The sequence below is a fragment of the Bidens hawaiensis genome, unplaced genomic scaffold, assembly GCF_021521415.1.
Source record: "Bidens hawaiensis isolate Kalapana, Puna unplaced genomic scaffold, B.hawaiensis_p1.1 tig00030168_1, whole genome shotgun sequence".
NCBI lineage: Eukaryota > Viridiplantae > Streptophyta > Magnoliopsida > Asterales > Asteraceae > Bidens > Bidens hawaiensis.
The window spans coordinates 182,597-236,242 of record NW_027495007.1 but is presented as its reverse complement, the minus strand read 5'-3'; the positions used below and the strand labels follow the sequence as shown (position 1 = coordinate 236,242).

The 53,646-nt window shown below is 36.5% G+C and overlaps 6 protein-coding genes and 2 pseudogenes across 10 annotated transcripts; 1 reads left to right on the top strand and 7 right to left on the bottom strand.

Moving 5' to 3' along the window:
• Positions 1-13,656: 13,656 nt before the first annotated feature.
• Positions 13,657-14,608, top strand: LOC143579941 (uncharacterized; annotated as a pseudogene).
• Positions 14,609-16,131: 1,523 nt separating this feature from the next.
• LOC143579940 (costars family protein-like) lies at positions 16,132-16,650 on the bottom strand. The gene is made up of 2 exons (XM_077063114.1): positions 16,522-16,650; positions 16,132-16,360 (listed from the first exon to the last, which is right to left on the bottom strand). The coding sequence occupies exons 1-2, from the start codon at positions 16,600-16,602 to the stop codon at positions 16,166-16,168; spliced, it is 276 nt and encodes a 91-aa protein (XP_076919229.1). The 5' UTR covers positions 16,603-16,650; the 3' UTR covers positions 16,132-16,165.
• Positions 16,651-20,329: 3,679 nt separating this feature from the next.
• LOC143579939 (transcription factor bHLH25-like) lies at positions 20,330-22,122 on the bottom strand. The gene is made up of 3 exons (XM_077063113.1): positions 21,321-22,122; positions 20,719-21,057; positions 20,330-20,488 (listed from the first exon to the last, which is right to left on the bottom strand). The coding sequence occupies exons 1-3, from the start codon at positions 21,819-21,821 to the stop codon at positions 20,414-20,416; spliced, it is 915 nt and encodes a 304-aa protein (XP_076919228.1). The 5' UTR covers positions 21,822-22,122; the 3' UTR covers positions 20,330-20,413.
• A 9,257-nt stretch (positions 22,123-31,379) lies between these two features.
• LOC143579919 (putative sphingolipid transporter spinster homolog 2) lies at positions 31,380-34,299 on the bottom strand. The gene is made up of 12 exons (XM_077063094.1): positions 34,292-34,299; positions 34,011-34,217; positions 33,854-33,929; positions 33,709-33,783; positions 33,530-33,632; positions 32,948-33,013; positions 32,641-32,698; positions 32,495-32,568; positions 32,346-32,422; positions 32,145-32,258; positions 31,954-32,073; positions 31,380-31,855 (listed from the first exon to the last, which is right to left on the bottom strand). Exons 2-12 carry the CDS (start codon positions 34,163-34,165, stop codon positions 31,619-31,621), a joined length of 1,155 nt encoding a protein of 384 aa, XP_076919209.1. The 5' UTR covers positions 34,166-34,217; positions 34,292-34,299; the 3' UTR covers positions 31,380-31,618.
• A 1,338-nt stretch (positions 34,300-35,637) lies between these two features.
• Positions 35,638-40,052, bottom strand: LOC143579918 (K(+) efflux antiporter 3, chloroplastic-like). The gene is made up of 19 exons (XM_077063093.1): positions 39,853-40,052; positions 39,343-39,660; positions 39,162-39,263; positions 39,001-39,081; positions 38,815-38,916; positions 38,646-38,723; positions 38,522-38,590; positions 38,393-38,443; positions 38,194-38,307; positions 38,017-38,118; positions 37,794-37,928; positions 37,544-37,725; positions 37,343-37,478; positions 37,128-37,199; positions 36,949-37,047; positions 36,699-36,860; positions 36,536-36,625; positions 35,929-36,087; positions 35,638-35,850 (listed from the first exon to the last, which is right to left on the bottom strand). Exons 1-19 carry the CDS (start codon positions 39,886-39,888, stop codon positions 35,638-35,640), a joined length of 2,301 nt encoding a protein of 766 aa, XP_076919208.1. The 5' UTR covers positions 39,889-40,052.
• A 528-nt stretch (positions 40,053-40,580) lies between these two features.
• LOC143579938 (peptide methionine sulfoxide reductase B5-like) lies at positions 40,581-42,437 on the bottom strand. 2 transcript variants are annotated; one of them, XR_013143556.1, is made up of 4 exons: positions 42,193-42,437; positions 41,016-41,172; positions 40,672-40,903; positions 40,581-40,611 (listed from the first exon to the last, which is right to left on the bottom strand). XR_013143556.1 is itself a non-coding variant. In XM_077063112.1 (3 exons), exons 1-3 carry the CDS (start codon positions 42,435-42,437, stop codon positions 40,742-40,744), a joined length of 564 nt encoding a protein of 187 aa, XP_076919227.1. In that variant the 3' UTR covers positions 40,589-40,741. The 2 variants fall into 2 exon arrangements, 1 of the variants encoding a protein (XP_076919227.1); XM_077063112.1 differs by having other exon boundaries at positions 40,589-40,903.
• A 739-nt stretch (positions 42,438-43,176) lies between these two features.
• On the bottom strand, positions 43,177-46,719 carry LOC143579916 (fatty acid amide hydrolase-like). Of its 3 annotated transcripts, XM_077063092.1 has the most exons (20): positions 46,561-46,719; positions 46,355-46,464; positions 46,230-46,290; positions 45,973-46,154; positions 45,767-45,887; positions 45,564-45,641; positions 45,341-45,488; positions 45,147-45,259; positions 45,001-45,076; positions 44,847-44,918; positions 44,709-44,760; positions 44,549-44,632; positions 44,377-44,460; positions 44,190-44,293; positions 44,026-44,118; positions 43,895-43,963; positions 43,733-43,797; positions 43,590-43,651; positions 43,385-43,480; positions 43,179-43,300 (listed from the first exon to the last, which is right to left on the bottom strand). In XM_077063092.1, the coding sequence occupies exons 1-20, from the start codon at positions 46,640-46,642 to the stop codon at positions 43,241-43,243; spliced, it is 1,812 nt and encodes a 603-aa protein (XP_076919207.1). In that variant the 5' UTR covers positions 46,643-46,719; the 3' UTR covers positions 43,179-43,240. The 3 variants fall into 3 exon arrangements, with proteins under 3 accessions (XP_076919206.1, XP_076919205.1, XP_076919207.1); XM_077063090.1 differs by having other exon boundaries at positions 43,178-43,300; positions 43,590-43,797; XM_077063091.1 differs by lacking the exon at positions 45,564-45,641 and having other exon boundaries at positions 43,177-43,300; positions 43,590-43,797.
• Positions 46,720-47,055: 336 nt separating this feature from the next.
• On the bottom strand, positions 47,056-51,414 carry LOC143579917 (fatty acid amide hydrolase-like; annotated as a pseudogene). The gene is made up of 18 exons (XR_013143552.1): positions 51,330-51,414; positions 51,138-51,247; positions 51,011-51,074; positions 49,890-50,198; positions 49,579-49,803; positions 49,409-49,521; positions 48,945-49,020; positions 48,779-48,850; positions 48,655-48,710; positions 48,504-48,571; positions 48,308-48,391; positions 48,134-48,237; positions 47,954-48,046; positions 47,825-47,893; positions 47,675-47,739; positions 47,548-47,609; positions 47,375-47,470; positions 47,056-47,198 (listed from the first exon to the last, which is right to left on the bottom strand). The product of XR_013143552.1 is annotated as a fatty acid amide hydrolase-like (transcript).
• Positions 51,415-53,646: the final 2,232 nt, after the last annotated feature.

The window sequence follows — 53,646 nt, the reverse complement described above, 5'->3', positions numbered from 1 at the left end:
GCCACCCCGCGGCCCGTTCGAAATTTTGCCAGTATTGCCAAAGGGGTATGTTCACTGATCCGGAGAAAAAAATGAGTATGGGTAGAACCACTGAATCGGATCAGAAATTCGGTCTGGGTGACCTCCATACAATATTTTATGATCCTACGAAAGAATCGGATCCACAATTATGCCATATAGCCACCCCGCGGCCCGTTCGAAATTTTTCCAGTATTGCCAAAGGGGTATGTTTACTGATCCGGAGAAAAAACTGAGTATGGGTCGAACCACTGAATCGGATCAGAAATTCGGTCTAAGTGACCTCCAAACAATATTTTATAATCCTACGAAAGAATCGGATCCACAATTATGCCATATTTCCACCCCGCGGCCCGTTCGAAATTTTGCCAGTATTGTCAAAGGGGTATGTTCACTGATCCGGAGAAAAAAACTGAGTATGGGTCGAACCACTGAATCGGATCAGAATTTCAGTGTTGGTGACCTCCATACAATATTTTATGATCCTACGAAAGAATCGGATCCACAATTATGCCCTATGGCCACCCCGTGGGCCTTTCGAAAATTTAACAGTATTGCCAAAGGGGTATGTTCACTGATCCAGAGAAAAAACTGAGTATGGGTCGAACCGCTGAATCGGATCAGAAATTCAGTATTGGTGACCTCTATACAATATTTTTTGATTCTACGAAAGAATCGGATCCATAATTATGCCCTATAACCACCCCGCGGCCCGTTCGAAATTTTGCCAGTATTGCCAAAGGGGTATGTTCGAAGATCTGGATAAAAAACTGAGTATGGGTCGAACCACGGTATCGGATGAGATTTTCGATCTTGATGACCTCCATACAATATTTTATGATCCTACGAAAGAATCGTATCCATAATTATGCCCTATAGCCACCCCGCGGGCCGTTCGAAATTTTTCGTGTATTGACAAAAGGGTATGTTCACTGATCCGGAGAAAAAACTGAGTATGGGTCGAACCACTGAATCGGATCCGAAATTCAGTGTTGGTGACCTCCATACAATATTTTTTGATCCTACGAAAGAATCGAATCCACAATTATGCCCTATAGCCACCCCGCGGCCAGTTCGAAATTTTGCTCGTATTACCAAAGGGGTATGTTCACAAATCCGAAGAAAAAACTGAGTATGGGTCGAACCACTGAATCGGATCCGAAATTCAGTGTTGGTGACCTCCATACAATATTTTTTGATCCTACGAAAGAATCGGATCCATAATTATGCCTTATAACCACCCCGCGGCCAGTTCAAAATTTTGCCAGTATTGCCAAAGGGGTATGTTCACAAATCCGGAGAAAAAACTAAGTTTGGGTCGAACCACTAAATCGGATCAGAAATTCAGTCTTGGTGACCTCCAAACAATATTTTATGATCCTACGAAAGAATCGAATCCACAATTATGCCCTATAGCCACCCCGCAGCCCGTTCGAAATTTTGCCAATATTGCCAAAGGGGTATGTTCACTGATCCGGAGAAAAAACTGAGTATGGGTCGAACCACTGAATCGGATCAGAAACTCGGTCTGGGTGACCTCCAAACAATATTTTATGATCCTACGAAAGAATCGGATTCACAATTATGGCATATAGCCACCCCGCGGCCCGTTCGAAATTTTGCCAGTATTGCCAAAGGGGTATGTTCACTGATCCGGAGAAAAAAATGAGTATGGGTCGAACCACTGAATCGGATCAGAAATTCGGTCTGGGTGACCTCCATACAATATTTTATGATCCTACGAAAGAATCGGATCCACAATTATGCCATATAGCCACCCCGCGGGCCCGTTCGAAATTTTTCCAGTATTGCCAAAGGGGTATGTTTACTGATCCGGAGAAAAAACTGAGTATGGGTCGAACCACTGAATCGGATCAGAAATTCGGTCTAAGTGACCTCCAAACAATATTTTATAATCCTACGAAAGAATCGGATCCACAATTATGCCATATTTCCACCCCGCGGCCCGTTCGAAATTTTGCCAGTATTGTCAAAGGGGTATGTTCACTGATCCGGAGAAAAAACTGAGTATGGGTCGAACCACTGAATCGGATCAGAATTTCAGTGTTGGTGACCTCCATACAATATTTTATGATCCTACGAAAGAATCGGATCCACAATTATGCCCTATGGCCACCCCGTGGGCCTTTCGAAAATTTAACAGTATTGCCAAAGGGGTATGTTCACTGATCCAGAGAAAAAACTGAGTATGGGTCGAACCGCTGAATCGGATCAGAAATTCAGTATTGGTGACCTCTATACAATATTTTTTGATTCTACGAAAGAATCGGATCAATAATTATGCCCTATAACCACCCCGCGGCCCGTTCGAAATTTTGCCAGTATTGCCAAAGGGGTATGTTCGAAGATCTGGATAAAAAACTGAGTATGGGTCGAACCACGGTATCGGATGAGATTTTCGATCTTGATGACCTCCATACAATATTTTATGATCCTACGAAAGAATCGTATCCATAATTATGCCCTATAGCCACCCCGCGGGCCGTTCGAAATTTTTCGTGTATTGACAAAAGGGTATGTTCACTGATCCGGAGAAAAAACTGAGTATGGGTCGAACCACTGAATCGGATCCGAAATTCAGTGTTGGTGACCTCCATACAATATTTAATGATCCTACGAAATAATCGGATCCATAATTATGTCCTATAGCCACCCCGCGGCCAGTTCGAAATTTTGCTCGTATTACCAAAGGGGTATGTTCACAAATCCGAAGAAAAAACTGAGTATGGGTCGAACCACTGAATTGGATCAGAAATTCGGTCTTGGTGAACTCCAAACAATATTTTATGATCCTACGAAAGAATCTAATCCACAATTATGCCCGCGGCCCGTTCGAAATTTTGCCAATATTGCCAAATGGGTATGTTCACTGATCCGGAGAAAAAACTGAGTATGGGTCGAACCACTGAATCGGATCAGAAACTCGGTCTGGGTGACCTCCAAACAATATTTTATGATCCTACGAAAGAATCGGATTCACAATTATGGCATATAGCCACCCCGCGGCCCGTTCGAAATTTTGCCAGTATTGCCAAATGGGTATGTTCACTGATCCGGAGAAAAAACTGAGTATGGGTCGAACCACTGAATCGGATCAGAAATTCGGTCTAAGTGACCTCCAAACAATATTTTATGATCCTACGAAAGAATCGGATCCACAATTATGCCATATTTCCACCCCGCGGCTCGTTCGAAATTTTGCCAGTATTGTCAAAAGGGTATGTTCACTGATCCGGAGAAAAATCTGAGTATGGGTCGAACCACTGAATCGGATCAGAATTTCAGTGTTGGTGACCTCCATTCAATATTTTATGATCCTACGAAAGAATCGGATCCACAATTATGCCCTATGGCCACCCCGCGGGCCTTTCGAAAATTTGACAGTATTGCCAAAGGGGTATGTTCCCTGATCCGGAGAAAAAACTGAGTATGGTCGAACCACTGAATCGGATCCGAAATTCAGTATTGGTGACCTCTATACAATATTTTTTGATCCTACGAAAGAATCGGATCCATAATTATGCCCTATAACCACCCCGCGGCCCGTTCGAAATTTTGCCAGTATTGCCAAAGGGGAATGTTCAAAGATCCGGATAAAAAACTGAGTATGGGTCGAACCACTGAATCGGATCAGATTTTCGATCTTGACGACCTCCATTCAATATTTTATGATACTACGAAAGAATCGTATCCATAATTATGCCCTATAGCCACCCCGCGGGCCGTTCGAAATTTTGCCAGTATTGCCAAAAGGGTATGTTCACTGATCCGGAGAAAAAACTGAGTATGGGTCGAACCACTGAATCGGATCAGAAACTCGGTATGGGTGACCTCCAAACAATATTTTATGATCCTACGAAAGAATCGGATTCACAATTATGGCATATAGCCACCCCGCGGCCCGTTCGAAATTTTGCCAGTATTACCAAATGGGTATGTTCACTGATCCGGAGAAAAAACTGAGTATGGGTCGAACCACTGAATCGGATCAGAAATTCGGTCTGGGTGACCTCCATACAATATTTTATGATCCTACGAAAGAATCGGATCCACAATTATGCCATATAGCCACCCCGCGGCCCGTTCGAAATTTTGTCAGTATTGCCATAGAGGTATGTTCACTGATCCGGAGAAAAAACTGAGTATGGGTCGAACCACTGAATCGGATCCGAAATTCAGTGTTGGTGACCTCCATACAATATTTTTTGATCCTACGAAAGAATCGGATCCATAATTATGCCTTATAACCACCCCGCGGCCAGTTCAAAATTTTGCCAGTATTGCCAAAGGGGTATGTTCACAAATCCGGAGAAAAAACTGAGTTTGGGTCGAACCACTAAATCGGATCAGAAATTCAGTCTTGGTGACCTCCAAACAATATTTTATGATCCTACGAAAGAATCGAATCCACAATTATGCCCTATAGCCACCCCGCAGCCCGTTCGAAATTTTGCCAATATTGCCAAAGGGGTATGTTCACTGATCCGGAGAAAAAACTGAGTATGGGTCGAACCACTGAATCGGATCAGAAATTCGGTCTGGGTGACCTCCAAACAATATTTTATAATCCTACGAAAGAATCGGATCCACAATTATGCCATATTTCCACCCCGCGGCCCGTTCGAAATTTTTCCAGTATTGTCAAAGGGGTATGTTCACTGATCCGTAGAAAAAACTATGTATGGGTCGAACCACTGAATCGGATCAGAATTTCAGTGTTGGTGACCTCCATACAATATTTTATGATCCTACGAAAGAATCGGATCCACAATTATGCCCTATGGCCACCCCGCGGGCCTTTCGAAAATTTAACAGTATTGCCAAAGGGGTATGTTCACTGATCCAGAGAAAAAACTGAGTATGGGTCGAACCGCTGAATCGGATCAGAAATTCAGTATTGGTGACCTCTATACAATATTTTTTGATTCTACGAAAGAATCGGATCCATAATTATGCCCTATAACCACCCCGCGGCCCGTTCGAAATTTTGCCAGTATTGCCAAGGGGTATGTTCGAAGATCTGGATAAAAAACTGAGTATGGGTCGAACCACGGTATCGGATGAGATTTTCGATCTTGATGACCTCCATACAGTATTTTATGATCCTACGAAAGAATCGTATCCATAATTATGCCCTATAGCCACCCCGCGGGCCGTTCGAAATTTTTCGTGTATTGACAAAAGGGTATGTTCACTGATCCGGAGAAAAAACTGAGTATGGGTCGAACCACTGAATCGGATCCGAAATTCAGTGTTGGTGACCTCCATACAATATTTTATGATCCTACGAAATAATCGGATCCATAATTATGCCCTATAGCCACCCCGCGGCCAGTTCGAAATTTTGCTCGTATTACCAAAGGGGTATGTTCACAAATCCGGAGAAAAAACTGAGTATGGGTCGAACCACTGAATTGGATCAGAAATTCGGTCTTGGTGAACTCCAAACAATATTTTATGATCCTACGAAAGAATCTAATCCACAATTATGCCCGCGGCCCGTTCGAAATTTTGCCAATATTGCCAAAGGGGTATGTTCACTGATCCGGAGAAAAAACTGAGTATGGGTCGAACCACTGAATCGGATCAGAAACTCGGTCTGGGTGACCTCCAAACAATATTTTATGATCCAACGAAAGAATCGGATTCACAATTATGGCAAATAGCCACCCCGCGGCCCGTTCGAAATTTTGCCTGTATTGCCAAATGGGTATGTTCACTGATCCGGAGAAAAAACTGAGTATGGGTCGAACCACTGAATCGGATCAGAAATTCGGTCTAAGTGACCTCCAAACAATATTTTATGATCCTACGAAAGAATCGGATCCACAATTATGCCATATTTCCACCCCGCGGCCCGTTCGAAATTTTGCCAGTATTGTCAAAAGGGTATGTTCACTGATCCGGAGAAAAATCTGAGTATGGGTCGAACCACTGAATCGGATCAGAATTTCAGTGTTGGTGACCTCCATTCAATATTTTATGATCCTACGAAAGAATCGGATCCACAATTATGCCCTATGGCCACCCCGCGGGCCTTTCGAAAATTTGACAGTATTGCCAAAGGGGTATGTTCACTGATCCGGAGAAAAAACTGAGTATGGGTCGAACCACTGAATCGGATCCGAAATTCAGTATTGGTGACCTCTATACAATATTTTTTGATCCTACGAAAGAATCGGATCCATAATTATGCCCTATAACCACCCCGCGGCCCGTTCGAAATTTTGCCAGTATTGCCAAAGGGGTATGTTCAAAGATCCGGATAAAAAACTGAGTATGGGTCGAACCACTGAATCGGATCAGATTTTCGATCTTGACGACCTCCATTCAATATTTTATGATCCTACGAAAGAATCGTATCCATAATTATGCCCTATAGCCACCCCGCGGGCCGTTCGAAATTTTGCCAGTATTGCCAAAAGGGTACGGTCACTGATCCGGAGAAAAAACTGAGTATGGGTCGAACCACTGAATCGGATCAGAAACTCGGTCTGGGTGACCTCCAAACAATATTTTATGATCCTACGAAAGAATCGGATTCACAATTATGGCATATAGCCACCCCGCGGCCCGTTCGAAATTTTGCCAGTATTGCCAAATGGGTATGTTCACTGATCCGGAGAAAAAACTGAGTATGGGTCGAACCACTGAATCGGATCAGAAATTCGGTCTGGGTGACCTCCATACAATATTTTATGATCCTACGAAAGAATCGGACCACAATTATGCCATATAGCCATCCCGCGGCCCGTTCGAAATTTTGTCAGTATTGCCATAGAGGTATGTTCACTGATCCGGAGAAAAAACTGAGTATGGGTCGAACCACTGAATCGGATCCGAAATTCAGTGTTGGTGACCTCCATACAATATTTTTTGATCCTACGAAAGAATCGGATCCATAATTATGCCTTATAACCACCCCGCGGCCAGTTCAAAATTTTGCCAGGATTGCCAAAGGGGTATGTTCACAAATCCGGAGAAAAAACTGAGTTTGGGTCGAACCACTAAATCGGATCAGAAATTCAGTCTTGGTGACCTCCAAACAATATTTTATGATCCTACGAAATAATCGAATCCACAATTATGCCCTATAGCCACCCCGCAGCCCGTTCGAAATTTTGCCAATATTGCCAAAGGGGTATGTTCACTGATCCGGAGAAAAAACTGAGTATGGGTCGAACCACTGAATCGGATCAGAAATTCGGTCTGGGTGACCTCCATACAATATTTTATGATCCTACGAAAGAATCGGATCCACAATTATGCCATATAGCCACCCCGCGGCCCGTTCGAAATTTTGTCAGTATTGCCATAGAGGTATGTTCACTGATCCGGAGAAAAAACTGAGTATGGGTCGAACCACTGAATCGGATCCGAAATTCAGTGTTGGTGACCTCCATACAATATTTTTTGATCCTACGAAAGAATCGGATCCATAATTATGCCTTATAACCACCCCGCGGCCAGTTCAACATTTTGCCAGTATTGCCAAAGGGGTATGTTCACAAATCCGGAGAAAAAACTGAGTTTAGGTCGAACCACTAAATCGGATCAGAAATTCAGTCTTGGTGACCTCCAAACAATATTTTATGATCCTACGAAAGAATCGAATCCACAATTATGCCCTATAGCCACCCCGCAGCCCGTTCGAAATTTTGCCAATATTGCCAAAGGGGTATGTTCACTGATCCGGAGAAAAAACTGAGTATGGGTCGAACCACTGAATCGGATCAGAAATTCGGTCTGGGTGACCTCCATACAATATTTTATGATCCTACGAAAGAATCGAACCACAATTATGCCATATAGCCACCCCGCGGCCCGTTCGAAATTTTGTCAGTATTGCCATAGAGGTATGTTCACTGATCCGGAGAAAAAACTGAGTATGGGTCGAACCACTGAATCGGATCCGAAATTCAGTGTTGGTGACCTCCATACAATATTTTTTGATCCTACGAAAGAATCGGATCCATAATTATGCCTTATAACCACCCCGCGGCCAGTTCAAAATTTTGCCAGTATTGCCAAAGGGGTATGTTCACAAATCCGGAGAAAAAACTGAGTTTGGGTCGAACCACTAAATCGGATTAGAAATTCAGTCTTGGTGACCTCCAAACAATATTTTATGATCCTACGAAAGAATCGAATCCACAATTATGCCCTATAGCCACCCCGCAGCCCGTTCGAAATTTTGCCAATATTGCCAAAGGGGTATGTTCACTGATCCGGAGAAAAAACTGAGTATGGGTCGAACCACTGAATCGGATCAGAAATTCGGTCTGGGTGACCTCCATACAATATTTTATGATCCTACGAAAGAATCGGATCCACAATTATGCCATATAGCCACCCCGCGGCCCGTTCGAAATTTTGTCAGTATTGCCATAGAGGTATGTTCACTGATCCGGAGAAAAAACTGAGTATGGGTCGAACCACTGAATCGGATCCGAAATTCAGTGTTGGTGACCTCCATACAATATTTTTTGATCCTACGAAAGAATCGGATCCATAATTATGCCTTATAACCACCCCGCGGCCAGTTCAACATTTTGCCAGTATTGCCAAAGGGGTATGTTCACAAATCCGGAGAAAAAACTGAGTTTAGGTCGAACCACTAAATCGGATCAGAAATTCAGTCTTGGTGACCTCCAAACAATATTTTATGATCCTACGAAAGAATCGAATCCACAATTATGCCCTATAGCCACCCCGCAGCCCGTTCGAAATTTTGCCAATATTGCCAAAGGGGTATGTTCACTGATCCGGAGAAAAAACTGAGTATGGGTCGAACCACTGAATCGGATCAGAAATTCGGTCTGGGTGACCTCCATACAATATTTTATGATCCTACGAAAGAATCGAACCACAATTATGCCATATAGCCACCCCGCGGCCCGTTCGAAATTTTGTCAGTATTGCCATAGAGGTATGTTCACTGATCCGGAGAAAAAACTGAGTATGGGTCGAACCACTGAATCGGATCCGAAATTCAGTGTTGGTGACCTCCATACAATATTTTTTGATCCTACGAAAGAATCGGATCCATAATTATGCCTTATAACCACCCCGCGGCCAGTTCAAAATTTTGCCAGTATTGCCAAAGGGGTATGTTCACAAATCCGGAGAAAAAACTGAGTTTGGGTCGAACCACTAAATCGGATTAGAAATTCAGTCTTGGTGACCTCCAAACAATATTTTATGATCCTACGAAAGAATCGAATCCACAATTATGCCCTATAGCCACCCCGCAGCCCGTTCGAAATTTTGCCAATATTGCCAAAGGGGTATGTTCACTGATCCGGAGAAAAAACTGAGTATGGGTCGAACCACTGAATCGGATCAGAAATTCGGTCTAGGTGACCTCCAAACAATATTTTATGATCCTACGAAAGAATCGGATCCACAATTATGCCATATTTCCACCCCGCGGCCCGTTCAAAATTTTGCCAGTATTGTCAAAGGGGTATGTTCACTGATCCGGAGAAAAAACTGAGTATGGGTCGAACCACTAAATGGATCCGAAATTCAGTATTGGTGACCTCTATACAATATTTTTTGATCCTACGAAAGAATCGGATCCATAATTATGCCCTATAACCACCCCGCGGCCCGTTCGAAATTTTGCCAGTATTGCCAAAGGGGTATGTTCGAAGATCTGGATAAAAAACTGAGTATGGGTCGAACCACAGTATCGGATGAGATTTTCGATCTTGATGACCTCAATACTATATTTTATGATCCTACGAAAGAATCGTATCCATAATTATGCCCTATAGCCACCCCGCGGGCCGTTCGAAATTTTGCGTGTATTGACAAAAGGGTATGTTCACTGATCCGGAGAAAAAACTGAGTATGGGTCGAACCACTGAATCGGATCCGAAATTCAGTGTTGGTGACCTCCATACAATATTTTATGATCCTACGAAATAATCGGATCCATAATTATGCCCTATAACCACCCCGCGGCCAGTTCGAAATTTTGCTAGTATTACCAAAGGGGTATGTTCACAAATCCGGAGAAAAAACTGAGTATGGGTCGAACCACTGAATTGGATCAGAAATTCGGTCTTGGTGAACTCCAAACAATATTTTATGATCCTACGAAAGAATCGAATCCACAATTATGCCCTATAGCCACCCCGCAGCACGTTCGAAATTTTGCCACAATTGCCAAAGGGGTATGTTTACTGATCCGGAGAAAAAACTGAGTATGGGTCGAACCACTGAATCGGATCAGAAATTCGGTCTAGGTGACCTCCGAACAATATTTTATGATCCTACGAAAGAATCGGATTCACAATTATGCCATATTGCCACCCCGCGGCCCGTTCGAAATTTTGCTAGTATTGTCAAAGGGGTATGTTCACTGTTCCGGAGAAAAAACTGAGTATGGGTCGAACCACTGAATCGGATCAGAAATTCAGTGTTGGTGACCTCCATACAATATTTTATGATCCTACGAAAAAATCGGATCCACAATTATGCCCTATGGCCACCCCGCGGGCCGTTCGAAATTTTGACTGTATTACCAAAGGGGTATGTTCACTGATCCGGAGAAAAAACTGAGTATGGGTCGAACCACTGAATCGGATCCGAAATTCAGTATTTGTGACCTCTATACAATAATTTTATGATCCTACGAAAGAATCTGATCCATAATTATGCCCTATAACCACCCCGCGGCCCGTTCGAAATGTTGCCAGTATTGTCAAAGGGGTAAGTTCATTGATCCGGAGAAAAAACTGAGTATTGGTCGAACCACTGTATCGGATGAGATTTTCGATCTTGATGACCTCCATACAATATTTTATTATCCTACGAAAGAATCGGATCCATAATTATGCCCTATAGCCACCCCGCGGGCCGTTCGAAATTTTGCCAGTATTGCCAAAAAGGTATGTTCACTGATCCGGAGAAAAAACTGAGTATGGGTCGAACCACTGAATCGGATCCGAAATTCAGTGTTGGTGACCTCCATATAATATTTTATGATCCTACGAAATAATCGGATCCATAATTACGCCCTATAACCACCCCGTTTCCCGTACAAAATTTTGCTAGTATTGCCAAAGGGTTATGTTCACGAGCTGGAGAAAAAACTGAGTATGGGTCGAACCACTGAATCGGATCAGAAATTCAGTCTTAGAGACTCCCATACAATATTTTATGACCCTAGAAAAGATTCGGATAAATGAAAATGCCCGTTCGAATTTTCCCAGTATTGCCCAAGGGGTATGTTCATGACTCGGCGAAAAAATGAAGTATGGTTCGAACCACTGAATTGGATCATAAAGGGGTATGCACACGACCTGCCCGAAAAACTGCGTATGAGTCGATTTACCGAATTTGATCATAAATTCGTTCTTGGAGACTTCTCTCGAATATTTTTTGACCCTACTAAAGAATCGGGTTGCTAAATAGGTCCATGAGCTTTAATGTGGCTCGTTCCAAATTTTGCTACTTCTGAAAAGGGGTATGTACACGACCTGTCCGAAAAACTAAGTATGAGTCGATTCATCGAATCTGATCATAAATTCAGTCTTGAAGACTTGCCTGGAATATTTTATGACCCTACGAAAAATCGGGTCGATGAAAAGGCCCTGGAGCTTTCCCGTGGCTCATTCGAAATTTTGCTACTTCTGACAAGGGGTATGCACACGACCTGTCCGAAAAACTGCGTATGAGTCAATTCACCGAAGCTGATCGTAAATTTGGTCTTGGAGACTTCTCTCGAATATTTTATGACCCTACGAAAGAATTGAATCAATGAAAAGTCTCTCGAGCTTTCTCGTGGCTCGTTCGAAATTTTGCTACTTCTAAAAAGGGGTATGCACACAAACTGCTCGAAAAACTGCGTATGAGTCGATTCACTGAATCTGATCATAAATTCGGTCTTGAAGACTTCCATGGAATATTTTATAACCCTACGAAAAATCGGGTCGATGAAAAGGCCCTAGAGCTTTCCCGTGGCTCATTCGAACTTATGCTACTTCTGACAAGGGGTATGCACATGACCTGTCCGAAAAACTGTGTATGAGTCAATTCACCGAATATGATCATTAATTCGGTCTTGGAGACTTTACTCGAATATTTTATGACCCTACGAATAGATCGAATCAATGAAAAGTCCCTAGAGCTTTATTGTGGCTCGTTTGAAATTTTGCTACTTCTGAAAAGGGGTATGCACACGACCTGCCCAAAAAACTGTGTATGAGTCGATTCACCGAATCTGATCATAAATTCGGTCTTGGAGACTTCCCTCGAATATTTTATGACCTTATGAAAAATCGGGTCAATGAAAAGGCCCTGGAGCTTTCTCGTGGCTCGTTCGAAATTTTGCTACTTCTGACAAGGGGTATGCACACGACCTGTCCGAAAAACTGCGTATGAGTCGATTCACCCAATCTGATCATAAATTCGGTTTTGGAGACTTCCCTCGAATATTTTATGACCCTACGAAATAATTGAATCAATGAAAAGTCCCTCGAGCTTTATCGTGGCTCGTTCGAAATTTTGCTACTTCTAAAAGGGGTATGCACTCGACCTGCCCGAAAAACTGCGTATGAGTCGATTCACCGAATCTGATCATAAATTCAGTCTTGAAGACTTCCCTGGAATATTTTTTGACCCTACGAAAAATCGGGTCAATGAAAAGGCCCTGGAGCTTTCCCGTGGCTCATTCGAAATTTTGCTACTTCTAACTAGGGGTATGAACACGACCTATCCGAAAAACTGCGTATGAGTTGATTCACCGAATCTGATCATAAATTCGGTCTTGGAGACTTCTTGCGAATATTTTATGACCCTATGAAAGAATCGAATCAATGAAAAGGCCCTGGAGCTTTCTCGTGGCTCGTTCGAAATTTTGCTACTTCTGAAAAGGGGTATGCCCACGACGTGTCCGAAAAACTGCATATGAGTCGATTCACCGAATCTGATCACCGTCTTCACTCCATTTGCCATATTTCGCTGGGGGGTCATGCTGGATACTTAAAGAGGCGACCCAACCGGAACCTTGAACACTCGACATTATGATGAGTATGTCGCCAAAGTCAGGTATGTAGAGAAAGTGACACATCTAGTCGCTGATTCCAATCACACTCACCAACTTCTTTAAATATTATGTATTTTTTTTTGTTAAATTTTTTTTATTGTAATAGGTATATTTGTAACAACAAATTCAATGATATTAATTATATAACTTTATTAACTTTTGTGTAAATTTAATAATAATAATATTATTATTATTATTATTATTATTATTATGTGAATTCATTCAATAGTTGTAGACCTTTTTGAAAACTTCACTGTCTAGTATAAATGTTAGTATCTTTTTACAAATTTAAAATGATTTTTTTGATTCACTGTCTAGTCGGCCTGACATAGATATGAATGCAGTCGTTGATCCGACTGCTTTTTGACACTTAGATTGTCTTCACGATCTAGTCGTCATGTCAGTTTTATGGATACATATTTGTTTTTTATTGGCTTTACGAACTAGTTGTCTTGGATTATTAAAAAGTCGTCTCGGTTTTTCCATAAAGAACATTTTAAGAACTAAATGTAAATTATAAACCATTTTCTAAAATGGTCCTAAAAGAAATACCCTATTTATTTATTTGATGGCCGCAAAGAAAAGAAAGAAAGAAAGAAAGTAGGTGAGGTGATGGGAGAGATTGAGAAAGTGAAGAACGAGGCGATGGAAATTATGGGATTATTTCAAGCCTTGCCTCGTTTAGTCGTCTTCGACCTCGATTACACTCTTTGGCCCTTCTACTGGTCGGTAATTAGATCACTTTTCTTTTTCTAAACATAGATAGATAGATACTTGGATCAATCAACCAAACCAAATATATAATATGTTAGCAGTTCATCAATTCATTAGCCTTACCTGCTGCTGTTGATCTCCCTAATGCTTATATTTTTATTTATAGGGCTTTTAGCGTTTCAATGGCTTGTACCAACCAACCAATAATGAAACTCATTTGTTTGTTTTTGCAGTCCAAGCGCGAGATGCCGTCGATGTATCCTTATGCTAAAGGCATCCTGTATGCACTCAAGGACAAGGGAGTGGGCATGGCCATTGCCTCTAGATCACCCTCCAGAGACATAGCTGAGGCTTTCATCAACAAGCTGGACATTAACCCCTTGTTTCTCACCAAGGAGATCTTTTCCAGCTGGACTCACAAGACCGAACATTTCAAGAAAATCCATGACAAGACTCGCGTGCCGTATGAATCGATGCTCTTCTTTGACGATGAGAGTCGCAACATAGAATCCGTTTCTAAAATGGGGGTCACAAGCGTTTTGGTCACGACGGGGTCACTCTTGGCGCCTTCAGGCAAGGGCTTACGCAGTTTTCTCAACGTCCAAGTTCATCAAAGAAGAAAGATAGGAAAAAGTGAATGAGACCCACACACACACACACTTGCATATTGGATTTGTAAGGTGAATGAATGAAACCATTGCATATTATATTGCTGCTGCTAGTCATTTGAACCCATTACTACTGTATTTGAAAGTTGTACAATATAAACAAACCATTTATGAAAAGTTTTTGCTTATATTTTTCGTTAACCATGAGAACTCGACCAGACAATACATTGCTAGCCAACAGGATCAGGTAAATTTGCAGCATTTGTTCAGCAGCTCTTGATGGTTTAGAGTCAGATATTTTTCGCTTTTTTTGTGGTCACTAGTGTGTTTTCTGGATGCACTATGTCCTCAAGTCAAAAAAGAACAAAATCCTATCTAGAGTTCTTGTCGATGTAGTAGTTTAGTTTAGAATCGGGGACCCCAGTTGGAAAGTCGGGTTATTTGGGCTACCCAAATATGCGATTATCTAATCACTCATTTATGTTATATCGGTTTTGGGATTAATGTTATGGGTTATGGGTTCAATGAGTTTGTTCTTAAGTCGGTTTCAGGTCAATTTGTAGAAAAGTCAACCTCGTTCTGTTTTATTTTCTAACATTCACAGCTTCTTTCCCATCTCTGTTCTTAACAAGACTTCCCTATTTAGTTTTTGTTGAGGGTCAAAACTTGTAAAATCTCTATGATTCAGGAGTTTCATTTTGTTGTGTTTTGTACCTCTACCTCATTAACGTGCTTGACCCAAACAAACCTTTTACTCGAGTTCTTGAAAATCGAGTGTCATCATGGTCGGGTATTAGTTAGTCCTTTAAACATCAAAGACCCAAATAAGCAGGTGATTGATATGGTGACAACTGGTCTAAAGGATATACCAATTTCAACGCTTAGCGTGTTAGATTATGCAGTCAATTCATTTATCTTAAATGAACACATTTACAAATGTTTATAAATGTTTATTTGTTTTTTTTTCTCTATTTTGTAAATCATTACCCAAACTTGGAAGTCATTTCTTACAAACATAATCAGTTTCTTTACTCTAAAGACCTTGTACAATTGTAGTGTTTTACAATCAGTTTTTGTACATAGTGATTGTGCAACCACCCCATCCTGAAATAACTCATTGATGTAAAGATTGTGACATATAAAGATATATAAACTCTAATAGTTTAGCACTTTAGCTGCAATCTATGTGACTAGCAAGTAATACTGAAATCACAGAAGAAGTTTGAAAGTAACTAAAGAGGTGTGATTAAGTAAGTAACAAATGAATTATATAATTCTGTTGAAGCTTTTGGTCACAAAAAATCTGATAACATTCGTGAAGCCTCGTCTCTTATTGCACCTGACCCCATGCCACCATCTCTCGGCTAAACAAACCATCTTCGTTTTTAGACACGTCATAACCAACACCCCTTTCAACCAACAGCCTAGCACAGAGGCCAACGTCGGCAACGAGTGAAAAAGACACCCTCCGTTTTGGTGGTTTTGTGTCCGGCCAGCCACTTGCAAGTGTTTGAACCTTCCGCATTCTCTGTATCTGGCGATTGTAAGGCGTCACACGCCATGTTTATTCAGAGTTGAGTTTAATTTGGCAGATGGCATAATAATAACAAAAATAGTAATAATAATGGTGATGATAATAATAATAATAATAATATATTTAAGAGAATAACATTGATGATGATGAAGATGACAATGTCCTAGTAGGGTAATACGAATGAACAATGACAGAATGAATACATTAAACAAACTAAGGAGCAGGAGCCGAAGCAGTAGTAGTGGGTGGTTTGAGTAGTATAATGGGAACATTGTCATGAACGCCTTGAAGCAGCAGCTCACCATCATAAGTGAGGAGCTTGCGCCTCTTGGCCGCCCTCAGAGTCCCAACCAGTGCCTCAAATATGTTTGCACATCGATCATCATTGAAAAGCACACCAAATGTCACCTTCAGTTCACACAATAATAATCATTCTTAATTCAGATCCAAGTAATAATAACTAACTAACTAACAGTCTTGCTCTAACCTAAATGATCAGATGAGATGAGATGAGATGAGATCTATAATAAATAATATGAAAGAAAGAAGGAATTAACAATAATAGTTACTTTGTAAGAGCCATCGTCTTGCTTGGTGCCAAGTCGTTGGATCTCCACCTTGAGTTTTTCAACCTCTTCTTCCACATTCATTCTTCTTCTTCACTTTCACTTGTGATAGGTAGCTTTGACTTTTAAGGAGGATACATGTCTCTCCTCTCCTTTATAATATCTATATCATCATAAAAGGATATTTTATTTTGTTTTTCTTTTTTTTTCTTTACCAACGGTTAATTTTACATTTTTACTCTAGACGTTTAATATTTTATGCGTTTAATCTTTTTTTAAATATAATACCTCTCCGTAATTATTTATTTGATTTATTTTATTTCTAACAAAACTTACTTACTTTTCTTTCTTTCTTTTATTTTATTTTTATTTTTTAAATAAAGAATTGAGCTCAAGTTTTTTTTCGGTTTTTTTTTAAGATATGATTCAAGCCAAGCCAACTCGATTTAAAGATTTAAGTAAAAACACCTTATTTCATATAATTGTTACTTTAAAAGTTTTCTACAACATATTTATCTTTATTATTCTATTAACTAAATTTTATTTTTTTATTTTTTGTTATACATTCCCGTTCTTCCACTCATAAAGAATATATGAAATGAATATATGAAGTGAATAGTAATCCATATATATACGGACTGACCCAACTATGCGATCTATATCTATACCATATGTTATACGGACTGACCCAACTATGCGATCCATATATCTATACCATATGTTAAAGATTCAGATAAGATGCAAAAAAACATACATCTTATAATATGTGGTCGGAGATGATAAATTGCTCTTATGACTTATCACTATGATTAGAGGTGTATAAAAAAACCGGTTTTTAGGGATGGTAGTGAAACCCGAACCCGATGGGTATACCCGAAACCCGATATAATTGGGACGGGTCTTACCCGTCCCATTAGGGTTTGGGACGGGTCTGGGATTAATTTTGAAATTTTTCGCGGGTTTGGGACGGTTCTGAGATTTCTAATGTACCCGATTACCCGACCCGATTACCCAATTATATGGATCATTTACCCGATTATATACCCGAAGTCCTTGACATAATTATATATATAGTAACACTAATATAATGTTATGTGTGTTTAACCAGTTGTGTTGAGTTTGTGTCTTTGTGGTGACATTCAAAAATATTTAAAGTATGTTCTACATACGTTGTAATATATCACGCTATCCAACCTCTACAGGCTATGTGACTTTTTTTGAATCGAATGTATGATGAAACTAGAAGAACTACTTGTTTTTTTTTGTTGAGTTTATGTTAATATATTTTGTCAAAACCAGATGGAAACCCGATGGGTTTTGGGCCGGGTATACCCGACATGTATTTTTAATAAACTAACGGATATGCCGAAACCCGCGGGTATGCCCGATACCCGATGGGTATTTACCCGATAAATACCCGACGGGTCTGGGCCGGGTCTGGGATGGGGTTTGATAATCGTGTCTGGGCCGGGTCTGGGATGGGGTTTGATAATCGGGTCCGGTTCTGTTTGGGTTTAAAACCGGTTTTGTACACCTCTAACTATGGCTGTGATTAGGCCCATGCTTGTCCGTTTGTAATTCTGGGCTTTGGGCCTGTTTGTTGGTTTATAATTATGTCTTAAAACAAAAAAGGAATAAAAAGCATGACAAAATGTTTTTTATTTTATTTTATTTGGGTGGTTGAAAAGTTTTGTTATGACATTAATTCTTATGTGTGAATGAAAGTGGTTGATTAAGGAGTATAGCAGCTCACATTTACATCTTAATCATTAAGTCAACCCTTCTAGATCAATCAAGCTTACATATATATTGCTTCCTTCCAAATCCTCCATTATATACATCAATATAATAATACTCTGTGCATAATATTATTATCATTTTATATATATATGGTGGATGATTAGTGACGGCATCATATATTTTCTTCTTTTATTCTTTTATTCTTTATAGCTTATATCTTATGTAATGGTGATTTTTGTATGTGATGCTGATGCATGAAACAATATGAATCCTGTTTGACCAATACATTTATAGCTAGAAACAAAATTTGATTACCGTTTCATTGCATAGGTATATGCTTATGAATATAGTTATGAGTTTTTTTACAACACGTAAGGTAAAGAACTTTCTAACATTGAAATGATATGAACGAGTTAATTACAAATATCATGTATGAGTTTTGAAATATTGTGTTTAGGTTCATAGTTTAAATAGCCACGGCATACTTTTAGCGTTTTGTAAAACTACGGATTTTTGCACTTAATGAAGTTGTATTCTCTATTTAGTGACCTAACATGTCTTGTATATGGCGGTAGTCTAGGCGTTTTGTTTTCGTTATCTAATTCTAGATCTTCAACATATTCGAAGCTAATATATAAAATTTATAAAACTCAGTAAAACTGAATTTAAAATGTTAATATTAAACTTATATATAAATGATTATGATTTCCTAATGCACCTAACGATAACAAAAACTTGGTAATGATTTCAATATGTGAAAGAGTCTAGATCGATTTTATTTTAACGAAATGTTGGTAGCTTTTGGATTGCAAGAGTGCAAACCGGCAATGACCCCTATGGAAAATATGTTGCAAGCAGATGTAGGGAGATCACTTGATGATGTCACCATGAATCGAAAACTAGCAGATATTCTTATCTATCTCACCCTTATAAAACCAGACGTCGTGTTTGTGGTAGGTGTTGTTAGCCGATACAATGATACATGCAAAGTCCAAGAAAGCTTCAACTTGAGGCTAATATGAGAGTGTTACGTGTAGAAGTGTTATGGTATTACAACTTTAAGGGGGTGTTTGGGATTGCTTTTTTTTACCAACTTATAACTTATTAACTTTTTGAAAAGTAATAAAGTGTTTGGAATTACTTATATTGTGAGAGGAAAAGTTCCATAAGTTACACATTTGTAACTTATTAACTTAATGAAAAGTTATAAGAAACTAAAATAAGGAATCCCAAACACCCCTTAAGAGGAAGTCCAAACTCGAGTTGGTCGGGTATTGTGATGCCAATTACGCCGAAGATGTGTGTTGTTGCATGGCCAATATGAAATTAATAAATCAAAGTGTAATTACACAAAGCAAATATGAAATGTCAAATTCTTTTCTTGTCGTTTCTTCATCAATGTCAAATCTTCCTCACCAACTTCCATGAACCAATTATATATACGTATACAAGTCATTGACCAATTGATGGATGGTGGCTTAAATAATATTCATGCATTGATCTGATTTATAGGATTTTTCTTTTTAATAATTATTGAATAACATATCGATTTCTAAAGTAATAAAATAAAATAAAATGCTTCGTTAATTAATGCTCAACAGCCATTCATAATAATAAAAAAAATAATAAAATGCTTTATATAGTAAACCATGTATTGAATAAATAAAATAAGTGTAGTAACGTACGTCATGCATGATTGATGCTTGTGAAGTATAAATATTAAAAATACACTTGAAACACGTTTACAATATCCCAAATAGGAAATTATTAACAGCTGAAACTTTTACAAACGTACATAATATTACATAATAACCATAAAAAGGTTAATCACCAAACACTTGGCTGGTACAAAGTTAGTTCTGCTCCCTCAAAAACCCTTTCAAGAGATACATGCAATGGGGAAAAATGCCTTAATAATTTATAGCCATTAAAGGTTACTAATTTACAACAGGAGGGTAAAAAAAAACATGGTAAGTAAACCATGTAAAAAAAAGGAATGTAAAAAACCCTCCTGTAAAATGAACCTCATAGCAAACAAAATTTAAAGGCATGTAAAATTAGTTAGTGTGAAGGACAGCAGACCACCCTTGTTACCAGAACACAGCCATTTGGGATTAAAAAACCAACACAATTAAAAGAGTACGCGTGTATGTAGTCACATGAATCGTTTGAGTCCGGTTCGTAGATTCTTAACAAGATCCTTCATTGTCATGGAGAATTCTTGATCCATCTGATCAAAAATAAACAAAAAAACATGCCAATATTAATTAAGTATATATGAATGAATTTTAGCAAGAAAAGGTAGCTAGGTAATATATATATATACACACACGGTTTTCATACTCTTCTAGGTGAAAAAATTGCATAGTAAACTGTCATTTACTTTTGTGTAAACCGCATCAAAATAAAAAAAAAAAGTGTACTAAAAGGAGTGTATGAAAAAAGGGACCCTATATGTACCTGGGCAACAACAGTTATATCGAGTGCATGACTAGCAAAGGCCATGGCAGTCGTATTTATGACGGTTAAATGGCGTTTCTCAATTTCAGCTAGTATTTCTTCTAAAACGCCAGTTTTTTTCTCACTATGAACCCTAATCAAAACATCCTTGCCAGAAGATCTTGCTTCAACTTCAGGTAGTTGTTCGTCACCATCCGCACGATCATGATCATGTCTTTTCACAGAAAACACCGACTCCACATTCGGTTTCTTCTTGGTTTGTTCCTCAAGTGTCTTCACTTTCTCTTGGAGGGTTTTCAAGTACTTGATTGCATCTCCAAGAACAGAAGCTTTATCCAACTATATTTTATAGTAATAACATTATTAGAATATATCCATGATAATATATTTCATTTCAGGGTGGGATACCATACAAATGAAATTAACTTACTAAACATACATATATCTGCTAGAGTAATTACACTACAAAGAATGAAGTTGGATAATAATAACAATAATAATTATGTTAGTTCAATTACTGTGGTTATTTATACATTTCTCACGTTAAGAATTGTTTGTATTTGATCGTAAGGTGCATCATATATATGGAATTATATTTTTACCTTTTTAAGGCCAGGGACTAGAGCCGAGAGCGCTATGAACCTCTGGCTAAGTTTCTCTCTTCTCTTTCTCTCCGCCAGGATATGGTCTTGAGGAGTAGTGAGTCTGCTTGTTTTCGCAAACCGGACATGGGACGGTGGGGAGGTTTCATAAGTGAAACCAACTGTACTGTTGGAAGAAACCGCGCCTTCCTCTTTGGTACCTAAATTAATGGTATCAAAATGTAGATTCTGATTATGATTATGATTCTGATTCATCATGGGTTGTGAGTAATCAGAGGTTATGCAACTGCTGGTTTTGAGTTGTTTAGATGGTCTAGGGGATGGTTCCATAAACATAGGTGCATGATGAGCATAGAGTTGATGTGTGTTGTCCACAAACATAGGTGCTTGTTGAAGGTTCATTGGATCATCAAAGATGGAAGTGAATGGCCACTGGGAGTTGAAAAAAGGGTCCTCCATTCCTGACAATTCTGAAAAGCCTCTGAATTGTGAAATCTCCATAAAAGTTTTTAGGGGATGAAAAACAGGATAAAATGAGGACCCAAAATTAACACACTAATTAGTATGTAACAAAATAAACAAATAAGAAGCAATGAACAGCCTAGCCTGAAATAAAAACATAGATATGATCAGATTTGCATGATTAATAAACAACACTAATTCAGATATGCATATCCATAAATCATATAACAAGTGAAGAAGTAGGACCTTGAATAATATTATGGGTAGCTAATTAAATGTCCTTTGCTAGAGAAATTAAAGGTTGGTTTATAACAACAGATTGGTGGGTGGGTCGGTGATGTGAACTGGACATGGCCGTATGAAAAAATAAGCACTAGGTTTAAACAATATACATTAATGGATGACAATTTGAACTTAGAAAAATTGGTAATCGTTGGCTGGCTGTTTTTAATCTTTTTGACGACATTTTGATAATATTAAAGACTTTTATATGCAATCATTATGGTGGAATTTAGACTTTTGATCAACTATACCTTGACTTTTATATAATACACACTACACTTTTAACTTTACAAATTAAATACACACACGCATTCAGAGTTTAGTTTTGTTTGTTTCTACTTGCCTAAAAATAACCAAATTTGACTTTCTTTCGATTATTTTGATGCAAATTGTTAAATCTTTATAACAAGAAATAACTATGACACATTTCATATTTTCTTTTGTCTTTTATTCTAGCGTGTATGCTTTTGAACTTATCATGGTGAAATTTATTTTAATTCCTTCATATTCTAGTTGTTATTTGAAAAAAAAGAAGATAATTTTCTTCAACCATGTATTCTCAAAAGTAATGGCACATGTGAAAAAAAACTACCTATAAGGCATCATATGTGTGGATAAAGCCTCCGTACCACCGTTCAGGGTATTATATACGGATGTTAATAATTGAAATGACATTTTCCATTACACGTGTTTTATACTAAAAATGTCATGATGATGTGAAAGAAAATGTCTCTTAAGACATTATCCATTACACGTGTTTTATACTAATAGGTATACTCCGATGAACACCACAAGTGGTGCTAAGGTGCATCAATTGTCTCAATGAAACAACAACGCCCCCCCCCCCCCCCCCTCCCCCCACCCACGCACCACTCTTCACCGTATTGAATCAATTTTTTTCTTTTTCTTTTTTGATTTCTTTTTTAATTTAAATAAATTGAATGATTGAGAATGAAATATAAACTAATAATTTTGAAGTATAACGCATAGCCTTAATGTTAAATATGAATTTAGTTATTTTGGATTTATATACATTGTTGGAAAGTATCTTGAAAAATATGGATTAAAAATATATCATCTAGTTTTTCTTTTGATACGTGGACTGAACTTATAATTTGCTCTTTTTGAGACAGCACCACACGGACTCACCATTATGCCCATATTACGCTCCACATTTCGCGGGATATTAATTTTGTCTTATTATACTAGCTAGTTCCAACCAAGCCTATCCGGAATCTATATTGTTTTAAATGATCGGAATTACCAACCTATTCTTTTATTAATCCTAGACTACGCAATGACAGATCCAAAATTTTTAACCATTGTCAGAAAGTTTGGAAGAATGGTTAGCTATGGTTATATATTAAATACTTTCACTATATTTGGTCAAACAGTACAAAAAATAAAATCAAGTTAAATTACAAATGCATAACAAAATTACGTCAATCAGGAGGCACAGGAGGCACACCACGTGGCAGGGCTCCTAGCCGAGACGTAAAAGTGCACCGATTTACTTAACTATTCAATTTTAACCCTTTTGTTTAAATTATTACTCAAAATTGTTTTTTTTTATTTATTACAAAAACATTTATGAATACTCAGAGTTTCATATTTAAAGTGGATTTTTAAGAAACCGCGTAGATAGGTGATTGTCTTTTATTGTAGCTTTAGAGATTGTACATAGTAAACGTATATGTATATAGTAAATATCTATCTCAACTTTTTTTATTATTTCATAAAAAAAAAGATATAGAGGAATAGGTATCAAATCAAATAAACAGATAAGCAATCATATCCTATCCTACTTCTTACTCTTCTAATAAAAGAAAATAATTGTGACATTTGTCGCTTTGTGATTAAACTTCATATCTTTTTTCCCTCCAAGACTAAAATATTAATTGACCATAATATATGTTATAACTCGATAATTATTCATTTTTCTTTTACACCCTAATTATATTATGTTTATAAATTTTTATAAAAATAATATTAACATATTATGTATGTTACTATATATTCCAAAATACTTGATGAAATTAAAAAAATCAACAACAAATGTTAAAAGATTGAAAAAAATACATGCAATTTCAAATGTTATCATTAACATGTTATACTATATTGTTATTATTATTATTATTATTGTATGAAAAGTTTTCTTTCCGAAATTGGTTCGTAACCAAAATTCTTTTAATTATACATATATGATATTGAGAATGAAATTCTCAATAGAAAGAGCGTTCTTGGGTACGGAGCCTTCTCGGATACGTTTTTGCACGTGCATTTTTTTAATAAGTTCATTTACAAAAAAGCATTTTATGATATAAATAAAGTCAATTTATATACACATAATATAGATGTAATACATTTTTCCATATACATTATGCAATTTTATAATTTGGATCATTTCATATGTTATACGAGCTTTAAAATTTAACTAGTTAGTAATATGTAAAATGCTAAAAATAGTCTGAAAACAAAAATAAAGTATCAAAATAATGATTGAAAGTTTTCATAATTAAAGTCAACCAAATCAACGATGGTCATTTCTACTTTTGACCAAATGTTGTCGGTGTAATCACTTCTCCAGAAAGAAAAAATAATAAAGTATTATATATCCTTTGGATTTAACGTGGAGTTTACTTCTCAAAGTCTTGCAAAGGTTGCCCAAATTTAAATAAAATCTTTATAACCAATAAACAAACACATTTCTTCAAGTTATTTTCTATTTCTAAGTTTAAACATTAATACTCGGGATAAATTAACCATTACAACATTTCAGTTGGTGATTTGAGTTAGAAGTGTCGACAGTTAGATAATTAATTACATCCATCGGAAGATAACTTAATTTTTCAACAATAACTCACTAATGACCAAGATGCCATTAATTATATATGCATGGCTAACCATCGATGAACAATGCTTTTGGGACGGGTGGTTATCGTAGAAGATGTTGCGAGGAATAGTGTCATGTAACAATCAACGATGAACAATTAAGCGTCAACAATGTTGTGATGAAAATTAACGTCAATAGCATATCTCATTGAGCAGTGCCGATAATTAACAATAAATTGGATGAAAAGGAACATGGACGGCCAAGAATATATCCGGAACATGTTTCTTGAACTGGGAACTAAAACTTGAAAGCGGCTAGCCATCGATCCTATAATGTATCAAGCGGCCAGCATCGGAAGCAAAGACGGCTAGGCTAAGTTTTAATCGTACCTAAAACCTTAGTTTTGATACAAATCTAAACAAACTATATATAATGGACCCATGGACTTTACTAGCTATATTTCCTTAATTATCATTATTATCTTCACGAGGTCTTAATTGTTCATTGTGTCCTTGAGTTCACATGGATCACACACTTTGTAAATATATTCATTCTAGTGGTTTAATGGGGTTGATTTGCTAGCACCATTATGGCTTCATAGCTTAATTAAGCACCATACTCTTCCATCTTAATCATTAATCAATCGCATCGGCAACCATTTGTTGCAACATTGTATATATATTTGCCTGATTTTGGTTTCTCATATCTTGCAATTGATCAATGGTTGGAGATCACTTACATGTTAATATTCAACGCCCACAACAATTACGAAAAGGTTAGTTAATCTGTATTTGAAGGATTAAACAATTACTAATTTATAATGTAAATTGAATGATTTTATTATTACATGAAAACAGAAAAGATTGTGTGTGTATATATTATTTACAGTTGCAGGGATTGCAAGTGCAGTTAGGACCACATTTGCAACCATGATCATTCGCGGATGTTACACCTCCTCTCTCATTGCAACTATACACATTAATCAACAAACAAACAAACAAACACATTATATATATACATATATAGCTACCACCGATTAATTAATTATAAACCGAGTCTTAGTACCTCTTGTTGGGTGTGACGGTGTTGCTGATGACAGGGCTTGTTTTGCAGCCGCCACAGGTTGTTTGGCATTTGCAAGCAGACCCGCAACTGCAGTTACCTCCACAGCAATTAGTAGATGATGACGACATGATTCTAATTAACTAGCTTTAGAACATTACCATGTACATTGTATTTTGTTAATTTATTATCAGTATGGTACGTACATAGAAGTAAAAGTAACGATTTTATAGGCAGCAAGTAGAGGTGCACCCTCCATGTGTGTGGATTAATTCTTCTGTCTACTTGGAAAGCTTCTGTGGTAATAATAATATATGTGTTGAGATTATTATAACTGGATTGTATTTAATATATACACGTTATGACAATCAATAACCAAAATTTCTTAAACGTCCGTTGCAAACACATCAGACTTGATCATTTAGTCATGTCAGACGAAGACAGTGCCCGTAATCCTATAATAATGCGCCATATATATGTAACAATCAAACTTATCTGACCAAATTTTTTGTTATGTAATATTATTTTAATTTTAAACATTTTAATATAAATTAACAAGTTACAAAAATAACAAGAACTTTTATAAAAAAAATTTAATATTATGAATTAAGTTTATAATGCATAAAATATACGTATTTTTTAACATCACGAAATTTTTAAAATTAAATAATATTATTGGTCCTCACTAAATATTCTTTTGATCCTCACCAAATATTTACTCGGAACTTATAAAAAATTAAATAGTATTAGATAACAAAAAAATCTGGTTGAATGCATTTAAATTATCTATATAGATTAATATTAAAATGTTGGTGCCACAAAGTTCTATTTTGAATTTTTTATTAGATTTGTTAATGGTTTTTCTTAGATAATTGTGATGTCAATTCAAATGTGATTGTTGGGTGTGTTGGTAACTCTAATGTGTGTTAAAACAGAACCATTCAATCAACGCAGGTTCAAGTCCTGTATTTGGTTTAAGGCTTCTCTATTTTTGGTTCAAGAATTTCTAGAATTTCTCCTTTTACTATTGCACTAGCTTTTCTTTTTTTTATGTTATATATTTTGTGTTTTTTTTGTTTTAAATAACTTAATACAACGAAATTGTTATTTTAGGTTTATTCCGAAACCGACCGAATTCATATCAATTCCAACCGCAATATTGGACAAAAGTTTTGCCCATCAACTAAACATTGTTTTAAATATGTTAATTTTTTGTATCATAAGCTTGCTACTGTTATCGGCGTCTACTAGATACCAAAACGAACCAAACCGATACTGATTAATGTCATTTTTAATCATAAGTTATACGTGTGCCGAAATCGTTTTGAAAACTTGTAGTGCCGATGTTGTGACGAATTTAACTGATACTAATTGAGTTTGCGTCGATACGCTGCTGCAACGCGGCAAGTTGTTGTTGTTGTTGTTATTAAATTGGTATAACTCAATGATACAGCACTCACTTTACTAGTTTGTTTAGTTTTCACACGGAACTAAAAAAATTGGCATCATATATCTACGTACTAGGAACTAAAAAAATTGCTCTGATCATATTAAAATTTGGTCAGTTCAACCAAATATTTACAATTTGACGCTGTGTAATTGATCTGAAAGCAGAGTTGTCTAACCAAATGTCTACAACTAGCATTGTTACCCGCGCGTTGCGGCGGTGTAGTATATCATCCGCAACTTTTGATAATAATATGATAGATCTTTGAGAATGATTAACATAAGATTGAACATAAGTTTGATAATAATATGATAGATCTTTACGAATGATTAACATGAGATTGAACATATGTGATAAGAAAACAAAAAAAAAAGTATAGATCAGTTAACTCTCTAACAAAATAGATATATCACAACTCTCAAACAAAATAGATATATCACATGTATCTGATCATTTTTTTTACAACAATTACAATAATATTAAGATCTCAAGAAAAAAATCACATCAAAGAGTTAAAGAAAATAATCCACGATCAAAATTAATTAGTTGATGATAACATTACATGTGATATGACTATCTTACAAATCAAGTTTTCGAAAGTGTAAATTCTACATGTGTAAAATAATATTAATGATAGAAAATTTAATAAACTATATTTTGTAGATTATCTCTTAAAATACAAATTATTCTATGTTTGTATACGTAAATTATTTGAAGTACTTTTAAAACATGTTAAAATACTTAAAATAATATCAACAAAGATACATTCTTCTCCCATGGATTGCCTATCAGCGCATGTACTCTACGGCCAGTTTTCCCCCTCCCGGAATCGTGAGAACCACCGTCACGCCGTTGTTTGCTGGAAGGACCGCCACTGACTACAGGAATCGTTAGAACCACTCGTTACCATTGCTCGTGCCGAGTTTCTGGGTCAAATTTTTGATTTTCTACCCGCAGAGTGTGTTTTATACCCTGCGGTAATGGTTAGCGGCGGTTTCTCGATAAGGCGACATAACGTCTCAACTATTAGACGCTACACTTGTATACCATACCGGCCGGTAATGATATTTACCTATTTACATCGGTGGTTTTCCGGTGAAGCGACGGAACGGTTCAAATGCTAGAGGAGGCGTTGATAAAGGTTACGACTAACACGTTCTTATTCACTAACAAATTTCTATCATATTATTTTCAAAGGATGCGCGAAGAATGTTTCGGTTAACTGGATTCAAACAACAGAATTAGAAAACATGAACATGAATACTAATAACAATAATAATGGCTTGTAACGTTCAGTCCCATGGTCGTCAACTGATACTCTGACTATTCCATGCCCGGGTCATTATTCTTGTTGTATAGTGTCATCGCTAAAACAGTTATACCATCGGAAGTTGGGCGGGAGGAGAAATGATGGACATGAAGATGTATTTATAGGTTTGAGATGTTGACGGCTACTGGTTATTACGGTTATCGGAGAAAGGACACGACTGTAAATTAAATCGTTTAAAATAATAGATGGTGCCCTATAATTGTAATATCCATCAATGACTTACATGTTTAAAATAATATTTGTAAAAATAAAAAAGATGTGGCAGCTAAAGAAATGAAAACACGTTTCAATTAATTATATAATATTAAAAAAGAAGAAGGAAAAAAATTAAAAAAGAATTATGTGAAAAAAAATACAAAACCCTTCAAATTCTAAATGTAGTAGAGATAATCTGACGTCGTGTAATTGGTCTGAAAAATACCGTCGCCTAACATGATTAAATGGAGGGGTCTGATGCAAACATAATTGGTATGAAATGACCATGATTAATGGCCGGGTCCGAGGCATTTACAATGAACAGTTAAGCTATGTGTGGTGGAGAGATTACAAATTATAGATAATTACATAGATGCATGTATAATTATTTGATAATTACATACATACATCTATAATTTTGGATGCAATTAGGCAAATAGATAATTACATAGATATGCATTAATTATCATTAGTACTGGATGTTGGTTTGAGGTGTTTGAAAACCCACTTGATCGCATTTGCAGCGCTCTTCGCCAGAAATATTATCAATGATGACGATGACGACTTAACGCTCCTCATCCGGTGGTCTTCTCCTCCTCCTATTAATGTTAATGTAAGCATTGCTGCACTCACTGCCATTAATCTGCTTCGATCGATCTCTCAATTAATAATATTGTACCTTGCCTGCCTGCCCGTATTATAACTTATAAACATATGATGTGTGTATATATATATACACACACAGATTTGTGGCCTGTGTCTGTATGAGAGAGGCAAACTGTGGGCGGTTGGATTGGATTGGATTGGATTGGATTGGATTGGATTGATACACGTATATTTGTGGGCGTGTGTATGCCTAGATTCTGCGTGCGTATGGATGTATACTAATGATGTGTGCCTCAGTTAAGACCGAGATAGGATTATTATTAGTTTTAATTATTATTTTATCATCACTTACAATTTCTTTTTCTCTCTTTTTTTTACTTCATTTAACGAATTCGGTTTTGGCTTTATACTTAAAAGTTAAGGCCTTAAGGGTATTTCATTTTAGGTTTTTTTTTTTTCCTTTTTTTAAAGGTGGAAAAAAAGAGTTTAATATTTTGGGGCCGTCTTATATACAAACTCTTAATACACATTAGATACAAGCTCTAGCTCTAGAGCGTTTCCAAGAATTCTTTAAAATGTTGGGGTTCGAGGCGAGTAAAAAAGAAAGCCCGTAAATCACGTTTTTAATTGCTTGATAAAGTAATTTGACAATTTTATTAATTAAGTTGTATTTTCAAAGCCCAAATACAGACTAGATGAACCATATAAAACACAAAGAAAGATTTTTTCAAAGCCCATAAACTAACACTCTTTCTATTGCATCAAGCCATCAATGAGTCATTTTAGGCACTTTTGTTTTAAAATAATATTATATATATAATTTCATTTAAAAATTGTGAGACTCTCAAGAAACTGGGCTTGGATCGGTCGTCCTTCTTTAGACCATTCACATAGTCGGTCAAGCGAACAACTTTCTATTTTTACAATTTCCCCTCCCTTCATGAATGATAAAATGAAATAATGTTTGTGGGAATCAAACCCACTACATTATCATCATCATCATCGTACTTAGTATATCCCATCAATAGCAAAGCTATGGTAGGGTCTGAGGATGGTGAGATGTAGACAGTTTTACCTCTACCCCGTAGGAATAGAGATGCTGCTTCTGGTGAGACCCCGGCTCGATAGTAGTTTTGCATCAAGCCTTGAACACAAGGCACATAACACTCAACCATTGGACAGCGGGCGATTGGTGCATGTACCATTGTCTTTCGGCTATCAACGCCACCACGATGCCTGATTAACCTTTCGCCACTTTTAACGTTATTTTCACGAGATTAGTAAAATAACGTCAAAATTAGTGCAATTTCACTTTTGCCCACCCGATGGTTCACACATATACACATTATGTATACGCACCACAAGCAGTACGTAAATCAAACCCACTACCTTACTTTTAAAATGTTTGTGGTTTACCAACTACTATGATGAATTCATATTAGCCTTCTCTTTTTCTTAATTGGTATATATTTAGAACCTTCCATTTTGACTTCTTTTAATATACAAATACAACCTATGTTTACTAATGTATGTATTTTAGGAAATTTTTAATATCTTATGAAAACATAAGATATGTTATGTACATTATTAAATTTAACTTTATTATTTTATTTTTTTAACCACCCACGTATCACACAGGCTCTGATCCTCTATCCTAGTTGGTAATAGCATACGCATTTTACAAACCACCAAATCCATTTATATTTATATATATGAATATTACAATTTACAACTTTAAACAGTCCTAATAATTATCCAGTTATATATGAAGTAACTGGCCTCTTATCATCGAATGAGTTCTTACTAAAATATATGTTGTGCAGTTTCAGAATAAGTTTCATATTCACAAGCCCAAGTTTCAGTTTCATTTGATAGATTTGTCTTGTTTTGTCTATTGCAATTAACATACCTACAGACATTATAAGAAAGAAAAAAATAAACCAAATAACCTCTAGCTAGCTGTACATCTACATGTAAAAAAAAAAGAAAGAAAGAAAGAAAGATATTTAGACAGCAGCAGTCTCCTGAAGCAGAGGTTTTGTGTTTGACCGCCGCTCAACAGGATGCTCACTGTCTTCATCTTATCTGTCCACGCTGTGCAAAAACACACCTATGAACCAAATTCCAGCTGCCACAAACAGTATTGAAGTTAGGATCAAGGCGGACGTCCTCCAGTTCTTTATTCTGTCCTGCATCACTCCAACAAGAGGAGACGAAGGCACGTCACCAAACACATGAATCGAGACAGTCGACATAGCCATAGACAATGGTCTCAAGCTCGGCTTAACAGTATGCAGACACACGAAATTTACAGGACCCTGCAGTTTACATCACAAACCACCTTGCATTAATTGCACTACCACTATTGTATATATATTATGTGAATATATGTTCAAAATACAAAACAGGTGCATACCTGAGTGGCAAACACCAGTATCTCGCCAATCAAAAAGAAAACTATAAAGGCGTACAAGTTCTTGAAACAAAACGCACTGAAGCAAAATATTGCACCAAAAAAGGTTGCTGTGGATAGAAGCTGCAAAATAAAATAAGAAAAAGGTTTAATCAAAAACCAATTACAAAATCATAATAAAAATGTCGGTATACCTTAAAAGCATTAGGGATAGTGGAGTTCATGCGGTCTAAGATAAAACCTCCTGCCAATGTCCCAACGATTCCACCGACAATCGTAATTCCTCCAAACAACAGATCAGCATTGCTCTGCAACCAATAAAAATCTCAGGCGTCTCTTTATCAAAAGCAACGATTTTGCCAAACTAGTAACTAAATATGCATACACACGCTTACCATATGATATATGCTATACCCCGCCTTTGGTCCCCAGTATGAATACGCGCCAATCACGAAATTATACGCAATATAACCTAGGTTTATAATATACCAATTAGTAAAGTCACAGTGTTGATAGTATGCAAACAAAAGGAGAAAAGAAATACCTATAACATTGATGACGTATATCTTCTCAAGCAAAAGAGCTTTTATATCTTGCCAAAATCTTGATAAACCAGAACTTCAATAAAGATATATGTCAGGGACAAGCAATGATTTTTAAAATTTTAGATTAATGGGTTTGCAAACCCACCTAGGAGATTTGTTTACGCTGTGATTTGACCTTGGGCCATCTTTATCAGTTGCAATAACTGCATTGATACAAATAATTGTATATAAATTTAGAATAAAAAACGTCAGATTTAACTAAGATAAACGGAATACAAAGGTCGGTTGGTTTTTTTCTATCAACTGCCTACTCAAAATCAACATTACAACTTTTAACCGTATCAAAAAGACAGTTAAGTCAAGAACGAATCAAAACGGGTGGACACTATCATTGGCATAGTTAATATCTATCAAAAACATTTTTATAATATTAAAGAATTCAGATGAAGCACCTTCAACTTCTGTGGCATTTGTCTCTGGAGCTGTCCATGAACCTTTTGAGCCGGCTGGAGTGAAACCTGCATTATCAAAAATGTTAAGCAATAAACACTAGACAAAAAGATATACTATTGACTGCAAAAGAGACTTATAGGATTGACTAATATGAACGCAACAAGTAAAAGCAGAATCAGATTACAAGTTCGGAAATAACTTTTCTTCAGGCCAAACGTAGTGGGCGACTTCCGCGAGATGGGGCGCAAACCCCCCCCCCCTCCCCGGGCGATTTGTGGGGCGATAAGGGGGGGGGGGCTATTTCTCGCCTGTGTTGTATGTGTGTATATTATTATTATATATGTGTGTGTGTGTGATATATATATATATGTATATATATATGGGGCTACAACACCATTACACCCCAAAAACAAAAACCAACCCTTTGCTGACTGGGCGCCACATGGCGCAAATCGCCTCATTTTGTAGCCCCTCCACTACACATAGCCTTATAGTTGTGCTCTAAAAGTTATGCACAGATACACATATCAGAATCATGTTATTAACATGGACAATATGCAATAATCTTCTTAGAAACATACCTTTCATTTGCAAAGGTTTCATCAGAAATCCTAAAATAGCAAACGGAAGCATCAGAATGGCCTCACCAAAAAACGCGTATCGCCAACCAAAGCTATTTCCAACCTAGACAAGATAAAGATCGAGTTAAGCTTATTAGGACTCATCATGTTATATATAATTGTAATATGTTTTAAGTTACCCATCCGCCATAAACATAACCAAGGGCGACTCCAGTAGGTATGCACATGTAGAATATTCCCAACCAAGCTGTTCTCTGTAACAGGAGAATTAGAATCACGCACAAATGTCGGTTGGTAGGTTAAGCAGTTGGAAAAGAACAAGACCTGAGTGACTGGAGCGTTATCATCAATGAATGGAGCTGCAAGACTAATGAAAGAAGCCTCACCAACGCCAACTAACCTGAAAATATAATAATGTCAGTAAAATCCAAAGTTACAAGTGTTATATATATTATAAAGTGTGAGTGAGTGAGTGACATACATTCGGCAGGCGGTGATGGACCAAAAATCGACAGAAAATCCACAGCCAGCAGCAGCAAAAGTCCAGACGGAGAGGCCGAGTCCGATAAGCCTGAAGGGATTAAAGGTGTTGGCCAACGATGCGAATACGGGGGATGCGACTAGAAGTCCGACCATGAAAGCGGAAGAGATGACACCGTCTTTGAAATTGGAAAGGTGAAAATCACCCCTAGGAATTAATTAGAGTCAGGTAAGTAATGAATGAAGTATTAAAAGTAATAAAAAAGAAGAAGAGTTAGTTACTGAATTCCAGTAGTGAATTCCAGTAGCAGTAGTGATAGTATTAGTAAGTGCTGGTGTTCCATTGACACCGTTGCTGGCAATGGCACCTCGGTCGAGATAGTTGATCATGTTGATGACACAGAATATAACAAGCAGCCTACATACATACATAATGAGAAACCCTAAATTGAAATTGAATTAGGGAATAATGTTAGCTACCTTTTAGGAGTGAACCAAGAAGGAGAAGGAGAAGGAGAAGGAGAATTGAACTGTAATTTCTCCTCATCCTCAACATGAATAATAGGAAGTGGTTTGGATGAGTGTTGATCTTCGACTTGAGCCGACCCTCCTCCGTCAACACCCATTTCATTTGCTTGCATTATTGGTGTGGTGTGGTGTGGTGTGGTGTGTTGTGTATTATTAGATGTTTCCTTTAAATTATTCACACAAATCACTCCCATCATTTTTACATGTTTCCTTCATTCCTTCCTAACCAACTCTATTATTATTCACACAACTTTACACTTTTATTTATCTTATGTGTTTGAATTAAACTACTCATGTAACATGTTTTTGGATTTCTAACTCTTAGACTTCACAACATCCCATCCAGTAATTATGGAAGTCGAGAGGTCAAACCTTGTTACCACCTGACACGTGATTTACCTCTCTCATGTTGACCATGGGAATCGATTATTATTATTATTATTTGTCAACCGTTCATACAAGTTTTGATTCTCCAGCCCTAACTCACACAAGAACACCATCAAGGAAGCTGTTGGTTTAGGAGAGTTATATTATTATTAAGGTAAATTTTATAAAGAAAAAGAAAAAATTTAAAATAAATAATAATAATTCCTCTCCCACCATCCAAGTGCCTTCCTATTCCATGCTTTCTTTCTCATAAAATTAAAGCAAAAAGTGAGACACCTCTTTCCTTCTTCTTTGGCACACTCATCTATATTATATGATGCTAAAATGATTATGGCTCAAGGTTCACTGCTTAAATTGATGCAGCCAGATAGATAGATTTCAAAATCATTTCTTCTTTTGTATCCTTACTTTATTCATGGAATCAGAAACAGGACAGAATAATATGGGCATAATAACAAATATACAAAAGAGAATAGTCTTTCTGGAATTTTACCCATTTCTCATTCATATCTAATAATTTTTTTTATTTCATAAACAGTAAAAAGATGTCTACATGCAGAAAAACAAATTACATGTTGCAAATAAATACTAAAGTGAGGGAGGATGTCAAAAATTGAATTCAATTATATACAGATATATGAACTTCACTTCACTTCTCCTTTGGAACCCTGAGTGAGGGGTGATATATTTATTATATGCACACAACTCAATCTCTAGTGTTGGTTTGGAACATTGTTGTCCGTATCAAGTTCACAATAAAACACACCTCTCCCATCCTCGCCACTGGACTGGGGCATGGGCTTGGGATTTGGTTGTTCCTGTGTCATTAAGATGCAGTCTCTCTCCGCTTGGCTGATTCTCACGGACTCTTCCTTCCGTGGGAGCACTGCTCCGGATTTTCTTGTTACCAAATCCCCAACTCTCACCTGTAACAAACAAACGTACATACTCAGTAAAATCTCACTCATAGCATAGAAACATACGTCTTATAATGATAGAAACACCTGTAGTGACTCCATAACATCAGGGCTCGGTTCCTTGGATACAGCAATTGTTTTAGCTTGCAACTCCATTGAGTCTCTAACAAGTTGACTTAAAAAGTTTACATCATCAGTCATTACACCTAACCCTTTCAGAAGCTTTGATCCAAGCTGCAAACTTGTCTGCATTTCCAACCGATGAAAATTCATATTGCTGATCATCGCAATGTTTGGCATGAAGCTTTTAGGAGCTTCTAGCTTTTAACAAAAAGCTCATACTCAATTAAAAGTTTTGTTTGGTTCAAGTAGCTTGAAGCTTTCAGGTCAGGAGAAAAAGCTTAAAGCTTAAAGATTCTACTAGTAGCGTTTAAAAAGAGCTACAAGCTTTTAGTATTTTAATTTACTTAAATAACCTTCTAAAATAAATACATTTACTATTATTGTTTTTAGTTATGCCCATTTTAGTAATTTTATACATTTTATTAAAAGCTCCAGCTACTCTGCCAAACATCTAAATATATCTAAAAAGCTACAGCTACCAGCTTCAAGCAACCAGCCACCAGCTATAGCTAGCAGCTAGTTTTGCCAAACATACCCCATGTCATAACAATAATAATAATAATAACAATACCTCTGCATTTTCTAGAATAGCATCGGTTGCCCCTGCTTCTTTAAGATCTAAGAGATGCGGAATGTCCTGAGCGCGAGCATATATAGGTACCTATAAACCAGCTTCTATCAGAAACATTAAACAAGGTTTTTTATCTTATGTTTTGAGGGAGATAAATATTTACTGCAGGGAACGCCAGGCGAATCCTTTCAACAGCTTCAACCGCCCTCTGTCTTCCTTCATACATGACCATGACGGCTTTTGGAGAAGAAATACCGGCAGACTGCAAAACAGCAGCACGCGATCCATCCCCATATAGAATTGGGAAACCAAGTTTACTGGACGCCTGCTCAGATAGAGAGAAAATAATTTAATGCTTTTTTTCAGTATGTTACCGATAACAATCCCAGTGTAATTAACTAGTGATAACCGACCTTAACCACAGATGGATCAAGATCAAAGGCAACGAAAGGCCATCCGGCATCTCCGTCTATACCATTGGCCAGTGGAGTGGACAAGAAGTTGGCAAGAACCTGTACGCATACTAAAAGTATTTAACAAAAAAACAACACGTGTATTTAAAAATATAAACAAATAAACGGAATGATCGTACCTGACTCATTTGTCCAAACCCAAGAATAACAACTGGATCCGAGGCGTCAAAATTTGCCACTTCAGGAGGTTTCTACAGCCAAAATTTGAAAATATGAGAACTTGACTCCGAAACAATTAATTAGTCAGAAGCACGGTTTATCTATCCAAACTGATTATTATGCAATGCAAATCGCATTAGTAAAATATAAAATGAGAGAGCCTAAGGAAACTTACATCTTCTTCCTCAAGCTTTTCGCCAATTAAATCAGCAGCCTTGCGTCCAAGATCATTAAGTAATGGGGTCAACGCCATTGACAACACAACGACAATTATAAGAAGCTTGTTAAGCTCAAGTGGCAACACCCCTAGCCTGTTGCAATATATCCAAGTTATAATACATGTTATCACAATAAAAATAAATAAATTCATGCTAACCTATTTGCAAGCGAAAAAACTACAAATCCAAATTCACCGCCTTGAGAAAGAAGCAATCCAATCCTCACACTCTCTTGCAAAGTTAGTCCAACACGGGGACCGATTGCTGTTATAATCAGTGTCTTGATCACAATTAAGCCTGCTAACAGTGACAATACATTCGGCCATTCTCGGATAAGTAGCTGCACAGTAAAAACACAAAATTAACCATTCTGAAAAGTACGAATTCCATAGAAATAATGGGTCCCACCTGCGTATCGATAGATGTTCCGGTAGTCACAAAGAATAACCCAAGAAGCAACCCCCTGAAAGGCCTTATGTCAGCTTCAATTTGGGTCCTGAAATTTGTTTCGGCCAACAAAGCCCCTGCTAAAAAGGCTCCGAGCTGCATAAAAGTGTACTGAATTAGCAAAGGCCTAAAGAATATATATATATTATATATATATATATACACATAATTAAATAAATCAGACCGTGTCACTGAAGCCTAATTTCTGAGTTATAAGTGATGTTCCAGCAACTGTTAATAAACAAAGTGCTACAAAAGCCTCTGAGCTTCTTGCTTCTGCAACAGCCTGAAACATATGAATATAATTTGTTTTCTCCGCCATTTAATGCAATAAAGCTTCATTTTCTTGAAAATATAATACCTCAAAAACACGCCTAAGAAGGAATTTTCCACCGAAAGAGAGCAAACCTAGTCCGCCTAAAGCCTTCAAACTTTCTTTCAAAAGCATCGGTAAAACACTTTCATTCACTAGATTCTACACAAAGTAGATTCAAATTACAAGAAAAAAAAAGAGATTGATCTATAGACTATACAATATAAAAAGAGTGAAATATATGAACCTGGCTTTCCAACACTGGAAGGATGACTAACAGAGGGACGACTGCTATGTCCTGCAAATATCAATTCATTTGATGCAGGTGTCACTCAAATAGATGCGGTAAATGTTTAAGTAAGAGATGAAATGTTACCTGGAGTAGGAGTATCCCAAGTGTAGCTGACCCGAATCGAGTTGGCAGCTCACCTTTCTCTGCAAGAAGCTACATTGTACTAGGTAAGCATTTTGTATTACAAGATTATGCATACATCATATACCTGTAGAACAAATGCAGAAGATGACAAGGAGAGAGCAGCACCGATGACTATAGCCTCATCAATACTTCTAATGTTTACCTGCGATCCGTTTCAGCTAATAATTAAAGTATCAAAAAAAAACTTTCATTGAAAGAGGGATTACTAAATTAAATGCAAAATAATTTCTCACCAAATCAGATCTTGAGTGAAAAAGGAACTCCAGAATTCGAGTTCCAATAGCCCCGTTAGGTGGGAGCTCAAACGCTGTGAAAGCAAGAGTAGACAGAACAACCTTTGACAAACAAACATAGAGTTAATATCTAATATTACAAGACTATTTGAAAAACATAAAAAATAGAAGTGAAGCCAGTCTAACCTGAGTTAAACCCATACCGAAGGCGAATTTAGCAAGAGCTTTCAAACGGGCAAGTGAAAGCTCTAATCCCATCTCAAATAGCTACATATAAGAACGTCAACTCGCGTAAGATAGTGGCATATGCATGATATAATGAAAGTTCTCTATAGGTATGAAATTACCAAGAAAAGTATGCCCCACTCAGAGAGAACTTTAACATCTGTAAGGTTTCTAATCAGCCCGAATTGATTTAGCACAACTCCAGCAAAGAAGAAACCAAGTATCTGAAACAAGCAAGTGTAAGAGGTTAGTTATCTATTTACATGATGATAAATATGAGAGAATGAATTTAGGCAGGCTTACAGGGCTGGCTTTGACGACCTTAAACGCGGGAACGACTAAAACAGTGACAACTAAGAAAGTCAAGGTATCCAATCCAAGGTCATTAATGACCTCAACAGCACCACCAACATCAAGTGTTGCAGCATTCATTCGAAATCTTCCACCTCTATGAAAATGAAAATGATGTTTGGTGATACAAAACCGTCTTCCGCGGAGAAACAAGGAGGAATCTGGTAACTTTGCACAACAGTAGTGTATGTGTAATTTGGAAAATGGTGACAGTTTGCTGACATGTCTATTTGGGACATGTCTGGATCTCTGAATAATAAGGTCATGGCCCTGTAACATCCATCAGAATGAATCAATGGATTTTGTTAATAATAATAATAATAATAATAATAATAATAATAATAATAATAATAATAATAATAATACTCCTGGGCTGGGGAGTTAAATTACTCAATATGAAGCAAGCAAAAGTAATGATGAAATTGAGTTATGGATAGATAGGGTATAAATAAATAAATTTACCAAAGGGCCATGACAAGAAGCAATTGCTTCAAGCATTAAAGAAGGTCACTGTTTAATCTAAAGGAGATGACACCAGACATTTGCTGCCAGGTTCTCCCCTGATGTTCTTGTGCCTGCTTGCTGAGATAACAGTGTGTTTGTGTTTGTGTTTGTGTTTGTGTTTGTGTTTGTGTTTGAGTTTGAGTTTGTGTTTGTGTGTGAAAAAGAACCAGTGGCCACATGTTCAACCTGGTTTTAGAAAATTAGAAATTAGAAAGAACCAAGAATCAAGGGAGAGGAGGAATTTTGACAGCCACTGATTTTGTTATTTTTATTATTATTATTATTATGTATTTATTTTAAAGACTAATAAAAGATAAAAATATATAAAAAATTATTTTTGTATGATCACTAATATTCTTATTTTATTTGTTTGACTTAAAAGGAAAAAAAATGGGCATGTTTTTCTTTTTATAATATTTTACTAATATTAATAAAAACTTGAGGAAATAAAATTTTATCCAACAGCTTTCTTTTATATGTTTTATTAACACATCTGAGTGAAATTAAGTTTTGTCTTAACAATATATCACATATCATCGGTTACTAAATATGAATTTTATTAATTCAAAACAATGGAGGATGAGAATTTTCTTTTAAATTGGTAGCTGCCAATATTCCACGAGGATGGATGGAAAACCATGAATAATTTGCTGATGTGGCAGATTGGATTTTGAAGATAACATATGTAATCCAATTTCCAAAAACACAAGTTTCACACTTTTACATAAATAAATTGTCTTTGTCTTGGATATACAACTAGACCAAAATGGCAAAAACCACTTGGTTTAAACATTTACACAAACAAAGTTAATACTTATTATTTAGATAACAGTGAGTAGGGAAGGTATTAATTTCCGTCTGCGTTTGCTGGTGTGAACTTGAGGGAGACGCTGTTGACACAATGGCGTTCATCGGTCGGGGTGCGAAAGCCTTCACCTTTAAAAACATGGCCAAGATGCCCACCACAAGCTGCACATGTGATTTCCACTCTCATTCCATCTGGATCAGCCTGAAATGAATGCATCACTTTACCATTTAATTAACTATATATGATATGATGAATTGATGACTAGCAAGGAGCAAAAAATATAAAAAAGAACTGGAGTTTGTTTATAAATTACATTACGGTTTATGGCTCCGGGGAGACCCTCAAAGAAGGCAGGCCAACCGCACCCAGAATTGAACTTTGTCGTCGACTTGTAGAGAGGGGTCCCACACCCTGCACAAGAGTAGACTCCCTCCTCAAAGAACTTGTCATACTGTCCCATCCCTGGATACCTGTCAAGGAGATGTTTGCGATTCCTTGTGAAAACTCCTTTTAACTTTTCAATAGTTATAAAACTGTAACTTATCACTCTTACACCAAAAGCTTTATTACTTTTCAATAAGTTAATACGTTATAAGTAGGCTAAAATAAGCAATCCCAAACACCCCCTAAAACTCACTCCAGTTATCATTCAACCTTAAGTTGTCATTTTGAGCTGTACCTGATCATGGTATCAGGTACAAACAAACCAACCAACCTACATTGTCAAAGGCACACGTCTGGGCAAGGCCTAGGCGTGTGCACCTGGCTCAGGCAAAAAGATATTATTCTCCGGTTTTGACCAAATTTGGACAATGAGTGTGTCCTGTTCCCAATAACATAAACTAGTTCTCAGACAATCGATCGAAAGCTGTTGACAAATTCAAATTGGTTGCAACAAAACGCCATTCAAGTTTTTTGTTCTCCATAAAGGTTTATTGTTATCATATATATATATATATATATATTTATTTAAGTCCACTGTTGTCATATTATTGTTTCATTATCTGCTAAACTGTTGTTAGCCGATTGTTGATTATCGATTTTGTTTGGTTCGATTGAAGTTGAAATATAGGGAGGGAAGGATGGATGATTATATAACTGTAAGACGTCTGGTAGTTAGTTAATGATTTGTGAAATGAAATGAGTAATAGTAATATTACTAATTACCCACCCGATGATCATTGGCACATGTGTTTGAATCATTGTAAGGTAAGATAAGAGAAATTGAATCTAATGTAAGTTAGTTAGAAGGAACTAGTATATATGAGATGAGAATAATAAGTGAGTGAGGAGTGTTTTGTTGAATAATAATAATAATAATAATAATAATAATAATAATAATAATAATTTGTGTTTGTGTGTGTAAATCTAACAATCACTGGAAACAAACAAACAAACCCTAACAATAATAATAATATATAATGAATCTAATGGTGTGAGTAAGTAAGTAATTGAATATGATTGATTTGTGAAAGTAATAAGGCGCTTACTCGGTGCCTTTCTGTCTGAGAATCCGAAACTGCTCAGGCGATAATACGGCACGCCACTCATCCTCCGATTTCTGAATCTGAGAAGACATAGAAGCAGTAGTAGTCACTCTAAACCCTCTCTTATTATTATTATTCCCAACTCCAATAATCTTCACAAATGATGGATAGTGCAGCTGTTTCAGTTTCAGATGTGATGATATGAAGAAGCTGCTTGATAATGGGGTTATTGTTGACGATGACGTCATCGCTTTCGCCATGCCCAATTCACTCGCTCCTCCTTAAACAACGACTTAACGAACTACATCCCTCCACGTCACCACTCTACTCTCTTATGCTCTGGATAATAATAATAATAATAATAATAATAATAATAATAATAATAATAATAATCCTTTTTTTAACAAACAAAAAAAATAACCTTTGTGCGTAGTATTTACCCCCACCCAAGTCCTTTTTCTTTTGTTCAGCAGTGTTAATTAACATGTTATTTCCTAAAACTTTTATACGTAATTAATCTCCCCTCCTCGACTTTCGGCCCTCATATAAAAGTCCAGGCTTCGCAACTATACTTAAAGTGTCATGTCACTGTCACTGTCACTGTCACATAGGCAGTAAAGCTTTAACTAACTCACTGTTCACCCTTTGGCACATGTCTCTTTTATTTATGTAATGGTTTTGATGGTTAAATGATGACCCCCCGTTCCTCCATAACACTTGGTCCGCGTTTTAACGAGCAAAGTTGGTATTTTGTAACACATCTACTCACAACATTATGAAATATAAACAAAGTGTTCCAATATTCTAACCAGATAAATAATATCCAAAGTAATTAAACATATGCAAACTCCAACAAGTGTTTTGACTTTAACCAATTCATAGCAGTCAAATCTTTAAACAAGCCCACTACATTCTTTTACTTCATTTGTTAATCACTGATCCAATTTTCTTAGTGCTGCTTAAGAGTAGTAGTTGAATACAAACTTAAAGACGAGTACATAAACACTCGGATAACAAGCTTAGTCTTAATAAAACAGAATGTCCATGACAATCAGCGTCCCTTTAAAACATCAAAATATGAAGCCGGCTTCTTTGTCTCAGAACATAGTGCCTGAATGTCCAAAATCAGTATCAGTATACAATGTTAGTATGGTGCATGCTGACAATTATGTGTATTTGGTTAAATCAAATGTACCTCGCATGCAGCAGCCAAACGCATAATTGTAGCTTCGCCCCATGGACGGCCTATGATCTGCAAACCGATTGGCAGCCCTTTCTTGTCATAGCCTACCTGCACCAGGTAATATAATACATACATACATACATACATACATATATACACATACAATTCAAACGTCGTCTAAAACAAGTTGATAGATTATAGATATTAGCACGCTTACAGGTACAGAAATGGCTGGGAGTCCAATAAGATTCCCTGCTAGGATGAAACGCATCAAACTACCTGAAACACCACAAACACAAGGTACGTTATACAGTAAAATCAAGCATAACGAAAAAATAACACATAATATTATTAACTCACCCGTTGCCTTCAAATCTGTCTCCCCTATATCAAGTGCCCTTTTGCGAATCAAAGGAGCCGTCATTCTTAAAAAAAAAAAAAAAAGTTGCTCAACCTATAATAAAACCATGTTGATATTTTATAGTTTGATTAATAACATAAAAAATTGGAGGCCACACATACCCCGTGGTTGGCGTAACTATGACATCAACTGTCTTGAAGATCTCCATGTGATAGTACATCGCCCTGCGCCTGCAGTTGCAATCAACCATGTAACGATAAACATAAAAAATGGAATGAAGAAAGACCAATACCTGAGGCGCTGGGCAGCGACATAGTCCGAGGCTGTGAACGAGCGGAAAAGTCTCAGATTGGTGCGAGAGTCCAGTGTAAATTTCTTGTCATTCCTGTTCAAGTATTAGTTATATTATATCAATAAGAAGCATTGACATTGAGCATAAAACTAATGATAGCATACCCCGTCTGACAGTGAGGTGTAAGGGAAGCTAATGCTTCAGAACCAATCGAAACAAGATGCGATGTTCGTATCTGGTGAAGCTCTGGTATGACAACCTCTACTACCTTTAACAAAAAAAAGTTAATATCCTAAACAAGTTTTAATTGATTCAGATATATATATATAAGGTTGCGAATATTATACTTACTTTGCAGCCATGAGTTTGTGTTAAGAGATTAAGAATATCTTCACACTTAGTTGAGATGTCAGGTGAGAAAACATCATTAAACCACTGCACAGATTAAGATAGATAATAATAAGTATACACTTAGTTGACGCCCGAATAGGCGAATACACATAATATGATATAATTAGATCACCTCTGTATACTTTCCCAAACGCATCGATCCCAAAATACTCAAAGTCTCATGAGATGATGATAGATCAGGCAAGCATGGGATGGACTGAATGCAAAATTAATGTACATATAGTTAAATTCTTACTAAAACATCACAAAGGAAGAAAAGATGATGATCTTACGGGTTTGAGGCTCAGTTTATCGGTAGGAGAAGCTCCTAGAATTGCTGCATACCTGAAGAGATTAATGAATAGCGGTGTCGGTGTGTCGGTTTTCCTTACGTAAGTTATAGATAGAGAGTGTGTTACTGTGTTACTTACACCAGCATGACATCCTCGACACTGGATGCAATCGGTCCTATAATTTCTACGGTACCTCCATCGTGTAACGCCCTGAGAATTTAATATGTTTAGGAAGATAACAACTGGTTATCTTTTCACAAGTATTACTATTTAAACAAGGAAGTTAAGTTACCCTTTGATGTCGGTACGCCCAAACGTTGTTTTTAATCCCACAACACCACAAAGAGAAGAGGGAATGCGGAGTGAACCTGTGATAATTAACAAGGTAAAGAATATGTCTTCAATTAATATTTATGTATATATATATGACCAACCAACCTCCTGCATCGGTTCCCAATGCAGCCGAACATATTCCAGAAGCTACAATTGCTGCTGGACCTGAAGAAGATCCACCTGCATACCTCTCCGCATTATGTGGGTTTCGTGTTGTTCTGTTATTATAAAAAACACGCGCACATCAGTTTCACAACTTTCAAATTAATTACTTTGTCATATATGTGACTAAATCTTACCCGTTGTTCGGGTTATTTCCAGTAGTCCCTAGTCCAAATTCATGCATATTAGCCTTCCCAACAAAAATCACCCCGCAGCTCCTTAACCTTGACACACAAACTGCATCCTTATCAACGGTATGCACCTCATCAAACCATGTCGTCCCGCCTGTTTAAATAACCTATATGTTATGGCAGGTTGGTATAAAGAATCATTTAGATATATATATATATATATATATACCTTTAGACGGATGAGGATAGCAATCTATATCATCCTTGATTGCCATGAAGATACCATCCAAAGCTGACAATGGTTTTCCTACACAACCCAAGAAATATATAACATTTCATTATTCTAAATCTAATTGTAGAACAAAAAATAGTGTGTGCACTTATACGCGTGCAATTGTGAAATCCGACAGATATCAATATTAACATAAAAACCTTCTTCAAACCGTTGGGTTGAAGCTGCAGCCTGCTTTATGACATCTTCACCATCGAATGAAACCAATTGTCGTGTTGGATGTTTGAATTCTTTAATTGCAGAAATGACATATTCAGCCACCTGTTAAATGAAGAAACTAAGCTAATAAATCCATATATCTTCAAATTAAGATTAAGAAATAAGAATCAGTATGATAGTGGCATACCGTTGATGGGGTTGTGATCCGTGACCTGTATGAATACGCATAATCACGAATCTTCCAGTAACGAAACAATGGAGAACTCAAGCTGCTAGCAGGATCATATTGGGGAAGACATCTGATGCCCGAGTCAACTCGGTCTTGAGATTTTCCGTCTTCTTTGAGACAAACCACTCCTGGTTCTTGTTCTAGTTTCAAGATTAAAACACAAAGGATTATTTTTAATCCGTCACCATGCATGCACAAGGTAGACAAGTTAAAACCTTGAGGAGGAAACTCAGGTCGAAACATAGGCGGTTCTGGTATCACGGTCTCCCTTAACATCTACATAAATAACATAATATAAGTAGCAATTTTGAAAGATAATTAACGGTTAATGTAGACCGACCTCTTGAATCTTATTCTGACTCTTCAAGTAAGCAACAATGACCGGACCAATGAATGGCATTTCAACCAACATAACAAAAATCCTCAGCCATAATCCGTTCAAATTAGGAGCTGCAAAAATCAAATACTTTTAATTACTAAGCAAACAAGTATATATATTTTAAAAAAAAAAAAGTATATAAAATATAATTAACTAGAAAACAGGACCTTCAATTTCTCCGGGATCGTACTTGACTTTGGTCAAATCAACTTGGTTGGCAGGCAACATAATGTGCTTCTTCTTCCCCATCTTCACTTATCGAACACTAGACACGCATACCACTATTCCTTGCGCATGAATAAATAAGGTTGAAGGCTATCGGCTGACATCAAGATTGACCATCCAACTGAGAAGTTTGTTGCTTTGATGATGAAACAACATTTGATAGCATAGCAAGTGAAGAAAGTGTGAAGAAGTTGGTGTATGGGAGCAGGTTTAACTGCCCTGCATTTACTTTCACATTCTTTTTAACAGAATTTATTTACAAATAAATCTGATTTTTAATTTTAATCACTCGAACTTTGGAAAATATACGAATAGACATTTAATTGTAAGAGAATAGTTTAAGTAAATAAAAACAAGGTTTTACATGGTATACTAACACACCACTTATATTATGAGGTAATATAAAACTAGGCTTTACATGGTAATTAATATATCTCAACATATATGCCATAATATTTTTACAATTGTTTGAACAAAAGTTATCGCTTAGAATCGAGTAATCCTTGAATCTTGTTTCTCATTTACCCTTTGTAACATCGAAAAATATTACAGGCTTCCTCTTAGGTTCATTCCATTGTTGCTGCAAACGTAAATGCAAATAGTCAACGGTCTCTTAATGTTTAGTCTACTCTTTGACTTTTAAGGTCAAATACACTATATATTTTCCGGCTTTAATTAACATGATTATCTTTAAATTTAGATAAGTTGGCAATGATTTTGCTTAAAATAGTTGAAAGTACAAAGGTCAAGTATTACCTCTATAACAGCAGCCAAACGCAAAATCGTTGCTTCACACCAAGGCCGTCCTATTAGTTGCAAGCCTATTGGAAGTCCCTGCTTATCATAACCAACCTAGGCAGATGCAGACAACAACATAAGACACGAGGAGTCGAGGAGTCGTTACTTTTATCATTTGCATGCACACTTACAAGGACAGAAATAGCCGGGAATCCAAGAACATTTGCTGTCACTCCATATTTCATTAGACTAGCTGAACAACACACACATATAATAATAATAATAATACATATTTTCTTAAGTTAAGTATATATGCACCTGTAACCTCCAGATCCGATTCACCGCAAGCAAGTGCACTCGGGTGAATCCTAGGTGCAGTCATGCTGGAGAATAATAACACAATTATATTATAAAAACAATCAACATATACATACATATAGTAGCTGCTGAGCTTATCAATTATCATACCCTGTTGTCGGGGTCACAATAACGTCCACCTTCTTGAATATTTCCATGTGGTAATACATTAATCTCCGCCTGCAACATATTAAATAATCAATAGTGCTCAAGTTTACTACATAATAAAGCTCCTGTTACCTAAGACGTTGCGCAGCAACATAATCTGAGCCTGTGAATGACTCAATAACCGCCAAATTTATTCGACTTTCCGATGCAAGTTTCTGAAAGTTCCTGCATTAAAAATAAACAAACTCGAAATATTGGTTTTTCTAGTTGTGATTAACATATTTGTAATTATACATAACAAAACACGCGTACCTTTCTAGGAATCGAGGCGTTAATGAGCACAGGGCTTCACTACCATATGAAACGAGATGTGCTATGCGCATCTGTTGAAGCTCTGGTATAGTAATCTCTACTATCTTGAACCACAGAGAAACCAAATTATTGCAAGCTGGAAGAAGTAACATTTAAGTAGACGTATAGACTTACTTCACACCCGTGCATCTCTGTTAATGAAGTAAGAACTTGTCCACAGACTCCGGATATGTCAGCCGAGTTTACATCATCAAACCACTGAAAGAGTGGTAAACATAGACATATTTAGTACTCTTTTAAGACCTTATTAGATAATATTATTTTGTAATCATCTTGCTACAAAAAAAAAAAAAAAGTGGCGAAAAACTACCGCTGTGTACTTCCCTAATCGCCATGGGAAGCTAGCAACTGACGACAAATTTGGCAAACAAGGGATGGCTGCAGAAAACGGAGGCTAATATAATAAGTAGTGAAAAAAGAAAAGTGGAGTTCTTTTATGAATATTATCCAAGTACAAGAACACACCGGTCTTAGACTGATTTTATCAGCAGCAGAGGATCCCAGCATTGCTGCATATCTATGGAAAGAAATCAATAAAAAGTTGACATTTAACATGCAGTCATGAGGATAAAACAAGTCAATTACATCAGCATGACATCCTCAACGCTTGACGCTATGGGTCCTATAACTTCTACAGTCCCCGGGCCACATAATGTCCTGCACAAGATACATGATTTAACATTTCAAATGACTACTTGTAATTTATGGTAGCATAGAAGGATGGCTGTATGTTGGCTAAACTTAAACTCACCCTGTCGTGTCAATCCGTCCATAAGTAGTCTTTAATCCCACAACACCACAAAGTGACGCAGGAATTCGAATCGAACCTGATCACATTTAAACTTTTAGACATGAACATAAGTAAAATCCAAGTGGCGGGAAGTTCGTTTATTTAATAAACGAAATAACATGAACACATGTTTCGTTCGTTCATTTATGTTCGTTTATCCATTTATGTCCGATTATTTATGTTTGTTTACATATTAATAGAAAATAATTAAATATTATCTTGAATAGTCATTTACTTAATGTTTTTATATTTGTTCATTTGTGTTCATTTACATTTGTTTGTATATTTTCATTTATGTTTGTTTATTTTTGTTCAGTTATGTTCATTTATGTTCGTGAACTGTCTGTTTAGAATAAACGAACAAGAACATGCCCTTGTTTGTGTTCGCTCGGTTCATTTACATGCCTAAATAATAGTAACACAACCTCCACCATCCGATTCAAGTGCAGCGGGACATATTCCAGATGCTACAATAGCTGTAGACCCTGACGAAGATCCACCCGTATACCTTTCCGGGTCATGTGGATTTCTCGGTGTCCTGTCACAAGAAATATTATAACTAGTATATTCTTATTCACAACTACGAAAATCTTACCCGTAATGCGGATTCATTCCGGTGTCTCCCATGCCCAACTCATGCATGTTCGCCTTCCCAACAAATATCACACCGCAGCTTCTTAACCTAGATACAGCAACCCGTCCTTGTTAACCGGGCATATGTCATGCAGCCATGTTGTGCCACCCTTTGATGGATGAGGATAGCAATCAATGTCATCCTTGACCGCCATGAAAACGCCATCCAAAATAGACAAAGGATGTCCTGTTCCGAAAACAACATATCATAATGTAGGTTCAAAGTTCAAACTAACTGTAATGAGCAATATATAATACAATATATTAATATACCTTCCGCGAGCCTTTGGGTGGATGCTGCAGCCTGTTTTCTTACGTCCTCGGGATCGAAAGAAATTAATAAAGGTATTACAGGTACCATATTCTTGCATTCCTCCACTGCTGCAATGACATGCTCAGCAACCTGTTTTGGTGTTGCAAGCCCGGACCTGTAAGCGTGTGCGTAATCACGAATTCTCCAGTAGCGGAACTCAGAATTCGAATTCCAAGTTGGGTCGTGGTGGGGAAGACACCTGGAAGCTGAGTCAACTTGGTCTTGAGGGTTTCCATCTTCTTCAAGATGAATCACTCCAGCTTCTTTTTCTAAAATCAGTAGCATCTAGTTAGATATATAACCAATTCAAAATGTACACATGTAACATGATATCAGATGTGTAACCGGTGTTGAAATGCACATAACCGACATTAAACACGCATAACATAAGTCGCGCACCGGGGCTGGATTACACGCATTACGAGGAGCTAGATACGCGTTTTTGGTCTTGTATGCGTAACTGACTCTTGAACACGTGTAATCAGTGTCGAAAACCAAAAACGAAGCTTAAACATACAATATTAAAAAAATATCATTTTTCAAACCAACCCGTTCTAACCTGAAACCCTTCTGACCCAAACCAAAGTAATCCTTCCTCTTTTTCTTTTTTCTTTTTTTTTTGGTTAAAGGGCAAATAATGTAGTAATAGAGTGTTGTTGTGACCGGACCGGACCGACGGGTCGAACCGGTCCAACCGGGATTCGGTCCAACGGCTGGTCCGGTTCAATATAGTTCGCTCGGCTCCCGGGAAACCGGCTGGTTCGAACCGGTTTGGCCGGTCGGAATGGAAAACCGGACCGGTTGAACCGGTTTTATAGAAAAAAGTAATTTTTTTTTTGAAAAATCATTTTTCCAGCCCGACCCGTCATTTTTTTTTACCAAAGTTGTTCGGTCGGTCCGGTCCGGTTATGAAAACATTGAGTAATACTAAAAAAAAAGCCTGGATGGAGGGGGGCCACTGGTCCTATAATAATAAGATCCAACCAATATCTATCTATCTATATATGTTTGTTGGGTAGAAAAACAAGATTAAAAGTAAAATGAAAGTTGAAAAAAAAAGTAAAAAGTAAAAATGAGCTACCTGGAGTTGGAGGAAACTCTGGTTTAAACATTTGTGGCTCTGGTATCTCTGTATCTTTAAGCATCTGTATGTATGTATGCAATTCATTATCAAAAACATATATATGTACAAATAGAATAGAATATACCTCATCCATTTTGTTGAGGTTATTCAAGTAAGCAATGATGAAAGAACCAATGAAAGGCGCTTTAATCATGTAAGCAAACATCTTCAGCCATAATCTAGTCATACGTGGAGCTATATATACAAATCATTTCATCATCAATCTCAAACATTACATTAGATGAATATTATTATTATTATTTATGAAATGAGTGACCTTGGAATTCTCCTAAATCATACTTGACTTGAGTCAACTCAACTTCACTTGCAGGAACCATAACATTAACCACCTTCTTCATCTTCACTTCAACTGTTTCCTTACCTTGGATTATTCTTATTTAGATATTATTTAGATAGTATTTAAGATTCAAGAAAATCTTTTTTGTACTTTCTAGATAGTATTTATGAAAGTGACCCTTTTTTTTCTTTTTTCTTTTTAATTCAACCTTATGTCAAATAACCAAGAGTGGTTAACATGTCAATTTTGTTTCATTTTATTATTTGTATACCTTAACTAACTTATAATAACCTATACAAGGAAATTATTTTTTCATTCACTGTAATATCTCGTGAATATTGTATAGTTTTTACATTTCCTAGTTTAGCTTGGTGTATTTCCTAGTATACAAATTTGTTGTATTATATTTTTTATGTGACTTGATCCAATCTGGACCGAAAAAATATTATATTGTGATAGACAAACAACCCCCATGACATATGGGTTTGCCACTGGTCACACCCCGTCCAAGCGGGGTTATCATGACTGATTGTCATTGATACACAATATTTTATAGCGAAACAAAACTCTATTATTCATAAGACTTTGTGTTTAATACACAAGCATGGACCGGATATAGGACATATTTGACTTAAACTTAATATAAAAGTTTATTTGTTTATTAGACTTTATGTTTAATTTACAAACGTAGACTAGATACGTGAACACAATCTACTTATTCTTGATGTAAAACTTTATTTATTCATTAGACTTTATATTGGCACACTATGCTTAAACTTAATATGCCAAATGTGTAACTTATGTTTAATCTTCTCGACATTATATATGCTAAAATGTATTTCACGACATCTGACTACCGCTCTCAAAACTCCAACTACCGATCTCCAGAGATGTGCTCAAAATAAAATGTCAGCTTGTACTGGTAAGTTCATAAACAAACACGTTTCAAAGCATACAAATTTTTAACAGGTAAGTTCATAATACACAAATTTTTCCTATGTTCATCTATGTAAACTAGGTTACAAGTTTCCTGGTCACTGTCACGTTGCAAAGAAGATTTGGAGGCTTGTGACAATCTGGCTAGAGACAAACTTATTGGTTCCGGCGAATCCAAAGACTTTGTCGATGGTAATGGATGAGGCCCGTATTAGTTTGAAACAAAAAGTATTAATTGAAGTAGTTTTCTTTACAACTTTGTGGTCTCTCTGGATATTTCGAAATTTTTCCAACAAAAAGGTGACACTGACAGTCAAAAAGTATTAATTTGTGGTTTTCAAATTAGGTGATAATCTGTTAAAAACATACTTTTAAAGTTCTATTTTAAACATAATAAACAAATATATAAATATATAAGAAGTGTTTTATGAATATAAATAAGGAATTTGCCTTAATTTGAACCCGATACATAGTAAAAGTGTTTTAAGTTTTAAGCAAACCAAATATTGTTTCATAACAATTTAATTACGTATATAAGTTTAATTTAAGTTTTCAATAACGGGGTAAAAAAAACTAAAAGAGTTGTCAAGGTTTGAACTCAAAATAACTATAGATTATGAAAACATAGTAAAAGTGATTTCAAATGTAACTATTATTATGTTATATAACAATAAACATGTTGGCCTAGTTTTGTGTATTTGCAAACGTAAAAACCTCTATATGGATTTCATATTATGAGTATAAAATTTCAGATTTTTTAACCTTAAATAAATTTATGAATAGTTCCAGAAATGATTATATATAGTTCTTAAATTGTTTTGACATAAAACTACAAGATTTAAAAATAAAAATTACCATGAAATAATTTAGAAATCTTTTACCTTAATGTGTAGAGAGCTTGTAAAAGAAAACGTATGCTTCAACTTTTCTCTTGAAGTAGCTAAGGTTTATTTGTAAATTCTATTGTTTGATCATCGTTGGTATTTATAGACAAAATGTTTGAAGTCTGATGTCATATTAATGATGCGTGGCTTGAAATGAGAGTATTAATTTCCGAGCATTAAATTTTCTATTTTTTTCTCAATATTCTTTCTTTTGCTCTAATTTGAATCACTTAATGATGCATGTTGGGCTGTATGTAGTCTACATGCTAGGGCCAACTTTCGCAGTAAAGGAGGAAAACAACGTAATTAATATTGAATTAGTGACTTTCTCTTACTTATATATAATAGGTTACTGGAAACTAATATAATACTGATTGTGTGATAAGATCTTAGAATGAATATTGGCCCTTGGATAAGGAGTTACTTGTTTTAATCTAATCACGTGTAAAGGGGAGGTTGAGGACGGTTATTCCTTG

Bases quoted from the DNA above. Each gene is read 5' to 3' on its own strand.
- LOC143579940 (XM_077063114.1), bottom strand. From the start codon at position 16,602: ATGAATGTGGAAGAAGAGGTTGAAAAACTCAAGGTGGAGATCCAACGA. The intron at 16,361-16,521 runs GTAACTATTATT...TGTGAACTGAAG, and splicing joins AAGACGATGGCTCTTACAAA to GTGACATTTGGTGTGCTTTT.
- LOC143579939 (XM_077063113.1), bottom strand. From the start codon at position 21,821: ATGGAGATTTCACAATTCAGAGGCTTTTCAGAATTGTCAGGAATGGAG. The intron at 21,058-21,320 runs GTAAAAATATAA...TATAAAATATAG, and splicing joins TAGTCCCTGGCCTTAAAAAG to TTGGATAAAGCTTCTGTTCT. The intron at 20,489-20,718 runs GTACATATAGGG...ATTTTTGATCAG, and splicing joins ATATAACTGTTGTTGCCCAG to ATGGATCAAGAATTCTCCAT.
- LOC143579919 (XM_077063094.1), bottom strand. From the start codon at position 34,165: ATGGTCGGACTTCTAGTCGCATCCCCCGTATTCGCATCGTTGGCCAAC. The intron at 32,699-32,947 runs GTGCTTCATCTG...GTATCAATGCAG, and splicing joins AAATGCCACAGAAGTTGAAG to TTATTGCAACTGATAAAGAT. The intron at 32,423-32,494 runs GTATTTCTTTTC...TTATAAACCTAG, and splicing joins ATACGTCATCAATGTTATAG to GTTATATTGCGTATAATTTC.
- LOC143579918 (XM_077063093.1), bottom strand. From the start codon at position 39,888: ATGCTTGAAGCAATTGCTTCTTGTCATGGCCCTTTG. The intron at 39,661-39,852 runs GTAAATTTATTT...TGGATGTTACAG, and splicing joins CTTCTTGTCATGGCCCTTTG to GGCCATGACCTTATTATTCA. The intron at 37,726-37,793 runs GTGGGACCCATT...TTTACTGTGCAG, and splicing joins GAACATCTATCGATACGCAG to CTACTTATCCGAGAATGGCC.
- LOC143579938 (XM_077063112.1), bottom strand. From the start codon at position 42,437: ATGACGTCATCGTCAACAATAACCCCATTATCAAGCAGCTTCTTCATA. The intron at 41,173-42,192 runs GTAAGCGCCTTA...TCTCCTTGACAG, and splicing joins CTCAGACAGAAAGGCACCGA to GTATCCAGGGATGGGACAGT. The intron at 40,904-41,015 runs GTAATTTATAAA...CATTCATTTCAG, and splicing joins CCGGAGCCATAAACCGTAAT to GCTGATCCAGATGGAATGAG.
- LOC143579916 (XM_077063090.1), bottom strand. From the start codon at position 46,642: ATGGGGAAGAAGAAGCACATTATGTTGCCTGCCAACCAAGTTGATTTG. The intron at 44,119-44,189 runs GTATGCTATCAT...ATACTTGAACAG, and splicing joins ACACCTCACTGTCAGACGGG to GAATGACAAGAAATTTACAC. The intron at 43,798-43,894 runs GTATGTGTGGCC...TTTTTTTTTAAG, and splicing joins ATAGTTACGCCAACCACGGG to AATGACGGCTCCTTTGATTC.